The following is a 72,089-nucleotide window of genomic DNA, read 5'->3' as shown; positions in this document are numbered from 1 at the left end:
TTCCACCACTGCAACTTTCTGTATCCACGAGATCCCATCTTGGGGCCTGTTCCGGAGCTTCGCCGGAGGGCGCATCGATCACGTAGGGCTTCTACATCATCATCCAAGCCCCTCCGATGAAGTGTGAGTAGTTTACTTCAGACCTACGGGTCCATAGTTAGTAGCTAGATGGCTTCTTCTCTCTTTTTGGATCTCAATACAATATTCTCCCCCTCTCTCATGGAGATCTATTCTATGTAACCTTCTTTTTGTGGTGTGTTTATTGAGACCGATGAATTGTGGGTTTATGATCAAGTCTATCTATGATTAATATTTGAATCTTCTCTGAATTCTTTTATGTATGATTGGTTATCTTTGCAAGTCTCTTTGAATTATCAGTTTGGTTTGGCCTACTAGATTGGTTGTTCTTGCCATGGGAGAAGTGCTTAACTTTGGGTTCGATCTTGCGATGTCCTTTCCCAATGGCAGAAGGGGCAGCAAGGCGCGTATTGTATCTTTGCCATCGAGGATAACAAGATGGGGTTTTTATCATATTGCATGAAACTATCCCTCTACATCATGTCATCTTTCTTAAGGCGTTACTCTGCTTTTAACTTAATACTCTAGATGCATGCTGGATAGTGGGCGATGAGTGGAGTAATAGTAGTAGATGCAGGCAGGAGTCGGTCTACTTGTCTCGGACGTGATGCCTATATACATGATCATACCTAGATATTATCATGCCTTTTACTTTTTACTTTGCATCTCTATACCAAAAATACCAAAAATATTATTTATCATCTCTATCAGATCTCACTTTCGTAAGTGACTGTGAAGGGATTGACAACCCCTAAGTGCGTTGGTTGCGTTGAGCTATTATTGGTTGGTATTGGCATGATGCAGAGTAACGCCTTAACCAAGATGACATGGTTGGTATTGGCATGATGTTGCGTGAAGGGTTTTGGAATGCTAATAAAAATCATTATTGTTGGTATTGGCAAAGTCACACAATTTAGTATTATCTTGAGCCATTGTGACAAGCAAGCAATCCAACACACAAGCAAACAAGTGAAGAAAAAGTGAACGGAAAGAGAGGGCGAAGGGAAAAGAGGGCGAATAAAACGGCAAGGGTGAAGTGGGGGAGAGGAAAACGAGAGGCATATGGCAAATAGTGTAATGCGAAGGATAAGAGTTGTGATGGGTACTTGGTATGTCTTGACTTGGCGTAGATCTCCCCGGCAATGGCGCCAGAAATCCTTCTTGCTACCTCTTGAGCATGCATTGGTTTTCCCTTGAAGAGGAAAGGGTGATGCAACAAAGCAGCGTAAGTATTTCCCTTAGTTTTTGAGAACCAAGGTATCAATCCAGTAGGAAACCATGCGCAAGTCACCTTGTACCTACACAAACAAATAAGAACCTCGCAACCAACGCGATAAAGGGGTTGTCAATCCCTTCACGGCCACTTGCAAGAGTGAGATCTCATAGAGATAATAATAATAAGATAAATATTTTTGGTATTTTTATGATATAGATTGAAAGTAAAGATTGCAAAATAAAATAGATTGGAAACTTGTATGATGGAAAATAGACCCCGGGGCCATAGGTTTCACTAGTGGCTTCTCTCAAGATAGCATAAGTAATACGGTGGGTGAACAAATTACTGTCGAGCAATTGATAGAAAAGCGAATAATTATGAGAATATCTAGGTATGACCATGTATATAGGCTGTTGGGGAACGTAGCAGAAATTCAAAATTTTCCTACGTGTCACCAAGATCTATCTATGGAGTCATCTAGCAACGAGGGAGGAGTGGATCTACATACCCTTGTAGATCGCGCGTGGAAGCGTTCAAGAGAACGGGGTTGATGGAGTCGTACTCGTCGTGATTCAAATCACCGATGATCCTAGCGCCGAACGGACGGCACCTCCGCGTTCAACACACGTACGGAGCAGCGACGTCTCCTCCTTCTTGATCCAGCAAGGGGGAGGAGAGGTTGATGGAGATCCAGCAGCACGACGGCGTGGTGGAAGTAGCGGGATTCCAACAGGGCTTCGCTAAGCGCTGCGGGAGGAAGGAGATGTGTCTCGGGAGGGAGAGGGAGGCGCCAGGCCTTAGGTATGGTTGCCATCCCTTCCCCCCACTATATATAGGGCCAAGGGAGAGGGGAGGGCGCAGCCTTGCCCCTTCCTCCAAGGAAGGGTGCGGCCAAGGGTGGGGAGGAGTCCATCCTCCCCAAGGCACCTCGGAGGTGCCTTCCCCTTTTAGGACTCTCCCCTTTTTCTCTTCTCTTGGTGCATGGGCCTCTTGGGGCTGGTGCCCTTGGCCCATGTAGGCCAAGGCGCACCCCCTACAGCCCATGTGGCCCCCCGGGGCAGGTGGCCCCACCCGGTGGACCCCCGGGACCCTTCCGGTGGTCCCGGTACAATACCGGTGACCCCGAAACTTGTCCCGGTAGCCGAAATAGCACTTCCTATATATAATTCTTTACCTCCGAACTATTCCGGAACTCCTCGTGACGTCCAGGATCTCATCCGGGACTCCGAACAACTTTCGGGTTACCGCATACTAATATCTCTATAACCCTAGCGTCACCGAACCTTAAGTGTGTAGACCCTACGGGTTCGGGAGACATGCAGACATGACAGAGATGACTCTTCGGTCAATAACCAACAGCGGGATCTGGATACCCATGTTGGCTCCCACATGTTCCACGATGATCTCATCGGATGAACCACGATTTCAAGGACTTAATCAATCCCGTATACAATTCCCTTTGTCTAGCGGTACGATACTTGCCCGAGATTCGATCGTCGGTATCCCGATACTTTGTTCAATCTCATTACCGGCAAGTCTCTTTACTCGTTCCGTAACACATCTTCCCGTGATCAACTCCTTGATCACATTGTGCACATTATGATGATGTCCTAACGAGTGGGCCCAGAGATACCTCTCCGCTTACACGGAGTGACAAATCCCAGTCTCGATTCGTGCCAACCCAACAGACACTTTCGGAGATACCCGTAGTGTACCTTTATAGCCACCCAGTTACATTGTGACGTTTGGTACACCCAAAGCACTCCTACAGTATCCGGGAGTTGCACAATCTCATGGTCTAAGGAAATGATACCTGACATTAGAAAAGCTTTAGCATACGAACTACATGATCTTGTGCTAGGCTTAGGATTGGGTCTTGTCCATCACATCATTCTCCTAATGATGTGATCCCGTTATCAACGACATCCAATGTCCATGGTCAGGAAACCATAACCATCTATTGATCAACGAGCTAGTCAACTAGAGGCTTACTAGGGACATGGTGTTGTCTATGTATCCACACATGTATCTGAGTTTCCTATCTATACAATTCTAGCATGGATAATAAATGATTATCATGAACAAGGAAATATAATAATAATCAATTTATTATTGCCTCTAGGGCATATTTCCAACAGTCTCCCACTTGCACTAGAGTCAATAATCTAGTTCACATCGATATGTGATTAACACTCAAGGTCACATCCCCATGTGACTAACACCCAAAGAGTTTACTAGATTCAATAATCTAGTTCACATTTACCATGTGATTAACACTCGATGAGTTCTGGGTTTGATCATGTTATGCTTGTGAGAGAGGTTATAGTCAACGAGTCTGAACCTTTCAGATCCGTGTGTGCTTTACAAATCTCTATGTCATCTCCTAGGTGCAGCTACCACGTTCTATTTGGAGCTATTCCAAATAACTGTTCTACTATACGAATCCAGTTTACTACTCAGAATAATCTGTATTAGTGTCAAAGTTTGCATCGGCGTAACCTTTTACGACGAACTCTTTTACCACCTCCATAATCGAGAAAATTCCTTAGTCCACTAGTTACTAAGGATAACTTTGACCGCTGTCCTGTGATCCATTCTTGGATCACTCTTGTACCCCTTGACTGACTCATGGCAAGGCACACTTCAGGTGCGGTACACAGCATAGCATACTGTAGAGCCTATGTCTTAAGCATAGGGGACGACCTTCGTCCTTTCTCTCTATTCTGCCGTGGTCGAGCTTTAAGTCTTAACTTCATACCTTACAACTCAGGCAAGAACTCCTTCTTTGACTGATCCATCTTGAACACCTTCAATATCATGTCAAGGTATGTGCCCATTTGAAAGTACCATTAAGCATTTTGATCTATCCTTATAGATCTTGATGCTCAATGCTCAAGTAGCTTAATCCAGGCTTTCCATTGAAAAACACTTTCCAAATAACCCTATATGCTTTCCAGAAATTCTATGTCATTTCTGATCAACAATATGTCAACAACATATACTCATCAGAAATTCTATAGTGCTCCCACTCACTTCTTTGGAAATACAAGTTTCTCATAAACTTTGTATACACCAAAATCTTTGATCATCTCATCAAAGCATACATTCCAACTCCGAGATGCTTACTCCAGTCCTTAGAAGGATTGCTGGAGCTTTGCATACTTATTAGCATCTTTCAGGATTGACAAAACCTTCCGGTTGTATCACATACAACCTTTCCTCAAAAATCATCGAGGAAACTATGTTTTGACATCCTATTTGCAAGATTTCATAAATAATGCAGTAATCGCTAATATAATTCCAACAGACTCTTAGCATCGCTACGAGTGAGAAAGTCTCATCGTAGTCAACTCCTTGAACTTGTCGAAAAACATCTTAACGACAAGTCGAGCTTTCTTAATGGTGACATTTACCATCATTGTCCGTCTTCCTTTTAAAATCCATCTGCACTCAACAGCCTCACGACCATCGAGCTGTTCTGTCAAAGTCTACACTTTGGTTTCATACATGGATCCTCTCTCGGATTTTATGGCCTCGAGCCATTTATCGGAATCCGGGCCCACCATCGCTTCTCCATAGCTCGTAGGTTCATTGTTGTCTAGCAACATGACTTCCAAGACAGGATTACATACCACTCTGAAGTAGTACGCATCCTTGTCATCCCACGAGGTTTGGTAGTGACTTGATCTGAAGTTTCATGATCACTATCATAAGCTTCCACTTCAATTGGTGTAAGTGCCACAGGAACAACTTCCTGTGCCCTGCCACACACTAGTTGAAGAGACGGTTCAATAACCTCATCAAGTCTCCACCATCCTCCCACTCAATTCTTTCGAGAGAAACTTTTCCTCGAGAAAGGACCCGATTCTAGAAACAATCCCTTATTGCTTTCGAATCTGAGACAGGAGGTATACCCAACTGTTTTGGGTGTCCTACGAAGATGCATTTATCCGCTCTGGGTTCGAGCTTATCAGCCTGAAACCTTTTCACATAAGCGTCGCAGCCCCAAACTTTTAAGAAATGACAGCTTAGGTTTCTCTAAACCATAGTTCATACGGTGTCATCTCATCGGAATTACGTGGTGCCTTATTTAAAGTGAATGTGGTTGTCTCTAATGCCTAACCCATAAACTATCGTGGTAAAGAGACATCATGGTATGCATCATATCCAATAGGGTGCAGTTATGATGTTCGGACACACCATCACACTATGGTGTTCTAGGCTGTATTAGTTGTGAAACAATTTCCACAATGTCTTAATTCTGTGCCAAACTCGTAATTCAGATATTCATCTCTATGATCATATCATAGATATTTTATCCTCTTGTCACGACGATCTTTCAACTTCACCCTGAAATTACTTGAACCTTTCAATAATTCAGACTCGTGATTCATCAAGTAAATATACTCAACATCTACTCAGATCATCTGTGAAGTAAGAACATAACGATATCCACTACATGCCTCAGCACTCATTGGACTGCACACATCAAAATGTATTACTTCCAACAAGTTGCTTTCTAGTTCCATTTTACTGAAAACGAGGCTTTCAGTCATCTTGCCCATGTGGTATGATTTGCATGTCTCAAGTGATTCAAAATCAAGTGAGTCTAAACGGTCCATTTGCATGGAGTTTCTTCATGCATATACACCAATAGACATGGTTCGCATGTCTCAAACTTTTCAAAAATGAGTGAGCCCAAAGATCCATCAACATGGAGTTTCTTCATGCGTTTTATACCAATATGACTTACGTGGCAGTGCCACAAGTAGGTGGTACTATCATTACTATCTTTTGGCATGAACATGTGTATCACTACGATCGAGATTCAATAAACCATTCATTTTAGGTGTAAGACCATTGAAGGTATTATTCAAATAAACAAAGTAACCATTATTTTCCTTAAATGAATAACCGTATTGCGATAGACGTAATCCAATCATGTCTATGCTCAACGCAAACACCAAATAACAATTATTTAGGTTTAACACCAATCTCGATGGTAGAGGGAGCGTGCGATGCTTGATCATATCAACATTGGAAACACTTCCAACACATATCGTCAGGTCACCTTTAGCTAGTCTCCGTTTATTCCGTAGCTTTTATTTCGAGTTACTAACACTTAGCAACCAAACCGGTATCTAATACCCTGGTGCTACTAGGAGTACTAGTAAAGTACACATCAACACAATGTGTATCCAATATACTTCTATCGACCTTGCCAGCCTTCTCATCTACCAAGTATCTAGGGTAATTCTGCTCCAGTGGTTGTTCCCCTTATTACAGAAGCACTTAGTCTCGGGTTTGGGTTCAACCTTGGGTTTCTTCACTAGAGCAGCAGCTGAATTGCTGTTTCATGAAGTATCCCTTCTTGCCCTTGCCCTTCTTGAAACTAGTGGTTTCACCAACCATCAACAATTGATGCTCCTTCTTGATTTCTAATTTTGTGGTGTCAAACATCGCGAATATCTCAAGGATCATCATATATGTCCCTGATATATTATAGTTCATCACGAAGCTCTAGCAGCTTGGTGGTAATGACTTTGGAGAAACATCACTATCTTATCTGGAAGATCAACTCCCACTTGATTCAAATGATTGTTGTACTCAGATAATCTGAGCACTAGCTCAACAATTGAGCTTTTCTCCTCAGTTTGTAGGTTGAGAAAATCGTCGGAGGTCTTATACCTGTTGACATGGGCATGATCCTGAAATCCCAATTTCAGCCCTCAAAACATCTCATATGTTTTGCGACGTTTCAAAACCGTCTTCGGTGCCTCAACTCTAAACCGTTTAACTGAACTTATCACGTAGTTATCAAAATGTGTATGTCAGATGTTCGCAACATCCACAGACGACGTTCGAGGTTCAGCACACTGAGCGGTGCATTGAGGACATAAGCCTTCTATCAAGTAATGAGGACAAACCTCAGTTTACGGACCTAGTCCGCATAATTGCTACTATCAACTTTCAACTAAATTTTCTCTAGGAACATATCTAAACAGTAGAACTAAAGCGCGAGCTACGACATAATTTGCGAAGACCTTTTGACTATGTTCAGGATAATTAAGTTCATCTTATGAACTCCCACTCAGATAGACATCCCTCTAGTCATCTAAGTGATTACATGATCCGAGTCAACTAGGCCGTGTCCGATCATCACGTGAGACGGACTAGTCAACATCGGTGAACATCTTCATGTTGATCGTATCTACCATATGACTCATGCTCGACCTTTCGGTCTTCTGTGTTCCGAGGCCATGTCTATACACATGCTAGGCTCGTCAAGTCAACCTAAGTGTTTGCATGTGTAAATCTGTCTTACACCCGTTGTATGTGAACGTAAGAATCTAACACCCGATCATCACGTGGTGCTTCGAAACAACGAACTGTCGCAACGGTGCACAGTTAGGGGGAACACTTTCTTGAAATTATTATGAGGGATCATCTTATTTACTACCGTCGTTCTAAGCAAATAAGATGTATAAACATGATAAACATCACATGCAATCAAATAATAGTGACATGATATGGCCAATATCATATAGCTCCTTTGATCTCCATCTTGGGGCTCCATGATCATTTTGTCACCGGCATGACACCATGATCTCCATCATCATGATCTCCATCATCGTGTCTTCTTGAAGTTGTCTCGTCATTGACATGCAAGTCGTGATTCCCTTGACAAGAACATGATCAATCTCATACATCACATATATCATTCATCACATCCTTTTGGCCATATCACATCACATAGCATACCCTGCAAAAACAAGTTAGACGTCCTCTAATTGTTGTTTGCATGTTTTACGTGGCTGCTATGGGTTTCTAGCAAGAATGTTTCTTACCTACGCAAAGACCACAACATGATATGCCAATTGCTATTTACCCTTCATAAGGACCCTTTTCATCGAATCCGATCCGACTAAAGTGGGAGAGACAGACACCCGCCAGCCACCTTATGCAACTAGTGCATGTTTGTCGGTGGAACGGGTCTCACGTAAGCATACGTGTAAGGTTGGTCCGGCCCGCTTCATCCCACAATGCCGCCGAATCAAGATTAGACTAGTAACGGCAAGCATATTGAACAAAATCAATGCCCACAACTACTTTGTGTTCTACTCGTGCATAGAAACTACACATAGACCTAGCTCATGATGCCACTATTGGGGAACGTAGCAGAAATTCAAAATTTTCCTACGTGTCACCAAGATCTATCTATGGAGTCATCTAGCAACGAGGGAGGAGTGGATCTACATACCCTTGTAGATCGCACGCGGAAGCGAGAACGGGGTTGATGGAGTCGTACTCGTCGTGATTCAAATCACCGATGATCCTAGCGCCGAACGGACGGCACCTCCGCGTTCAACACATGTATGGAGCAGCGACGTCTCCTCCTTCTTGATCCAGCAAGGGGGAGGAGAGGTTGATGGAGATCCAGCATCACGACGGCGTGGTGGAAGTAGCGGGATTCCAACAGGGCTTCGCTAAGCGTCGCGGGAGGAAGAGATGTGTCTCGGGAGGGAGAGGGAGGCGCCGGGCCTTAGGTATGGTTGCCATCCCTTCCCCCCACTATATATAGGGCCAAGGGAGAGGGGAGGGCGCAGCCTTGCCCCTTCCTCCAAGGAAGGGTGCGGCCAAGGGTGGGGAGGAGTCCATCCTCCCCAAGGCACCTCGGAGGTGCCTTCCCCTTTTAGGACTCTCCCCTTTTTCTCTTCTCTTGGCGCATGGGCCTCTTGGGGCTGGTGCCCTTGGCCCATGTAGGCCAAGGCGCACCCCCTACAGCCCATGTGGCCCCCCGGGGCAGGTGGCCCCACCCGGTGGACCCCCGGGACCCTTCCGGTGGTCCTGGTACGATACCGGTGACCCCGAAACTTGTCCCGATAGCCGAAATAGCACTTCCTATATATAATTCTTTACCTCCGGACTATTCTGGAACTCCTCGTGACGTACGGGATCTCATCCGGGACTCCGAACAACTTTCGGGTTACCGCATACTAATATCTCTATAACCCTAGCGTCACCGAACCTTAAGTGTGTAGACCCTACGGGTTCGGGAGACATGCAGACATGACCGAGATGACTCTTCGGTCAATAACCAACAACGGGATCTGGATACCCATGTTGGCTCCCACATGTTCCACGATGATCTCATCGGATGAACCACGATGTCAAGGACTTAATCAATCCCGTATACAATTCTCTTTGTCTAGCGGTACGATACTTGCCCGAGATTCGATCATTGTGTTAAATCTTTTATGGGTACCGATGCTTTCCATGAATTTAGCACTAAATATGGACTTGACTCTAAGATAGTAGCTTGTTTCTGTGAATGCTTTGCTACTGATGTTGACCTCCCTAAGGAGAAGTGGTTTAAATATAATCCACCCATTGAAGTAAAAGTAGTTGCACCTATTAAAGTTGAAAAAAAGACTATCACTTATAATGATCCTATTGTTCCTACTACTTATATTGAGAAACCACCTTTCCCTGTTATAATAAAGGATCATGCTAAAGCTTCAAAAGTGGTTAACAAAAGTAATATTAAGACACTAGACCCCCTGAGAAAATTAAAGTTGAACCTAGTGTTGCTATGGTTAAAGATCTCTTGGCCGATAATAATGATGGGCATGTTATTTACTTCTGCAATGAATCTGCTAGACCTGATACTAAAAATAAATATAGACCTGTTGTAGGCATGCCTGTTATTTCTGTTAAAATAGGAGATCATTGCTATCATGGCTTATGTGATATGGGTGCTAGTGCAAGTGCAATACCTCATTCCTTATACAAAGAAATTATGCATGATATTGCACCTGCTGAGATAGAAGAGATTGATGTTACAATTAAGCTTGCCAATAGAGATATTATTTCACCAGTTGGGATTGTTAGAGATGTTGAAGTCTTGTGTGGGAAAGTTAAATATCCTGCTGATTTTCTTGTTCTTGGTTCCCCAGAAGATGACTTTTGTCCCATTATATTTGGTAGACCCTTCTTGAATACTGTTAATGCTAAGATAGACTGCAATAAGGATATTGTTTCTGTTGGTTTAGGGGATATATATCATGAGTTTAATTTTGCCAAATTTCATAGACAACCCCATGATAAAGAATTGCCTAGTAAAGATGAAATTATTGGTCTTGCTTCTATTGCCGTGCCTCCTAGTGATCCTTTAGAACAATATTTGCTAGACCATGTAAATGATATGTTTATGAATGAAAGAAGGGAAATAGATGAAGTATTCTTTAAACAGGGACCTATTTTGAAGCACAACTTGCCTGTTGAAATCTTAGGGGATCCTCCTCCACCTAAGGGTGATCCCGTGTTTGAGCTTAAGCCTGTACCTGATACTCTTAAATATGCTTATCTTTATGAGAAAGAGATATATCCTATTATTATTAGTGCTAACCTTTCAGAGCATGAAGAAAAGAAATTATTGAAAACTTTGAAGAAGCATCGTGCTGCTATTGGATATACTCTTGATGATCTTAAGGGAATTAGTGCCACTCTATGCCAGAACAAAATAAAGCTGGAGAAAGACGCTAAACCAGTTGTTGATCACCAACGATGGTTAAATCCTAAGATGAAAGAAGTGGTAAGAAAAGAAATACTAAAGCTTCTGGAGGCAGGTATAATTTATCCCATTGCTGATAGTCATTGGGTAAGTCCTATCCATTGTGTCCCTAAGAAGGGAGGTATTACTGTTGTTCCTAATGATAAAGATGAAATGATCCCACAAAGAATTGTCATAGGTTATAGAATGGTAATTGATTTCCGCAAATTAAATAAAGCTACTAAAAAGGATCATTACCCTTTACCTTTTATTGATCAAATGCTAGAAAGATTATCCAAATATACACATTTTTGCTTTCTAGATGGTTATTCTGGTTTCTTCCAAATACCCGTGTCAAAAGAGGATCAAGAAAAGACAACTTTTACTTGCCCTTTCGGTACCTTTGCTTATAGACGTATGCCTTTTGGTTTATGTAATGCACCTGCTACCTTTCAAAGATGTATGAATGCTATATTCTCTGACTTTTGTGAAAATGTTGTTGAGGTATTCATGGATGATTTCTCCGTTTATCGGACTTCTTTTGATGATTGCTTAAGCAACCTTGATCGAGTTTTGCAGAGATGTGAAGAAACTAATCTTGTTTTGAATTGGGAGAAGTTCCACTTTATGGTTAATGAAGGTATTGTCTTGGGGCATAAAATTTCTGAAAGAGGTATTGAAGTTGATAAAGCTAAAGTTGATGCTATTAAAAAGATGTCGTGTCCTAAGGACATTAAAGGTATAAGAAGTTTCCTTGGTCATGCCGGTTTTTATAGGAGGTTCATTAAGGACTTTTCCAAAATTTCTCGGCCTCTGACTAATCTCTTACAAAAAGATGTTCCTTTTGTTTTTGATGATGATTGTGTAGAGGCATTTGAAATACTTAAGAAAGCTTTGATTTCTGCACCTATTGTTCAGCCTCCTGATTGGAATTTACCATTTGAAATTATGTGTGATGCTAGTGATTATGCTGTAGGGGCTGTTCTAGGACAAAGAGTTGATAAGAAATTAAATGTTATTCAATATGCTAGTAAAACTCTAGATAGTGCCCAAAGAAATTATGCTACTACTGGAAAAGAATTTTTAGCAGTTGTATTTGCTTGTGATAAGTTCAGACCTTATATTGTTGATTCTAAAGTAACTGTTCACACTGATCATGCTGCTATTAAGTATCTTATGGAAAAGAAAGATGCTAAACCTAGACTTATTAGATGGATTCTCTTGCTTCAAGAATTTGATTTGCATATTATTGATAGAAAGGGAGCTGACAACCTCGTTGCAGACAACTTGTCTAGGTTAGAAAATGTTCTTGATGACCCACTACCTATTGATGATAGCTTTCCTGATGAACAATTAGCTGTCATAAATGCTTCTCGTACTGCTCCATGGTATGCTAATTATACTAATTACATTGTTGCTAAATTTATACCACCTAGTTTCACATACCAGCAAAACAAAAAGTTCTTCTATGATTTAAGACATTACTTCTGGGATGACCCACATCTTTATAAAGAAGGAGTAGATGGTGTTATTAGACGTTGTGTACCTGAGCATGAACATGAACAGATCCTGCGCAAGTGCCACTCCGAGGATTATGGAGGACACCATGCTAGAGACAGAACTGCACATAAGGCAAACTCCTCTCTAAATGGGAAGGTCCTTACGTCATCGAGGAGGTCTATCATTCCGGTGCCATAAAAATCAACAACTTTGAAGGCACAAATCCAAGGGTGGTGAACGGTCAAAGAATCAAACATTATATCTCAGGTAATCCCATAAATGTTGAAACTAATGTTATTGAAACCGTAACCCCGAAGGAATACATAAGGGACACTTTCCAGAACGTTTCAGACCCCCGAAAAGGAATAGGTACGTGGTACGGTAAGTAAACCGACTCCAAAACAGTTCTAATGGCAATTTTTCTCCGTTTTGGAATATTTAAGAAAATAGGAAAATAAGAAGTAGTCCGGGAAGGACACGAGGTTTCCACGAGGGTGGAGGGCGCGCCCCCTGCCTCGTGGGCACCTCGTGTGCTCTCCGGACTCCGTTTTCTTGCACGATACTTCTTTTAGTCGGCAAAAATTCACTATATAATCTCCCGAAGGTTTTGTCCACCGTATCACGCAAATATCTTCTGTCTTTGTTTCGAGCTGTTTTTCTGACAGATCTAGATCGCCATGGCGTCTTCAAGTGCCCCCAAGGACAAGTTCTTCGAGAAGGTCATCAACCCCTACCTCGCGGAGGTGCTGCAACACCCTCAAACCATTGAGATGCGTGAGGGGTTGCTGCACATCCGCGATGTTGAGGGACCAAGGAGGACCGGAGGCATGGAGACAAGGTTCAAGGCATTGGAACGTGGACTCGACTCCAATCATATAATGATCATGGAGTTCACCAACAACCACAAGCTGGATGACAAGAACATTGGGGAGGCCATCTTCAAGCTTCACGAGAAAATCGAGCGCCTCCAAGCCCAGATCTATGACCTGCAAAACCAAAACTGTGAGTATGAATATAGATTCAAGAGGATGAGTTTGGCTGCAGATTTAAGGATCCCGGAGACTCGATCATCCTTCTATGATGATGAGCCTATGCCTTGGAAGATGGACAACAAGCCTACATCATCAACAACTCCATCATCACCACCTCCGAGGAAGGAAACATAAACACATGGGTATGGGCACTCCCCTTGGCAACTGCCAAGCTTGGGGGAGTGCCCCGGTATCGTATCACCATCACACTTTTATCTTTACCGTTTTCTTAGTTCGATCCTTTTGGTAATATCTTGATCTAGTAGAATAAAGTTTTGGTATGATCTAGTCTTTAGTTTTGCTTTATGATCCTTCTATGTAATCGAGTCCGTGAGCTATATATAATAAAGATTAGTGTTGAGTCAAGGGCTTGATTATCTTGCTATGATCTTGAGGGAATAGAATAAAAGAGAAGAAATAAAAAGAAATAAAGAGATCATATGGATCTTATGGAGAGTAATGACTTCACATATAAAGAGTATGATGAATAAAAGTTGTTGAGAGTTGACAGACATAGTTTTGGTCATCGTTGCAATTAATAGGAAGTAAAAAAGAAAGAGAGGTTTTCACATATAAATATACTATCTTGGACATCTTTTATGATTGTGAGCACTCATTAAAGTATGATATGCTAAAGAGTTGACATTGGACAAGGAAGACAACGTAATGGGTTATGTTTTCTTACATCTGAGATAAATTATATTGTCATGGATCATCCAACATGTTGAGCTTGCCTTTCCCTCTCATGCTAGCCAAATTCTTTGTACCAAGTAGAGATACTACTTGTGCTTCCAAATATCCTTAAACCTAGTTTTGCCATGAGAGTCCACCATATCTACCTATGGATTGAGTAAGATCCTTCAAGTAAGTTGTCATCGTTGCAAGCAATAAAAATTGCTCTCTAAATATGTATGATTTATTAGTGTGGAGAAAATAAGCTTTATACGATATTGTGATGTGGAAGAAATAAAAGTGATGGACTACATAATAAAGGTCCATATCACAAGTGGCAATATAAAGTGACGTTCTTTCGCATTAAGATTTTGTGCATCCAACCATAAAAGCACATGACAACCTCTGCTTCCCTCTGCGAAGGGCTTATCTTTTATTCTTGTCTTATACTTCATGCAAGAGTCACGGTGATCTTCACCTTTCCTTTTTACATTTTATCCTTTGGCAAGCACAGTGTGTTGGAAATATCCTGATATATATGGCTAATTGGATGTGGGTTTTCATGAACTATTATTGTTGACATTACCCTTGAGGTAAAAAGTTGGGAGGCAAAACTATAAGCCCCTATCTTTCTCTATGTTCGATTAAAAGTTCATAACCATAAATATCGCGTGAGTGTTAGCAATTGTGAAAGACTAAATGATGGTTGAGTATGTGTACTTGCTGAGAAGCTCTTATATTGACTCTTTCCTATGTTATGATAAATTGCAATTGCTTCAATGACTGAGATTATAGTTTTTTGGTTTTCAATGAAGTTTCTGATTCATACTTGAGTATGTTGTTGTTCTAATAATGACCATGATGCCCTCATGTCCGTATTTTATTTTATCGACACCTTTACCTCTAAACATGTGGACATATTTTTCGATTTTGGCTTTCGCTTGAGGACAAGCGATGTCTAAGCTTGGGGGAGTTGATATGTCCATTTTGCATCATGCTTTTATATCGATATTTGTTGCATTATGGTCTATTATTACACATTATGTCACAATACGTATGCCTTTTCTCTCTTATTTTACAAGGTTTACATGAAGAGGGGGAATGCCGACAGCTGGAATTCTAGGCTGGAAAAGGATAAAATATTAGAGACCTATTCCGCACATCTCCAAAATCCTGAAACTCCACGGGAATTATTTTCGGAATATATAAAAAATATTGGGTGAAAGAAGTACTAGAGGGGGGCCACCCACCGTCCACGAGGGTGGGGGCGCGGGGCTCCATTGCCCATCTTTGGCTATATAGAGTCTTTCGTCGAGGAAAAAATCATAAGCAAGCTCACGGGACGGAACTCCGCCGCCACCAGGCGGAACCTTGGCGGAACCAATCTAGGGCTCCAGTGGAGTTGTTCTGCCGGGGAAACTTCCCTTCGGGAGAGGGAAATCATCACCAATGATCCTCTCATCGGGAGGGGGTCAATCTCCATCAACATCTTCACCAGCACCATCTCATCTCAAACCCTAGTTCATCTCTTGTATCCAATCTTTGTATCCAAACATCAGATTGGCACCTGTGGGTTGCTAGTAGTGTTGATTACTCCTTGTAGTTGATGCTAGTTGGTTTACTTGGTGGAAGATCATATGTTCAGATCCATTATGCATATTAATACCCCTCTGATTATAAACATGAATATGCTTTGTGAGTAGTCACGTTTGTTCCTGAGGACATGGGAGAAGTCTTGCTATAAGTAGTCGTGTGAATTTGGTATTCGTTCGATATTTTGATGAGATGTATGTTGTATTTCCTCTAGTGGTGTCATGTGAATGTCGACTACATGACACTTCACCATTGTTTGGACCTAGAGGAAGGCATTGGGAAGTAATAAGTAGATGATGGGTTGCTAGAGTGATAGAAGCTTAAACCCTAGTTTATGCGTTGCTTCATAAGGGGCTGATTTGGATCCATATGTTTCATGATATGGTTAGGTTTACCTTAATACTTCTGTTGTAGTTGCGGATGCTTGCAATAGGGGTTAATCATAAGTGGGATGCTTGTCCAAGTAAGGGCAGTACCCAAGCACTGGTCCACCCACATATCAAATTATCAAAGTACCGAACGTGAATCGTATGAACGTGATGAAAACTAGCTTGATGATAATTCCCATGTGTCCTCGGGAGTGCTTTCCTTTATATAAGAGTTTGTCCAGGCTTGTCCTTTTCTACAAAAAGGATTGGGCCATTTTGTTGCACCTTATTTACTTTTATTACTTGTTACCCATTACGAATTACCTTATCACAAAACTATCTATTACCGATAATTTCAGTGCTTGCAGAGAATACCTTGCTGAAAACCGCTTATCTTTTCCTTCTGCCCCTCGTTGGGTTCGAGACTCTTACTTATCGAAAAGTCTATGATAGATCCCCTACACTTATGGGTCATCAGGGAGCTCTGTAGCATTTCTGATATTATATGTGGATGACATATTGCTGATCAGAAATGATACTGAATTTATGAATAGCATGAAAGGATACTTGAATAAGAATTTTTCAATGAAAGATCTCGGTGAAGCTGCTTATATATTGGGCTTCAAGATCTATAGAGATAGATCAAGATGCTTAATTTTACTTTCACAAAGCACATACCTTGATAAAGTTTTGAAGAAGTTCAAAATGGATCAAGCAAAGAAAGGGTTCTTGCCTGTGTTACAAGGTGTGAAGTTGAGTCAGACTCAATGCCCGACCACTGCAGAAGATAGAGAGAAAATGAAAGGTGTTCCCTATGCTTCAACCATAGGCTCTATCATGTATGCAATGCTGTGTACCAGACCTGATGTGTGCCTTGCTATCAGTCTAGCAGGGAGGTACCAAAGTAATCCAGGAGTGGATCACTGGACAACGGTCAAGAACATCCTGAAATACTTGAAAAGGACTAAGGATATGTTTCTCGTATATGGAGGTGACAAACAGCTCGTCGTAAATGGTTACGTCGAGGCAAGCTTTGACACTAATCCGGATGACTCTAAGTCACAAACCGGATACGTGTTTCTATTAAATGGTGGAGCTGTCAGTTGGTGCAGTTCCAAGCAGAGCATCATGGAGGGATCTACGTGTGAAGAGGAATACATAGCTGCTTCGGAAGCAGCAAATGAAGGAGTCTGTATAAAGGAGTTCATATCCAATCAAGGTGTCATACCTAGTGCATCGGGTCCAATGAAAATCTTTTATGACAATACTGGTGCAATTGCCTTGGCAAAGGAATGCAGATTTCACAAGAGAACCAAGCACATCAAGAGACGCTTCAATTCCATCCGCGATCAAGTTAAGGAGGGAGACATAGAGATTTGCAAGATACATACTGGTCTGAATGTTACAGACCCATTGACTAAGCCTCTCTCACAAGCAAAACATGATCAGCACCAAGACTCCATGGGTGTTAGCACCAAGACTAAGCCTCTCTCACATGTAATCTAGATTATTGACTCTAGTGCAAGTGGGAGGCTAAAGGAAATATGCCCTAGAGGCAATAATAGAGTTGTTATTTATATTTCCTTATATCATGATAAATGTTTATTATTCATGCTAGAATTGTATTAATCGGAAACTTAGTAAATGTGTGAATACATAGACAAACAGAATGTCACTAGTATTCCTCTACTTGACTAGCTCGTTGAATCAATGATGCTTACGTTTCCTAACCATAGACATGAGTTCTCATTTGATTAACAGGATCACACCATTAGAGAATGATGTGATTAACTTGACCCATCCATTAGCTTAGCACGATGATTATTTAGTTTGTTGCTATTGCTTTCTCCATAACTTATACATGTTCCTATGACTATGAGATCATGCAACTCCCGAATACCGGAGGAACACTTTGTGTGCTACCAAACGTCACAACGTAACTGGGTGATTATAAAGGTGATCTACAGGTGATTCCGATGGTGTTTGTCGAGTTGGCATAGATCGAGATTAGGATTTGTCACTCCGATTGTCGGAGAGGTATCGCTGGGCCCTCTCGGCAATGCACATCACTATAAGCCTTGCAAGCAATGTAACTAATGAGTTAGTTACAGGATGTAGCATTACGGAACGAGTAAAGAGACTTGCCGGTAATGAGATTGAACTAGGTATTGAGATACCGACGATAGAATCTCGGGCAAGTAACATACCGATGACAAAGGGAACAACGTATATCGTTATGCGGTTTGACCGATAAAGATCTTCATAGAATATGTGGGAGCCAATATGAACATCCAGGTTACGCTATTGGTTATTGACTAGAGATGTGTCTCGGTCATGTCTACATAGTTCTCGAACCCGTAGGGTCCGCACGCTTAACATTCGGTGACGATCGGTATTATGAGTTTATGTGTTTTGATGTACCGAAGATAGTTCGGAGTCCCAGATGTGATCATGGACATGACAAGGAGTCTCGAAATGGTCGAGACATAAAGATTGATATATTGTACGGCTATATTTGGACACCGGGAGTGTTCCGGGTGATTTCGTAGAAAACTGGAGTGCCGGAGGGTTACCGGAACCCCCCGGGGAACTAATGGGCCACATGGACCTTAGTGGAGAGAGAGAGGGCCGGCCAAGCCAGGGCCGCGCACCCCTCCCCCTCTAGTCCAAATTGTACTAGGGAAGGGGGGGGGCGGCGCCCCCCTTTCCTTCTCCCTTCTCCTCTCCTTCATTCTTCCTTCCTCCTCCTAGTTGGACTAGGAAAGGGGGAGTCCTACTCCTACTAGGAGGAGGATCCTCCCCTCCTTTGGCGCGCCCCAAGGGCCGGCCGGCCTCCCTCTTGCTCCTTTATATACGGGGGCAGGGGGCACCCTAGAACACACAAGTTGATCATTGATCTCTTAGCCGTGTGCGGTGCCCCCCTCCACCATAATCCACCTCGGTCATATCGTAGCGGTGCTTAGGCGAAGCCCTATTCCGGTAGCATCATCATCACCGTCATCACGCCATCATGCTGATGAAGCTCTCCCTCGAGACTCTGCTGGATCATGAGTTCGTGAGATGTCACTGAGCCGAACGTGTGCAGATCGCGGAGGTGCCGTACTTTCTGTACTAGGATCGGTCGATCGTGAAGACGTACGACTACATCAACCGCGTTGTCATAACGCTTCCGCTTACGGTCTACGAGGGTACATAGACGATACTCTCCCCTCTCGTTGCTATGCATCACCATGATCTTGCGTGTGCGAAGGATTTTTTTTGAAATTACTGCGTTCTCCAACACCGATAACCCCGGTACTCCGAAAATCATCTGAAACGACCTGAACCATTCCCATGTCCTAATGTAACCTTCCAATATATGAATATATATGTATCGGCCATTTTGAGACTCCTCGTCACGTCCATGATCTCATCCGGGACACCGAACAACCTTCGGTACATCAAATCACATAACCCATAATATAAATCGTCATCGAACGTTAAGCGTGCGGACCCTACGGGTTCGAGAACTATGTATACATGACCGAGACACATCTCCGGTCAATAACCAATGGCGGAACTTGGATGCTCATATTGGTTCCTACATATTCTACGAAGATCTTTATCGGTCAAACCGCATAACAACATACGTCATTCCCTTTGTCATCGGTATGTTACTTGCCCGAGATTCGATCGTCGGTATCATCATACCTAGTTCAATATTATTACCGGCAAGTCTCTTTACTCGTTCTATAATGCATCATCCTCCAACTAACTCATTAGTCACATTGCTTGCAAGGCGTATAGTGATGAGCATTACCGAGCGGGCCTAGAGATACCTCTCCAATACACGGAGTGACAAATCCTAATCTCGATCTATGCCAACTCAACAAACACCATCGGAGGCACCTGTAGAGCATCTTTATAAGCACCTAGTTACGTTGTGACGTTTGATAGCACACAAGGTGTTTCTCCAGTATTCGGGAGTTGCATAATCTCATAGTCAGAGGAACATGTATAAGTCAGGATGAAAGCAATAACAATAAAACTAAACGATCATTATGCTAAGCTAACGGATTGGTCTTGTCCATCACATCATTCTCTAATGATGTGATCCCGTTGATCAAATGACAACACATGCCTATGGTTAGGAAACTTAACCATGTTTGATTAAGGAGCTAGTCTAGTAGAGGCATACTAGGGACACTCTGTTTGTCTATGTATTCACACATGTACTAAGTTTCCGGTTAATACAATTCTAGCATGAATAATAAACATTTATCATGATATAAGGAAATATAAATAAAAACTTTATTATTGCCTCTAGGGCATATTTCCTTCACCACCCTCCACCACCGATACGCTGCACCGCCCCCGGATCCGGCGCATAGAGCCGTCCTTCGTCATTGTCGCCGCCGGGGATCGACTGCCCTCGAGCCGCCCCTTGTCGCCGCCTAGGATCACTGCCCCACGAGCCGCCGGTTAGTGTTTTGTTTATGCTTTGTGCCGAGCGCTATGCATAGTTGGTTGACGCGTGTGTGCGATTCTTGTTCGTGTAGATGGAATTGAGCCCATGCGAGAATTTTTGCTCTCCGACTCGTCCAATCCAGATGACTCGGATGTTGAGACGATGCTTTCAAACTTTCGGTAGTAGATGTTGGTGATGGCTCTTGCCGTGAAGGAGCACGAAGACGAGAACTGAAAGTGGCAGCGAGGATCGACCGTCGGGCGTCTTTGCATTCCTCGGAATCGCCATCTCGGGAACGAGATGTTGATGCAAGACTACTTTGTGGAGAATCCAACATATCCACCGCACCTCTTCTGGAGAAGGTACCGAATGCGCCGATCCCTCTTTGTGAAAATTGTTCAAGCTTGCGAGGCAAATTGTTGGTATTTTACCCAAAGGAGAAATGTTGCGGGGTTGAAGGGATTTAGTGCATATCAGAAAATCTCTGCAGCTATGCGGGTGATTGCATATGGCATTCCGGCTGACTATGCCGATGAGTACCTTCGCATCGGTGAAGATACCACAATTGAGTCAGTGCGTAGATTTGCCAAAGTGATCATCCGTGTCTTTGGTCATGAATATCTTCGGGCACCCAATGAGGATGACACAAAGAAATTGATGGCATCTAATGGGAGGAGAGTTTGGCCTGGCATGCTATGTAGCATTGATTGTATGCATTGGACTTGGAAAAATTGCGCGAAGGCATGGCAGGGAATGTATTGTGGCAAGTCTCGTGATGCAACAATTGTGGCAAGTCTCGTGATGCAAGTCTCGTGATACGACAATGTGGGTAGCCGTGTCAAACCAGGTAGAGACCCTAACCGCATTAGAGCTTTTCTTCAAACATACAAGGAGATTGAAAATGCAAACTCCCACTTTCAGCTTCAGGGGGATCTCATTGAGCACCATTGGCAAAGGGTTGGACAGTAACAAACTCATTTTTCTATTCATTTGTATTTGTATTCGGGACAAGTTTTGTATTGCATTATTTAGTTTGCTTCTGTGATTTGAATAATTATTTGTAATGTGGATGATTTTCTTTGACTATGTACTGCAAGGCAACAACATCACATTGCTTTATTAAATTAACAAGAGGGTTACATAATTACAGTGTACCACAAAACAAAGAAAAGAATATACTTACAAGAGGCCTATGAGAGAGAGGCTATCCAGGAGACTAAGCTATCCTTATATTTACATTTGATTCTATGAGCTAACAGGGAAATATCATGTATGAAATTTCTCCTCCAAGAAATGAAGGTAGGTCTCTCATTTCTAAAGATTTTCCCATTCCTTTGTGTCCAGATATTCCAAGTAGCAGTAAAAACCACCTCAGTGAAGAAAGGATGACCAAAATCCCTCCTAGTAGCAAGAGCCATCTCATATGTATTCTGGTTGGGTTGAGCATTCCAAGAAATCCCAAGGTAATTCCAAACCCTTTGGCTGAAGTTGCAAGCAAAGAAAAGATGTGCACGATCCTCATGTGAAGCACAAAGGCAAAGGACACATGTATCATCTTGGATGATCCAGTTCCTGCGTTGCATCATATCCCTAGTGTTCAAACGGTCCATTAGAAGAAGTCATCCAAACACTTTAAACTTGAGCGTGCAAGCACACTTCCAAATCCATTTGAAGATGGGATCAACCACCTGATGGGAGAAGCAAGACTCATAATATATCTTTGATTTAAACTCCCCAGTTTTAGATGGCCACTTCCATATGTCCTTACTCTCCCCGTTCAAGCTGACTAAAGACAGCAAATCTTGAAGCTGAGTTAGTTCAGTATAGGCCTCTTATGACAGTGGCAGATGGAAGTGTTCCGAGATCTCTGGAAGCTCCATAAACTCTCTAACTGTGATCATGTCATCAATGACAAGAGAATGAAGCCTAGGGAAATGCGCGCTCAAAAGAACCACATTATTACCCAGTTGCCAGCCATCAAGCCAAAAGACCACCGTGTTGCCAGCATGTACTTGTGGGACGGCTAACTTGCAGAAGTTGGTGTACAAGCTCATGCCATCCCTCCACCAAAATGAGCCACAACTCTGAGTGACCTGTGGTGGCGAAGCAGCATAATAGGTGTCCCAAATTAATGTGACACAAGGCACGTCCAATCTGTTAAAAAACTTGAAAAGATGTTTGAGTAACAAGGCTTCATTTTGAAGTCCCAAATTAAGCACACCCAAACCACCACACTTCTTGGGTCGGCAGACCAGATCCCATGCAGCTAAGGATTGTCGAGGATTATCTGTGTTGCCTCTCCACAGGCATTGACGCATGATTCTCTCAATTTGTTGCAAGATGCCCTTGGGGAGAGATAGTGTACACAGGAAGTAGATTGGCATTGAGCAAAGCACTGACTGAATCAGTTGCAGTCGACTTCCTTGATTCAGCAGACACGAGGAAGCAAATAACCGGCGTTCAATACGATCAACAAGAGGTAGTAGATCATAGATCATGGGCCTGGAAGTACCCATGGGTAACCCTAGATATGTGAAAGGCATAGATCTCACATCACAACCTAGTAGGTTGGCGACCCTAGCGCCCTCCTCATCACTCATATTGATTGGAATAAGAGATGACTTACTGAAGTTGACACATAAACCAGTTGATGCTGCAAAGGTGTTAAGCATGTCCTTGAAGGCGATCAGCTGGTCATCAATCACAGGCAAAACAATGAGTGTGTCATCCGCATATTGTACGATCGGGTAGTCATTGGAGTTTGTTGGTATTGGCAGAGTCAGTATGTTTCTCGAGCACATCTCATTGACTACCGACTGAAGCAAGTCCACCGCAATGATAAATAATAACGGAGAGAGTGGGTCTCCTTGGCGTACTCCAGATCTGCAGACAAAATGATTACCTGGCACTCCATTTAAGAGGACAGAAGAAGAACCTGTGGACAAAATGCTATCAATCTAGCCAGTCCAAAGAGCATCAAAACCCTTGCATTGTAAGATTCTGAGGATGGCTTCATGCTCAATTGTATCGAAGGCCTTCGTGAAATCAAGCTTAAGGAGGATGATGGGCCGTTTAGATGCTTTACATTGATGAATATATTCGAAGCACCAGGCTAGACAATCCTGGATAGAGCGGCAATGAAGAAAACCATACTGGTTGTGATGTATACATCTCAGGATCACTTTTTGTAGCCGATTGGCCAGCAGCTTAGTCAAAAACTTCAAACACGTGTTGGTCAAGGATATGGGCCTGAAATCTCCAACCACTTTTGGGCTTAGCTTCTTGGGGACAAGGGTGATTAAGGAAGTATTAAGACATTCCAAATTACACCTCCCCTCATAAAACTCGTTGACAAGTTGCATAAAATCCTCCTTGAGAATAGACCAGCACCTCTTTAAGAAAAGACCTATAAAGCCATCGGGGCCTGGAGCACGGTCGCACGGCATGTTCTTAATTACAGCATCAACCTCAGAATCCATGAACGGCAAAGATAAATCTTCCAGACCATCAATTCTCCGAATTAAACTGTGCAGATCAAAACCCATTTGTATTCCTTTTTCATGGCCCATACGCTGATTGAAATCAGACCAAAACATGCCCGCCAACATTTGATGATCAGAAACCACCTCACACGCCAAATTCTTGATTGAAGAAATCGTATTCCTTCGGTACCTTTCGGTGGCCATAGCATGAAAAAATTTAGAATTTTCCTCCCCCACCTTAATGCTTCTGATCGTACAGCGTTGTTTCCAATAAACATACTGCCAGTGCAGAATATTCTGTAGATGCAACTTAACTATTCGCCTGAAATTGAATTCAGGCCAACTTAATGGCCGAATCTCCTCCATCTCATCAAAGAACAGAATTACTTTGTTACAATTAGAAATTAGCGCCTTAACTGTGGACAACTTTAAATGCCATTTCTTTAATGCATGTATGAGCGCTTTGAACTTGGAGGATATCGTTAAAGCAGCCATTGGTTTACGCACCGTCCTGCCCCAAACCTGAGCAACACACTCATTAAAGCCAGGTAAGTCAACCCAATAATTTTTGAAACGAAAAACTTTAGCTTTAGGAATGGCCGTGGCAATTGTGACCACACAAGGAACATGATCCGATGTCGATCGCGCAAGAGGCAAGACCAAAGTGTTTGGATGATCCGAAGTCCAAGCAACCAAAGTGAAAAACTAGTCAAGTTGTTCAAGAAAAGGCTGAGATTGCATATTAGACCAAGTAAATTGCCTTCCCTTAATTGGCAGCTCAACAAGACCCAAATGACCTATGATTTCATTAAACAGGAAGATGTCGTTGACATTACCACCAGGCAGGTTACGGTTTTCAAGCGATCTCAAAAAGTTAAAATCCCCCAAAAGAAGCCAATTGACATCACAATTAATGTCCAGATTATATAACCACTGCACGAACTCATCACGGGTAGGACTCTGGCAAGGACCATAGACAGTCACTAGCTTCCAAACTTCATATGTATGTTTGGAAAGGAACTCCACAATAATACCAAAAGGTTTGGCCTCAATTAACTTGCCCTCAAAAAAAGAAGAATTCCAAATAACAACCATACCAGCTGATGCACCGACCGAAGGCACATAAGCAAAATTGTCAAAACGTCGAGGACAGAACTTTCTAATGAACCTATGATTAATATGCATATACTTAGTTTCTTGTAGGCAAACCACAGAGCAACCACTTTCATCAATTTTCTGTTTAACAGCAAGCTGTCGTGCTTCAGAATTAAGGCCACGCACGTTCCAACATAGAACCTTCCATTCTTTAAACCCAGTCTGACTCATTACAAACCATAGGAAGTTGCAGCAAAAGTAGACCACACAATGATCCACATAGTCCAGCTAAGCATAGAAAAATGACAGAGTTCAAAACATAAAGACATAAATAAAGATAGATGATGTTTAAGGTGGTACGCCATGGACCAGAAAGCAGACGTATGCAATCAATCATCAGAACTCTTGCTGCTGGTAGATTGTGCCGGATTAGCAACAAGCTTATCCACGGTGATCTTCTCCGGAGCGATGCGCAGGCGAGCCCCAATATGCTGGAGGTCGGCGATGGCAGTTGGTGCTGGAACTGTCGAAGCTCCATCAGACTGAGCCGACTTGGTCTTGCGCTTCTTCAGAGTGTGAGGTGACCTGTTCAGACCTTTAGATTTGCTGGTGCCACTGCATGGTAAATTACGGTAGCCATCTCGTAAAGCACTGAGCCGTGCACTGCGACGAACCTCAGTGTCCACCAAAGCTGCAGACTTTTGCTTGCGGTCACGTTTCAGAGTCACCTTTGGTGCAGCAGTGAACTCAAAAGATTCAGTGATGGGTTCAGAAATATCATCAAAACAGAGGGCCCGAGCAATTAGCCTTTTTGCTGGAGAAATAAGGCGAGAACTGATACCGGAAGAAGTAGGCACAGGTGGCAGAACAATGCTGAGATCATATCCATTATAGCAAACATCCCAAGACTTGTTAGAAAGCAAGAGTGACCCAAAACCAGACTTAAACGTGAGCTTTGGGATTTCAGCAAAGCAGAGAGAGGGCATCATCTTCTCAAATGAGCGTTGCCACAACATGTCAGGAGGCAGGACAGGCCCAAAGACAGTGAGCACCTGTCCAATATGCAGAGGAGGCTACAAGGGAGCCCCAGGTTGCTGAAAAATGATCATATCATTCACTGGCTGATTATTAACTGAATCATCTGAAACTTGCAGGACCATCGACTCTTGCGATTGATCCACAACAACTTGATTGTCATCCACAAGCTCCTCTTGCACATCATGCAGGTCATCATGTGGAGCATCCTGGTGTTGTGGCGCATGGTTATGCTCTGGTGGTGGTAACTCATCCCAGCCAATCTCAGGAAATTCAGGCATAACCCAGTTATGATTATGAAACTGCAGGTGTCCAGGGAGAGGATGCGGGTTGCCATCAAAGGGCATAGGGTCCTCATCGGCTGGCAGAATATCAGCAAAGTCTGCAAAAAAGATGTATATCGGAGCAGACCAAGATACGCGGGAACCACCAAAGTCAGCAAACTCCCGATACACAACATCCCGTGGCACTAAGGTGGTTGCAGGAAAACAAACATACGCCAGAGTACGAACAAGCAGAGGATCATCCTGGTGCCAGTGATGAAAACGGCCAAAAGTGCTGATAGCATCTGAAATAAACTGTGTGCGCCTATAATCCAGAGGTATTCCAACAATCATAACCCAGCCCCGACGAAAATCTTGGATAGCTCTGTAGTTAATACCCTCATCGTGCGGCACAAATCGAACAAATCTATCATTGCCAAGATCGAATGGAGGATGATCTACTAGAGCTTGCCTAGCAAACGGGCTATTGAAATAAAAGAGACCAACTCCTTGAATCCAAGGCTGAGCATCAAGAACAGCGCGGCCAAGATTGTTAACTACAAAATCACTGACCATATTTCTGAAGATGAGAGCTTCTTCAGGCAGAGGAGCAGGCTCGATGATGGCAATGGCGTAGTCTTCATGCTGACGACCAGGAGCCATAGCAGGAGCGTAGAAGGTGCGCGGGAGTCGCCGCGGACCATCATCGATGATCTCGAAACCATGCGGGACAAACGGCGTGGGGTCGAGAGCAAAGGTGGCCATTGTTGGATTCAGAGCAAGCGTTGTTGGCGAGGATGGAGTCTTGGAGGATGGCGGCAAGCTGGGCGGCGGTGACGATGGAGCTGGCGGTGTGGTGGGCGGCGGCGTTGAGGTAGGTGGCGGAGGCGTGATGGGCGGTGGCTCTGCGGGCAATGGCGGAAGCGATGGGGTGGCAGGCGTGATAGGACTGGGTAGAGACCCCAGGGGGGAAACCGAGGCGCCAGGCGAGTATATCTCCGCTGACCATTCCGAAGAAACCGAATTGGCTCGTGGGACCCACCTGTAAGTTGGAGAAGGCGCAGAGCCAGAGCACCCCTTGGCTCTGTGGCCCGATCTAAAGCATCGACGGCATCGGACCTGCTTGGTGCACGAACCGGTGTGGTGCAACATAGATAAACAGTTCTGACACTTCCAAATGTTGAAAACAATATCATCAATAATATCATTAACCCTAGCAGAATCCCCAGCAGAGTCCATAATCAGTTGAGAATAATTTCCAGACGAAGAAACCACCTTATCCAAAAGCGGTACTGATGGTTGGGCCGCAACTTGGGCCATAGAAGCCGTGCAGGGTGCCAGATCACCATGTTGAGCCGGAGGTCCATGTTGGGCCTGAAGTTCCAGTGCAACGCAAACAGATGACACAACATCTTGCGTGTCTTGCAACACATTGCCTAAACAGATTGGTGCTGTTCCGGAAATGACGGCAGTATTCTTGGCAGGGACGTTGATCGTTCCGGAAGAGATGGGTGGCGTCGCCACCGTCCTTTGGAGATTGTTCACCGGCGGTGATGGCAAGATCACCTTCTCAGTAGGGTTAATTTCATAGACGGCCTCAGCAATCGTGTCAACAAGGAGCTGAGTAGCTGGGTATCTATAACCCTTACAAGCAGGATACTGATGGAACGTGGCAAAGGAGATTTTCTTCCTTGTCAAAGAACCCGATCTAAGAGAAGACTTTGATGGAGGTTTATGCATAGCAATCAAACCCAAAGTTGCACGCTTTTCAGAGGGACTAACCAGAATCCACTCAGCGTCACATTCCTTTCTCCAGATCTCTAACTCACGTCTCCAATTTGGACCACCATTTCCCCAAAGGTGAAAATAACATTTGAAATGCGGGCATGCAAACGATCTCAACTTGAGAATGCAAAGGCCAACTTGCTTGCAGGAAACAATGAAAGAAAATACCTTACCCTTGATGAGTTGGACCGACAAATCAATGGCCGAGCCTCCAATCGCTGATTCCAATGCAGCCGCCACAGAATCCTCATTAAGATGTAAAATATGTAGGCTAAAGGACACAACCATGATGAAGTGGTTTGCATCATCCGAGGGGTGAATAGATCTTCCGCAAGAAATGAAAACTTTGTCAGCAAAGATGGAGCCCGCCGAGAAATCTAAATCCAACGTTGATCCACCAGAGGTACCCATGTGAGATGGGTATAGATGTGTAGATCCAATGACGCCGGAGAAGATGGGAGGAAGAGATCCACAAAATGCAGGATAGAAGTGTAGATCGCCGGAAGACCTAGGCCGTGGGTGGGAAGGGTGGGAGGGTGGGTGGAGAGGCATCTTAGGTTAAAACTTCAGGAGAACCTTGGCCGAACTATGTCCGCCAAGGTTGTTGTATTGTGTTGGTATTGAATAATTATTTAGTTTGCTTCAGTGATTTGAATAATTATTTTGTAGTGTGGATGTTTGTTTTATTTTTGTGGTGTCGTATTGATATTTACCGACCAACGGGATGCAGTGGCGCAAGAGCAGACCCCGCGAAGCCAACCCGTAAAAAAGTATACTCCACGAATATCCTTTTATATGGTCCGTTTGGGGGTCTGCCTCTGCGGCCGTCCACGCCTGCCCGCAAAGCCGTTTTTCCGCAAACTGCAAACACGTTTTGCGGGCCGGCAGGATGCGGGGTCTGCTAGAGATACTCTAAGAACTACCAGTTAGAAACAACAGAAACCTGTCTGCTTTCTTGTTTCTTCATATGCAGACATGGTAGAACTACTTAAGTTTGGATGCAGCTTACGTCTAACACATTGTCTAGAGTAACACCAAATAAAAACATACAGAAAAAAAATTATTTTTCTTTTCTTGAAAAGGAGGATGTATCACCTCTGCATCTAGACGATGCATGTAACTATTTTATTAATTATTCACAAAGCCCTTGCAAGGTAATACATGAGTAAGTCGGAAGCCATCATCTTGGCAACACATGTCACTATCCCTATCCCGTGATGAAGGGGTGCCGAATGTCCGAACCTAATATCAAACAGACATCGCACCAACACCTAACATCTAATGCCGGATGCCCCATCCAAGCCACAATACCTGAGCTGAGTTACACACCGATCCGGCGCACTTTTAGTGGGCACCACATGTGCATGCTGCAAGGACCGTCACCACCTTCATCCATTGATCCATCCTCAGATCAAATACTGGCGCATCGATCTTGCCAGGCCTCTCTGCCATCGACGCCAGCACGATGCTAGACAACATCGTCCTCCTGCACGAGTCCATCACCACCATCGGACGCTGAGTCTCCACTGCATCATGCTGCCGAGATCCGCCACCATCGACATGTAGGATGAAGCACTACTCCACCATCTACTGACGCCCAACCACCAAGCTGTCCACGTGTTCGTCCAGTCGATTAATGTCTCCAAAGATGATGCCTCCATGGGGTTGACGATGAATACGTCGCCATCATCCGATCCAGGAGGCCCCTCAACGCCTCCAACGAGGGCTACGATGCCCACGGCCGCCGTCGTCAGTGATATCCTCCTCCATATCTATGGTTTCCCCCGAAAGCAATGGAGCGAGGGATGCCCCCACCATCGCCTTCAACGAGGAAAATGACACCCATGGGCATCGCTGACAATGGTGGCATCCTCACCCACTTCGGCAGTTAGGTCACCATCTCCTCCTCCACTTGATCCGCCGCCGAAAAGCCACCGCTAGGCAACACCCATCGACTAGATCCTTTTGGGCCGACGATGAAGACAGTCAAAGGTAGAGGAGGTCACATCACAGAGGGACGCCCCACCGCCGCCATCATCCCTCCGCACGGGCTTTGCCCAGTCGGGATCCAGCGGCGGCGGGAGAGGAGGCGGAGGGGAGGGGAGGCGGACGGGAGTCTCTAACCAAGGGAGCAAGAAAAACATTTCTTGTGTAATCATGGACAAAGCTAAATGATGCATTGAAGGAGGAGTGGGGACGATCTGAACCCAGGGGCATCTGCACCCACTTTTCAAAAAATGCATTTTAAGTATGTTTTAAAATCTAAAAAATCAAAAGAAAAATCCATGCATACATGTTCACAAATGTGTGTGCGCGGCGCAAAGTTTTGTGAAAAATGTCTGTTCGTTTTGTCTCCGCAAAAAAGATAAATTTCAGTGCTTCTAAATAGCGTTTCACGACACAATTTTTTGTCTTTTTTGCACAGGCCACAAAAAAAGTTATTTTTCCGTGAAACTTTATGCACGCACATAGAACATGAATACACACCCATGCCGACTTTTTCAAAAAAAAAATTGCATTTAGAAATATGTTTTTCAAAGTGGGTTCATATGTACCTGGGTTCATCCATGCACTTTCCGTTGAAGGAGGCATAAACAATCTGCTACAAAATGTCATAATGGAAACTTGCCCAGGCTGCGTACAAATAGTAACTTGGCTGCCGATGACATCCACCGACCGTAAATCTTCGGGGATCAGTAAAAAATATCAAAAGAAGGGGGAAATGATAGCTTGACTTTGAACATTAGTGTAAACTGTCTCCTAGCCCCCGCTCCTAGCCCCGCCGGTGGCCGCTCCGGTCCCGGCTTCCACCTCCCTGCTCGCCTGTCGGTGTCATCCACGACGCCCATGATCTGGCCATGGCTCTCGCTGATCTAAAATTTGACGTGGGGCAAGATTTCGCCACTAAAGTTTGGAGGAAATGGGGAGTGCCAATGAACTATGAAGCTGATAAAGATCATGAGGAATTCCTCCTAGTGGCTGAATTTAAGAGATCGCAAATCCGTCTCACCAATGAATCCGTAAGCACCATCCTTCTTGCTTTCTTTGGTGGTCGTGCATCTCTTTTTAAGGTCAAGTGCTTGCAAAATTGGTCGTTTAAATTTTCGGTCTCATCTAAAGAGGTGGGTTTTCAATCATCAGAGGAGGTAACATCTCTATAGCCTTACTCAATATCAACTTCCTTCTTTGGGGCAATGGAGGTCCGAACTCGAGCTGGGAACTTGATCAATACCTCCAAGAAAAAGAGGATGAGTGGACTCACATATTTCACAAGCATCCCCGCAAATCTTATCTGCAAGCTCTTAGATCTCCGGCGATCTATTCGGATTCAGTCCCCAGGAACATTGGTTCTCCTAGGACCCATGAGAATTTTTCAAACCGCGCGCCATCTTCGGTGCCGGCTCGATCATCGAACATCAATGCCTTCAATGGGCACGTTAATGCCACAAAGGCGGGATCCTCGCAAGTTCAAAAATTGTTCTGCGTCCGTTGCCTCCTCTCGGGCCATAACAGGCCCAGCTGTACGAATCGCATTAAGTGTCGGTCTTATAAACGTTGGGGCCACATTGCCAAGGATTGCCACTCCTCGGCCCTTCATCAAAGCCCACCACATGCTCCCAGCCCGGTAGCCCACTGGACGATTGAGTTTCCAAGGCAAGATTACACTATTCCCGCGATTGTGACTACACAGCCATCCCATCAACCGACCAACCAGGATCCTCCAGTTAATGCTCCTCCACGCCCTTCCTCGATACACAGCCACCATCACCAGACTACCCAAAACTCCATATCCCAGCGTCTCCTAGCTGCGGTCATCCAGCCCGCGCCGCCCAACCCCTCCCCTCTGTCGCCACCAAATCCTTCAGTTCTGACCACCAACACCACTTCACCCATGGCCACATTCCCCTTTGATCCGACACCTTTCCTTCCTCCTAACCATCAGAGCATTCAGGTGGCGGGCCGACCCGCTAGGGTTCGTGTCATTACTGGTGCGGCCCCTGCCACACATGAGGACTGGGCGATTGCCACCATTGTGCCGATGCCAAGTCTGCCGGTCGCCTTCAACACCATTCGTGAGGTACTCACTGATTTTCTGATAGAGAGAGGACTGGGGTTTTCTGAGATTGAGCCTTGCCCATTCGGACAAGCTTATGTTAGATTCAATAGTGTCTTCGATAGGGATGCTCAAGTCACGAATAGTCCACATCTCTTCACAGATGTTCATGTCATCTTCCAGAAACACAATCAAGGGCTAAATTGGAGAAGTTTGGTCCTAAATAGAGATGTTTGGATTTTTCTCTGTGGTTATCCTTTTGATAGAAGATCTATTCAGGAAGTTAGCAATGCATGCAACAAATTTGGCAAATTTCTTATGTGGGACAGAGTTAGAAGCACTAGGGCCAATCTCATGGTCCAGGTGAGAGTTGAGGAGTTATCAGACATTCCTGTCAGTATTGTGTTTGGGGAAGGAGATAGATTTCAGTCTGGCTCACTTACTGTTCCTGTAGTTATTCTGCATCACCAGATTCTTGGAGCTATTCCACCTGATGAAGATCCCATCCTACCTCATGGGAACCCACATCCAGCCCCTCCTCAAGTGAATTTTCACCCCAATCAGCATAATCACTTCATGGGCCCACTCCAGCAGCATGAGCATGATGATCTTCACCCCCAAAATGATTTGCCTGAGGTTAACCTGCAGTTGGCACTTAATAATGCTATTGTAAACCAAGCAGTGGAAGATCCTGAAGTTGATGAGGCAGAGGAGGCACCCATGCCTGGTTGGGGCCATTGGTTTACAAGGCTCATACTATATGCTCAGGGACAGTCCATAGGACTGACAAGACTGTTCAGGCTGCACCACAGGACATTGCCACTGCAATTCAGATAGAGGTGGATCTTCTTGGAACTACAAGTGCTAAGATTTGGAGAACCCACTTTGCTCCTTCTCCTCACAGCAAGGAAACTATTCAGGTTCCATCTGACTGGGTAAATTTTTTGGCAGTTAATTTCTTATCAGCAGAAAAGTTTGATTGGGCAAAGACTTTTGTTACCTCCAAAGTATGGACTATCATTGTACAAGGATCCACTTGTCCTACCTCTCTGCCTTTTGTTATCCCTGAGAAATGCCCAGATCCTGTCAATCTCACAGGCTCTTCATTTCTGTCTGAGCAGGCCACCTCTACAGAAGCTAACCCAACCGAAGTGACATCTACCTCCTCCACTTCAGGGTTGCAGAACAAGAAAAAGAGGAAGGAGAAAATCCCACTGGTTGACACAGAGGTAAGGAGAAGTTGTAGACTCCTAAAGCTAGCTAAGGGTTATAAACAATCAGTATGTTTGGATAAAGATTGGCTTGCTTGTTCTACTAAGCCATCCACTATTTCTGCTAAAGTGGTTAAAAGTCTGAATACCTCTTTCTGCAAGGTGACTGACAAAGACACCACTAAAGAAATCATGTCCAAAAATCCCAAGAAGTCCAAGGGTGCATGCTCACTGCAGGAGGGAAGCAAGAACTCCAAGGAGCCTGGGAAGAAATGGATATAACTCCATTCCCTCTTTTTCTCAGTAGTAGCCTTGTGGGTGCTGAACTGGCTGCTACAGTTAGTATCCAGTGGGTGGTGTTAACAAAATATTTTTGTAATAGACTTCTCATATCTGCTGCTATGTGTATCAGTATGAACTTTGGAACAGTTCTGTTCTTTTGGGGGACTATGGAAAAGGGGCCGTGATTTTATATGTATAAGATGCTACTATCTCCTATGTATGACTGTTTGATGGGCTCCCTGCAAATTTCTGTTATAGTTCTGCACTTCTACTCATCATGAACAAAGAATGGAATATCCTAAATTGGAATATCAGAGGCATTAATGACCCCAAGAAATGGACTGCGTTTAATAACAAAATTGAAGTCTCAATGTGCTATTGTATGTCTTCAAGAAACTAAAAGAGAGACTTTTGACAGTTCATATCTCAAGAATTTCTGTCCAAGGAGGATTGGTAAATTTGAATATCTTCCCTCTGTGGGAGCGGCAGGTGGTATGCTTGTTGCATGGAATGAGCATATCTTTGGGGGGGGGGGGCAGGTTATTCACAGTAACAGCTATGCTCTCTCTATCCAATTCACCTCTAAGAACAATGGGGAACAATGGATTCTCACCAATGTATATGGGCCATGTGAATCTCAAGAGAGACTGCTTTTCATTGACTGGTTCAAAAACTTTCACATTCCAGATGATAAGAGTTGGATTATTTTGGGGGATTTTAACTATATCAGATATCCTCATGACAGGAATAGAGGGGATGGTTGCATTGAGGACATGCTCACATTTAATGAGGCCATTAATAAACAAGCTTTGATTGAAGTTCCACTTAAGGGCAGAAACTATACCTGGAGTAGCATGCAAGATGCTCCATTGTTGGAAAAGTTGGATTGGTGTTTTACTTCAGAATCATGGACCTTACAATATCCTTCCACATTTGCTTACCCATTGGCCAAGACTACCTCTGATCATGTGCTCATCAACATTAAAATTGGCTCCTCTATCCCTAGATCCAACATCTTCAGATTTAAATTTTTTTGGATCAAACATCCTCAGTTTAAAGAGGTGGTCAAATCTATCTAGTCACAAGATGTGAATGAGTTGGATAGTGCTAAAATTATTGCGGCCAAATTCAAGAGATTAAGAAAAGGGCTTAAGATTTGGGCCAGACAACTCTCTGACCTGAAAAGTACTATTGCAGATACTAATTTCCTTATACTCTGCTATGATCATTTTGAAGAATTCAGACCACTCACCACAGAGGAAACAAATGGGAGGAAAATCCTTAAGGATCATATTGCTTAGCTACTGGATCATCAGAGAATTTATTGGAAGCAGAGAGCTACCATTAGGCAAATTCAGATGGGGGAGGCAAATACTAGATATTTTCAAGCCAATGCCACCATTAAACACAGAAATAATTGTATTGCTATGCTCATAGATGAATCTGATAATGAATTTCATGATCACCAGGCTAAGGCTGCCATCCTGTTCAGAGCTTTCAGAAATAGGTTGGCAACAAAAGTACCTTCTGAAAATCCCCTCAATCTTCATGAGCTGTTGCATCCTCCAGTTGATCTAGCAGAGCTAGAACTCCCATTTACAAACAAGGAGATTGATGAGGTGGTCAATCATATGCCATCAGACAAGTCACCTGGGCCAGATGGTTTTAATGCTGCTTTCCTTAAGTCATGTTGGGATATTGTGACTGCGGATTTTTACAGACTCATTCATGATTTCTACAATGGCAATGTCAATATAAAAAGCATCAATTACTCCTTTATGACTCTCATCCCCAAAACTGATGCTGCAGCTAGACCATCTGATTTTAGACCCATCTCTTTGCTCAACTGCACACTCAAGATCATTACCAAGTTGCTGGCAAATAGATTGCAGAAAGTTATCCTAAATTTGGTCCACACCAACCAGTATGGTTTCTTAAACAATAGATGCATCCAGGATTGCCTTGCATGGTCTTATGAATATATCCACCGGTGCTTCCATAGTAAAAAAGAAATGGTCCTATTGAAGCTTGACTTTGAGAAGGCATTTGACATGCTTAATCATGAGACCATCATTCAGATCATGAGAGCTAAAGGTTTTGGTCCAAGGTGGATTCACTGGATACAAATGATCTATGGGTTTGGGTTTCCTCTGTACTTCTCAATGGAGTTCTAGGTAAAAAGTTTCTCTATAAGAAGGGTGTTAGACAAGGTGATCCATTATCACCCCTCATCTTTGTGTTTGCTGCTGATCTTCTTCAATCCATGATGAATGAAGCCATGCACAACAATTTAATACAATCTCCATCGGTACATCATTCATGCCCTGACTACCCTATAATTCAGTATGCTGATGACACTATTTTGGTGGCCAATGCTGATAGCAGGCAGCTGGAACATATCAAAAATCCCCTACTCCACTATGCTGCATACACCGGGCTCAAAGTAAACTACTCAAAGTCAACTCTCATTGCTATCAACATCCCCATGGACAAGATGAACACACTTTCTCAATTATTGAGCTGTCAAATTGGAACTTTGCCACACAAATATCTAGGTCTTCCTTTGTGTCATTCTAAGCCCAAATTGTGGATTTTCTCCCTATGTTACAAAGGATTGAATCAAGGCTACTGAGCTGCTCTACCTTGCTATCAACTGGTGACAAATTGACCCTCATCAAATCTGTCTTCACCAGTATGCCCACTTTTTTCATGTGCACTCTTTGGATCCCTAAAACAGTGGTCAAGCAGATCAATTCTTATCTCATGAACTATTTTTGGAGAAAATTTGGTACCCATGATAGAGGAATGGTTCTGGTTTCTTGGGATAAAGTTTGTCAGCCCAAATCTCATGGTGGCCCGGGAGTCCTTGATTTATATAAGCATAATCAGGCTCTGCTCATGAAATTCTTGCACAAATTCTTCAACAAAGATGACACACCTTGGGTCAGGATTATATGGGAAACATATTATCAAGATGGTCTGCCATGTAACAAATTGGTGGGCTCATTCTGGTGGAAAGGCATTCTGCAGACATTGCCTGAATATAAGAAGCATTCTAGATGTATTCCAGGAAAGGGGGAGACTATTCTGCTGTAGCACGACAATTGGTCGGACCTACCACTTCATCTAAAGATGCCTGAGCTCTATTCTTTTGCCATCAACAAAGATATCACACTGAAATCAGATGCATGAACACCAGGCACTGGAGAAGTGCTTCCACCGACCTCTCTCACAACAAGCGTTTACTCAATTCAACATCCTTCAAGATCAACTGCATGGTCTGACTCTCACTGATGACTCTGATAAGTGGACATACACTTGGGCCTCACCAAACTACTCTGCAATGAAGATGTACAAACATCTGTTTGCCAAGAATGGGGCTCACTTCATCTTCAGGCAGCTATGGAAATCGAATTGCAGAGTAAGACACAAGATTTTCTTCTGGATGCTACTCTATGACAGAGTTAGTACAAGGAACATGCTACACAGAAAAAACATGTATTTGCCAGACTACAACTGTGCTCTTTGCTTGGACAGGACACAAGAAACTTTAATTCACCTGTTCTGGGACTGCCACTTTGCATTAAACTGCTGGAACTGTATCCTCCCAAACAAACAGAGTGGTATTTCGACCTACGATGAGATTGCAATGATGATTACGCTTCTTCCCCAGGATTTGGCTATGGAGATCATTATCATGGGCTGCTGGGCCATCTGGATGGTCAGGAATGCCAAGATTTTCACAGCTTCACCTCCTAGTTTGAACTCCTGGAAATTCTATGTTCAAGAAGGCATTCAACACATCAAACTCAGATCAAAGGAAGCCAAGGCCGCAAAGATAGACCAGTGGATTGAACAGACTCTGTAATTCTTTTTATTATGATACCTAGAACATGCATTGAGTGATTTGTTGTGTGGTCTTGTACTTTGTACTTTGTTTATATTATATAAAATACCGTAGAACAATTGTTCTACGGTCACAGGGTCAAGAAAAAAACGATAGCCTAGCTTAATGTATATATGTGCCTTTTCATAGTGTTAATCACTGAAACCCCGTATGCTTTTTTAGCTTGTGGGTCGGATCCAGATAAAAACGCCCAAGGTTAATAGTAAATTCATGCGCAAAACAAAGTAGATTAATTAATGTTGTATGGAGCGGAGTGGCTCATGAGATGGGTCGCCATCCTGATGTAGATGGATGACTAGATATGGCTGTGTTTGGCGACACGAAACGACCACGCAGGTCAGTCGCCCACTCACTCGCTCTCCTCTCATCAATCCCAACAGTTCACGTAACTCCGTCCAACTTGTGATGGGTCTCTCTCCAGCTGCTCATGTACTTACAAGATATGTGTTCATATCACAGGATCAGGAGCACTAGCTAGCGTAGAAGCCATGGTCTCCGGCGGTGGCCAGGCCCAGGCGCCGTCGTCTGCTCCGGCGGCAGAGTACGGCAGCACGCTGCCGCAGATGGTGGACGATGAGAGGAGCTACAAGTCGCATGGGGAGCTCATGCTGCTGCTATTCGTCGTCGTCTTTGCGCTCCTCTTCGCTTCTGTCTTCTTCTTCCTCTGGTTGAGACGAAGGAGGGACCGCCGGCGCTGACCGGACGATGGTTCAGGACTTCATGGTTGTGTCTTCGTGGATCATCTGGCGCGACCGATAGATCTTTTACTTTTACTACATCCAGATCCAGCCACAAATTTGTACGTACCAGTTTGGAGCTTTATTAATTTGAATTTGAGCGTAATCTCTCTCTAAAAACAAATTTAAACCTTGCATAGTTTGTAGTTAGGACTGTTCTTGCCTTAGTAAAGCCAGTCTAATTTCATTCCGTTATCACGTTGGCCTATTAGCTCAGCTGGTTAGAGCGTCGTGCTAATAACGCGAAGGTCGCAGGTTCGAGACCTTCATGGGCCATTATTATTTTGCTGCATGTTCTAGCCACAATTTTCGACCTCATATGTGGAATTTTTTTTTCATTTGTTTCAAGCCATTACACACAAAAACATGATCAAACCAGCAGTCAGTGAACAGCCTGCAGGTACCAACTCAGCAGTTGCTATTCGCTGCATGTCTGCTTACTCACTAACACCGTTCTTTTTTTACTGAGAGCTACGCAAATGTCTGCCTGAACAAGCTGAAAATTGAAATGGACCTCACGCACTCAAACATTTTTCATGCAAAAAGAAAAAAACTCAGATGAGCTCGGGCTCAAAAATGGATTCCTGTGTTTCGCCACAAACGAAGCCCATCAGGCTAAGACAAGAAGAAGACAAACCAAATCTAACCAGGCACCTCATAATTTCTCAAAGAAAAAAGCCGTCATAATTTCTCAAAAGGAAAAAGGAAATCAGGCACTTCATCATGAAAATAATAGCTCAAGACTCAGCCTGCAAATCCTTTTTTACATTACCACGGTGGTCGATTGGTTTTGATACTTATATCGGCTGGCACAAACGAGGAAATAGCCAAAGTTCACAGTCACTGCCACAGCCACGGTCCAGTACACGTTGTCCAGCCTCGCCTGGTTTACGTTCCCCGGCAGCCACGCCGTGACATGCCTCACCACGTCGACGAACACCGTGCTGAGGTAGAACCCCATGGCGATGAGCAGCGGCGCCATGGCCGTCGCCAAGCTCCGCAACGTCTTGGGGAACTCCAGATAGTAGAAGGCCATGTTTCCGGGGAAGTGGAGGGCCTCCCCGATCCCCACGACACCAAGAGGGAGCAGGAGCCACAGTACGGACATGGGGGTGACCCAGCCGGCCGGCGCATCGGCGCCGCCGTGCGCGTGCACGACGCTCAGTCTTCGGCGCTCCACCAGAGCCGCGACCACCATGCCCGCAATGTTCACGACGTGGCCGAGCCCCACGCGCTGCAGCGGCGACGGCGGCATGCCGGTGATCCTGCGCCAGAGCGGGAAGACGGCACGGTCAAGGACCGGGGTCACGGCGATGAAGGCCACGAGCGAGCAGACGGTGATGGATCCTGCTGGGATCTTGAAGCGCGGTCCGAGCGAGCGGTCCATGGCGAGAGCCTGCAGGATGATCATGCCGATCATCACCCCGATGGACACGCTGAGCATTATACCAGACGACCACAGCGGGAGGACGCCGAGCAGAGACTTGAGATCCTCCACTTGCTGCACCCTGCACAGCCGCCAGCCGCTTGCACAACGGCCGCCAGACGCATCATCAATGGGGTCCTCGGTGGCGGTGATCATGGCGGCACGATTAAGAAAGCTGCAAGCAAGATGCCATGAACACGAGTGGTCAGCACGTACCAACGCTACTCATCTTTCTTCCAGAAATTGGAATACGGGAATGCCGCCAACCTTAATCGTTTGCTTGGAGCGCCCTCGCCGGCCGAGTCCACGACAGCATTGTCTCCCACGTAGTACGGCACGGGACCTAGCGCGCCGACATGGACGCGAGCCTTGCGCACGGCGGCCACGACGACGCGGGCCAGCTCGGAGTATGGGCTGCCGTTTGGCGCGGGCATCCGGTAGTACCGCGCGCCGAGGAGAAACAGGACCAGACTGAACGCCGTCGCGGCGAGGCAGATGGCGAAGCCCAGGGCCCAGGACACGCCGTCCTGGATGTAGACGATGGCCGTGTCGCCGATCAGGAAGGAAGCGTAGAGGAAGACGAAGTACCAGTTGAAGAAGGTGTCCTGGTCGCGCGCGCCGCCGAACTGGTCCGCGCCCATCGTGGCCACGTTGAAACGCGTCCCGCCGGTGCCGATGGCTAGAAGGGACACCGCGGCGTACAGCACGGCGAGCTGCCCGGCCGTTCCGCGCTGGCACACGGCGGACGGCGCCGGGCAGTACGGCGGCCGCAGGGACGGCAGGGCCGCTGAGAGAGTGAACAGCACGAAGGACTGGAAAATGACATTGGATGGGCACGTAATTAATTATTAACAGTGCTCTAAAAAACAAGCACTAATTGAATAAACAATTGTTCTTTTTTTGCGGCAAGAATAAACAATTGTTCAAGAGAGAATATCACATTGAAACCAAGCTGAGATAAAATTTTGTGGAAAACCACTTTGAAAGTTTTGGAAAATTTTGAAAAAAAAGGATGTTGTGGATGTTCTATTGCATGCGAAATTCCAAGTTCAAACACATTACTGGAGCTATGAAAAGAGCAAATTCAGCAATGAATATCGATGTTTAATTGTTGCACGACGCTATTCAATGCTGTTTTTTTGTACCATGTAAATGATAATGTGTTTGGGAATTTCACATGCTCTTAACATTCTGTTTTTCTTTTTCCTTTTTGAGATTTTTTTTGAAACTTCGTTTCCATGTCATATCCGCTATAAATGGCAATGCTCAAGAATTGTTTTATGTAGAACAAAACTGATGTGCATATGATGTTTTGAAGTCTGATTTTGATACGACACCACTGTGAGCCACACGATGAAATCGGTACCAATTGTTTTTGACACATCGTAATAAAGATGATGCAATCCAACGGTGCACGTGATCCATCGTACTAACTAGTGTTAGATTGAAATGGTCGCACTGGTAACAAATCGTTGGTTGTTCCCCCGCAAAATAAATAAATAAAAATCATTGGTTGTTGGAAATGAAAGGAGCATACCCATGGACGTTGTTGCCAGAAACATAATTGATATTGTTAGTTGTCAACGTCATCGCATCAATGTCAAGTGGTCTTGTTTGTATAATTACGTGTGGTTGTTTTGTGGAGAGAGTGAGACATGACAACTATAAGTCTATAATGTCTACTGGTATTGATTTCAAGCTTTAATTATGTGTGTTGCACATCAAACAATACTCTATATCTATACTTCTTCTAAAAACAGAAGTGGTGATTTCACGTAACTAATCCCATCCATATTGGCATTGGCGTAAATTATGAAAACCTGCTCTCTCAACCAAATTTTGCTCGTTTATGAGAAACAAAAGTTGAGCTTTGGAATTGTGCATTCAAACCATGAGAAATGAAAGTTAAGCAGTTCCAAACATGAAGTTTTATTACTCACCAGAATATTTATGTAACCCGCTTTACAAATAAACCACATCGCGTTCTACCGCCAACATGATGGTCCTTTCCTTAAGGCTCTCAATTTTTTGAAACCCGCTACGAGCTACTTTGTTTCTTCACATGTCCTATAAACATGAACTCTAGTGCGAGTGGTAAAAGGTACGCTCACCTGGCAGCCATGTGGATGGACTTTTTTCCCCCTCCTAAACCATTTTTGGCCTCATTGTTGCATAAATGAGTTTATAGTCTAAATCTGATCATTTTTTTGAGTTTTTAGCTTAAATTGTGCAAATACTTTGAGTTAATGGATTAATGAGATATTTCACTCTTTTATCATTCAGCTAAAGAGTTTCTTTCATGCTTCCGAGGCTACTTTTTAGGCATGTTAGTCATTTGATCAACAATGAGATAAATCACCTAGACAAAATGATATCAAACCTAATCCATACAGGTAGTTTGCTACGCACTACCTACGTCCGATAATGTAAGATGTTTTTCAGTTCATATTGAACTGCGAAAACATCTTATATTATGAGACGGGAGGAGTATTTGCTAAAGGATTATAGTGGATCTGCTCCAGCCTATGCACTACTTCAAATTCCAAAATGTACACTGCAGTCTGCACAAGCTTTGAACAGAGGAAGCACGTCACGTGCACGCACGCACCAGAACGTTGATGGCCGCGCCGGCGAGGATGACCGGGAAGCAGCCCAAGTAGGAGTCGGAGAGGATGGCTCCGGCGACGGGGACGAGGTTGAGCGAGCCGCGGACGATGTTGGCGATCTGCGCCGCGTCGATGCTCTCCACGTTGTACTCCTTGATGAGGTAAATCTGCAGGTTGCTGGTGGTGCCGTTGATGGCCAGCCCCAGCCCAACCATGCTCCCTGCGTGCATGTCACACAAAACACACGCATGTACACATGTTTTTCCCCCTCGGGAGAGAGTTAATTGTGTGGGGAAGAGAGGAAATGAGGGAGAGATCACGAACCAGCTATGAAGGGGAGGGTGATCCATCCTCCTTGCTTCGCCTCTCCTTTCGCTTGCCTTTCTTCTTCTTGGTCTGATGGCTTGGGCTGAGATCTCGGCGAGCTCTCCATCTCTGCTTCTGCCATTGCTCCAAGCTTGGTGTCCTTGAAGTACATGGATTGTGCTACGCGTATATAGCTGTATATGTACCAAATGGAAGGTGCCTTGCTGGGTTTGATAGGTTGTTAAGAAAATAAATTTTGTTCTTTTTTTATTTTTTCTAATCAAAATCAAGGCTGGGCCTGGACATTAATTCGTAACAATGATTTTGAAGCTTCTTGCGTCTAGACACATGGGCTACTTATACAACTTGCGTGCAAGTTCATTCGCAGAAAAATAAAACATGTTTGTAAGTTAAAGGCCAGAGTTCCTTACCACATACTCTCATTCTTCTTAAAGCCGCCCCATTTAAGAAACCGCAGTCAAGTTCTTTTCAACCGTTGTCCAGTTAGCATTTTTCTTGAATTCTCAAACAAAGAGTATTTTTTTTCTTCAAAAGAGCACGGATCTATTGAAAAGTGCATCGAAAGTTCAAAGCACACTGAACATAATAGAAATTACACCGAGATTCCTTACCACCGAATGACCACTACCATCGGCCGTGGCTAGAACGATGTCGACACGCAATTGTCGTCGCTGCCATACCGGAGTCAGCATGACATTTTCGATGATACCCGGGAAGTCTTAGTGCACGTGCCTCTAAGGACCAGTGCCCTAGAGCCGCGTTGTCGTTGAACCCCTGAATCGAACTGAAGTGTCTGACACAAGATCTTGTCACCGTCACGTACAACAAGAAACCATAGCCTCAAAACTCTAAGGAGACAAAATGAATTTATGTCAGTGCTCCGTGGACTCTGTCTTGACGTACGAATCCGAGGAGAATCGAAGTTTAAAACACCAGCTCGAAGATGAAGCATTGTCCCTGTGAGGACTGGAAAAAGTCTAATTTGGGGTAGCCATGTGCAACAATTTATTTGCTGAGCTGTATTATGGTCGGATGATGAACTTTGATATGATAAATAAAAGGTTGTGTGTACCACTCAATGCAGATGCCATGGGATGTTCCCTAATTTTTTTTAAAAAAAACTACTAACCGGATACAAGGCACCAGAATTCCTCTCCCTGCCACCATCCGTCAGAACAGTGGGCAAAGGGAAGGAAAATCCACAGGCTCGTCAGTGGAGCTTGGAGGGGAAGAGAACTATGCCCTAGCGCCTATGTGTGAGGGAAAGGAAAAGATGCATGAAATTAAATTTTCTAACCAAATGTCTCTAATGTCCTAAACTCCAAATGTACGACGTTTCACTTATAAGAGTAACTCTAATAGAATTGCCGTATGTGCAATGCATTTTTAGGTTGCGGAGGTGATGCACACAAGAAGAGTGGTTGTAATGCGGTCTCCATATTGATGCCTTTTTTTTGTTTGCTTCAATTTTGTATATTTAGTTTAAGGTACATTTAATCAAACCAAACGAGTTCAAATAATCAGACACGATAAAGTCGTCACATTATGTATTTTTTGCGACTCAAAACATCGTTAAGCGACATCTTAAAAATATGCAATGTTGCTATTCGACATAGCTACGTACTACTACCTACAGTACCGCCGGCGTCGGCGCCATCTAGTCGCCGTCCTCCTCATCTGAGAGATTGTGGAAAAGGTGTAGGGGTTGGACATAATGGCCTGCAAGACACACAGGGTAATGTAGCACTTTCATTTAAGTATACCAAATAGTTATCCTCCCAACAAAAAGCGGAGGAGAGTACTTATGAGTAAAGTTTCTGTCACACACAAGTTGTCACAGTTCTTATGTGAAGTAACTGCTGGTGATCCTGCAGAAGCTATTAGTGTTCTGAGAGTCAAATGAACCAGAGTAGTGAATATAATGAGATGGTTGCATCGAGAATAATAACGACTTTAAAGAACATAAATTAAAGACGGAAAGTAAAAGCGTTTTTTCTGTAATAGAGAGATTAGGTGTGGAGAAACTTCGGATCAAGGTATACCTCAAATGTGTTAGTGCGACGGTAATCCCAGTTACCTTGTACCATGAGTTTAGTATTTGATTTGCTTATTCGGTAGGCGGATCACCATTGGCTTATGGAACTCCTCATCGCGGGATTACATTCCACACCATGGTCCTCCTTCGACGTTGCCACAACGTGGTCGCCTTCACAATTAAGGTTGTTAAAACGAAACCCTGCATTAAGTTTGATGGATCAACGTTATCTCATATTTTCTTCGATCCTCATAGATGTCTCCACCTATCACGTCAGAGGTCGCATGTTTCCTAAACAATATGTGTTACTTGTTTAGGTCTTTAGATCATGTTGTCTAGGCCCTTAAATTGGACAACATGCATAGCATTCACCATAGTATAACAACGTAGTAGACAAATTATAAGAATATGAACACAAATGACGACATATTGAATAGACACAAATGAGTCTTACCATTCACATACATCTCCCACACCTAGGGGAATTACTCACACACCGGAAGAGAATAACTGATCATCATATAGAATAAATCCATGAAAACCATATCAATAATACCATGAAGATCCTGATTCGACAAGTCTCAATCTCCACATGAGTATAAATAGAATTATACACCTTGATCTTACAACTTGGAATTACTCTTACAATGGTGATGATGAAATGGAGTTGAGTATGAGGGTGGAAGAACAAAGTAAGAAGAATCTTCGGCGGTTCTTCTTCTCCGGATCGCTTCTCTCTTTGTTCTGGATGAAGTGGCGGTGGCTAGATCTCTCTGATGCGTCTGTTGCCTTCATAGAAGTTGTTCCCAATTCCCATAGATGATAAGAAATCCTTGGCGCCTGGTATGGCGCATGCGCTCATATGGTTAGCCGTTTTTTGTTCTGGTGCGCCTGGTGGTGAAACTCTCAACATTGAAGTTGCCCCATTTGGTTTAATTTGGTGTAATTTTCCTTGGTTTTCTTTCATAAATCATTTTTCCTGCCAAACAATGAAAAAACGAGTTTTATTCTCTCACCAAGGTTTAGCATTAGAAATAACCGAAAATAATGAAAACCCAATGAAAACCAAGTCAAAGCCTCTTATAAAAAGTCACAAATTCGCGAGCCATCAGAACTCATGAGCGATTGCCGCAAGCTGCCACTGCTCCTCCTCGTCGGTGCTTGTGGGGCGGAAGCTGATGACCCACAAGTATAGGGGATCTATCATAGTCCTTTCGATAGTGATGTCTACTACACAACCTTCTTCTTGTAGACGTTGTTGGGCCTCAAAGTGCAGAGGTTTGTAGGACAATAGCAAATTTCCCTCAAGTGGATGACCTAAGGTTTATCAATCCGTGGGAGGCATAGGATGAGCATGGTCTCTCTCAAGCAACCCTGCAAGCAAATAACAAAGAGTCTCTTGTGTTCCCAACACACCCGATACAATGGTAAATTGTATAGGTGCACTAGTTCGGCGAAGAGATGGTGATACAAGTGCAATATGGATGGTAGATATAGGTTTTTTTAATCTAAAAATATAAAAACAGCAAGGTAGCAAGTGGTAAAAGTGAGCGTAACGGTATTGCAATGTGTTGAAACAAGGCCTAGGGTTCATACTTTCACTAGTGCAAGTTCTCTCAACAATAATAAAATAATTGGATCATATAACTATCCCTCAACATGCAACAAAGAGTCACTCCAAAGTCACTAATAGAGGAGAACAAACAAAGAGATTATTGTAGGGTACGAAACCACCTCAAAGTTATCCTTTTTGATCGATCTATTCAAGAGTCCGTAGTAAAAATAACACGAAGCTATTCTTTCCGTTCAATCTATCATAGATTTTGTACTAGAATAACACCTTAAGACACAAATCAATGAAAACCCTAATGTCAGCTAGATACTCCAATGTCACCTCAAGTATCCGTGGGTATGATTATACGATGTGCATCACACAATCTCATATTCATCTATTCAACCAACACAAAGAACTTCAAAGAGTGCCCCAAAGTTTCTACCGGAGAGTCAAGACGAAAACGTGTGCCAACCCCTATGCATAAGTTCACGAGGTGACAGAACTCGCAAGTTGATCACCAAAACATACATCAAGTGGATCACATGATATCCCATTGTCACCACAGATAAGCACATGCAAGACATACATCAAGTGTTCTCAAATCCTTAAAGACTCAATCCGATAAGATAACTTCAAAGGGAAAACTCAATCTATTACAAGAGAGTAGAGGGGGAGAAACACCATAAGATCTAGCTATAATAGCAAAGCTCGCGATACATCAAGATCGTGCCGAATCAAGAACACGAGAGAGAGAGAGAGAGAGAGAGAGATCAAACACATAGCTATTGGTACATACCCTCAGCCCCGAGGGTGAACTACTCCCTCCTCGTCATGGAGAGCACCGAGATGATGAAGATGGCCACCAGAGAGGGATGCCCGCCCTCCGGCAAGGTGCCGGAACGGGTCTAGATTAGTTTTCGGTGGCTACGGAGGCTTCTGGTGGCGGAACTCCCGCTGTAGGTTTCTTTCTGGAAGTTTCAGTATATATAAGAGGTTTTGGCGTCGAGAACAAGTCAGGGGGTTTCTGGGCTGTCCACGAGGTAGGGAGGCACGCCCAGGGGGGTGGGCGCGCCCCCTACCCTCATGGGCAGCCCGGGACTCTTCTGGCCCAACTCTTTTACTCCATGGCCTTCTTCTGGTCCAAAAATAAGTTCCGTGAAGTTTCAGGTCAATCGGACTCCGTTTTGTTTTCCTTTTCTGCCATACTCAGAAACAACGAAAAAACAGAAACTGGCACTGGGCTCTAGGTTAATAGGTTAGTCCCTAAAATCATATAAAATAGCATATAAATGCATATAAAACATCCAAGGTTGATAATATAATAGCATGGAACAATCAAAAATTATAGATACGTTGGAGACGTATCAAGCATGCCCAAGCTTAATTCCTGCTCGTCCTCGAGTAGGTAAATGATAAAAACATAATTTTTGATGTGGAATGATACCTAACATATTTATCCATGTAATTCTTTTTATTGTGGAAAGAATATTCAGATCCATAAGATTCAAGACAAAATTTTAATATTTACATAAAAATAATAATACTTCAAGCATACTAACTAAGCAATCATGTCTTCTCAAAATAACATGGCCAAAGAAAGTTCATCCCTACAAAATCATATAGTTTGGTCATGCTCTATTTTCGTCACACAAAAATGCTCTCATCATGCACAACCCCGATGACAAGCCAAGCAATTGTTTCATACTTTAGTAATCTCAAACTTTTTTCAACTTTCACGCAATACATGAGCGTGAGCCATGGATATAGCACTATGGGTGGAATAGAATATAATGTTGGGGTTGTGTGGAGAAGACAAAAAATGAGAAAGTCTCAAATTGACGCGGCTAATCAACGGGCTAGGGAGATGCCCATCAATTGATGTCAATGCAAGGAGTAGGAATTGCCATGCAACGGATGCACTAGAGCTATAAATGTATGAAAGCTCAACAAAAGAAACTAAGTGGGTGTGAATCCAACTTGCTTGCTCATGAGGACCTAGGGCTCTTGAGGAGGCCCATTATTGGAATATACAAGCCAAGTTCTATAATGAAAAATTCTCACTAGTATATGAAAGTGACAATATAAGAGACTCTCTATCATGAAGATCATGGTGCTACTTTGAAGCACAAGTGTGGAAAAATTATAGTAGCATTGCCCCCTTTTTATTTCTTTTTCTTTTTTGGGCCTTTTTTTATTTGGCCTTTCTCTTTTTTTGGGATAATGCTCGATTAATGATGATCATCACACTTCTATTTATTTACAACTCAAATATTACAACTCGATACTAGAACAAAGTATGACTCTATATGAATGCCTCCGGCGGTGTGCCGGGATGGTCAATGAATCAAGAGTGACATGTATGATAAATTATGCATGGTGGCCTTGCCACAAATACGACGTCAACTACATGATAATGCAAGGCAATATGACAATGATGAAGCGTGTCATAATTAATGAAACGGCGGAAAGTTGCATGGCAATATATCTCGGAATGGCTATGCAAATGCCATAATAGGTAGGTATGGTGGCTGTTTTGAGGAAGATATAAGGAGGTTTATGTGTGACAGAGCGTATCATATCACGGGGTTTGGATGCACCGGTGAAGTTTGCACCAACTCTCGAGGTGAGAAAGGGCAATGCACGGTACCGAAGAGGCTAGCAATGATGGAAATGTGAGAGTGCGTATAATCCATGGACTCAACATTAGTCATAAAGAACTCACATACTTATTGCAAAAATCTACAAATCATCAAAAACCAAGCACTATGTGCATGCTCCTAGGGGGATAGATTGATAGGAAAAGACCATCGCTCGTCCCCGACCGCCACTCATAAGGAAGACAATCAAAGAACACCTCATGTTTCAAATTTGTTACACAACGGTTACCATATGTGCATGCTACGAGACTTGCAATCTTCAACACAAGTATTTCTCAAATTCACAACTACTCAACTATCACAACTCTAATATCACCATCTTCATATATCAAAACAATCATCAAGTATCTAACTTTGCATAGTATTCAATGCACTTATATGAAAGTTTTTATTATACCCCTCTTGGATGCCCATCATATTAGGACTAAATTCATAACCAAAGCAAATTACCATGATGTTCTAAAAGACTCTCAAAATAATATAAGTGAAGCATGAGAGTTCATCTATTTCTTCAAAATAAAACCACCGCCGTGCTCTAAAAGGATATAAGTGAAGCACTAGAGCAAATGACAAACTACTCCGAAAGATACAAGTGAAGATCAATGAGTAGTCGAATAATTATGCAACTATGTGAAGACTCTCTAACATTTAATAATTTAAGATCTTGGTATTTTATTCAAACAGCAAGAAAAATAAAAGAAAATAAAATGACGATCCATGCAAAACACATATCATGTGGTGAATAAAAATATAGCTCCAAGTAAAGTTACCGATCAACAAAGACGAAAGAGGGGATGCCATCCGGGGCATCCCCAATCTTAGGATCTTGGTTGTCCTTGAATATTACCTTGGGGTGCCTTGGGAATCCCCAAACTTAGGCTCTTGCTACTCCTTATTCCATAGTCCATCGAATTTTTACCCAAAACTTGAAAACTTCACAACACAAAACCTAACAGAAAACTCGTAAGCTCTGTTAGTATAAGAAAATAAATAGCCACTTAGGTATTGTTGTGAACTCATTATAAATTCATATTAGTATAATATATATTGTATTAAAACTTCTCTATGGTTCATACCCTCCGATACTACTCATAGATTCATCAAAATAAGCAAACAACAAATAGAAAACAGAATCTGTCAAAAACAGAATAGTCTGTAGTAATCTGTATCAAACATATACTTATGGAACTCATAAAATTATGAAATAAATTGGTGGACGTGAGTAATTTGTCTATTAATCATCTTCAAAAAGAATCAACTTAATAGCACTCTCCAGTGAAAAATGGTAGCTAATCTCGTGAGCGCTAAAGTTTCTGTTTTTTACAGCAAGATCACAAAGACTTCACCCAAGTCTTCCCAAAGGTTCTACTTGGCACAAACACTAATTAAAACATAAAACCACATCTAAACAGTGGCTAGATGAATTATTTATTACTAAACAGGAACAAAAATCAAGGAACAAAAATAAAATTGGGTTGCCTCCGAACAAGCGCTATCGTTTAACGCCCCTAGCTAGGCAAGATAATTTCAATGATGTTCACATGAAAGATAAGAATTGTAACATAAAGAGAGCATCATGAAGAATAAGACTAGCACATTTAAGTATAACCCACTTCCTATGCATAGGGATTTTTTGAGCAAACAACTTGTGGGAACAAGAATCAACTTGCATAGGAAGGTAAAACAAGCATAACTTTAAAACTTTAAGCACATAGAGAGGAAACTTGATATTATTGCAATTCCTACAAGCATATATTCCTCCCTAATAATAATTTTAAGTAGCATCATGAATGAATTCAACAATATAACCATCACATAAAGCATTTTTTTCATGATCTACAAACATAGAAATTTTAATACTCTCCACATAAGCAAAATTCTTCTCGTTCGGAATAGTGGGAGTATCATAAGAAACTCAAATACTATAAATTGTTTCCACATTAAAAGAGTAATGTTCAGAAAAGGGGTAATCATAATCATGACAAGTTTTATAAATATAATCATCACTACTTTTTATAGCATAAGTATCATCACAATAATTATCATAAGTAGCAACTCTGTTCTCATCATAATCGATAGAAACCTCTTCCAAGATAGTGGAATCATTACTAAATAAAGTCATAACCTCTCCAAATCCACTTTTATAATTGTCAAAATAAGATTAAACACCCTCCAAAATAGTGGGATCATTACTTCCTAAAGTTGACACTCTTCCATACCCACTTTCATCAATATAACCATCATAAATAGGAGGCATGCTATCATCATAGTAAATTTGCTCATCAAAACTTGGGAGACTAAAAATATCATCTTCATTAATCATAGCATCCCCAAGCTTGGGACAAACATTAATTGCAGCAAATAAATTCTCAAACATGTCATTTTCATCAAACATAGCATCCCCAAGTGTAACGCCCATGATGCGGCTATATCTCCCACGTGTCGAAGCACGACTTAGAGGCATAACCGCATTGTAAGCAATGTCGCAAGTGTGGTAGTCTTCACACAACCCATGTAATACATAAGGGAAAGAGATACATAGTTGGCTTACAATCGCCACTTCACACAATACATGAATAAAGCATTACATCATCCAGATACAATCAAGGTCCGACTACGGAACCCAAAATAAAAGAAGACTATCCCAAATGCTACACAGATCCCCGATCGACCCCAACTGGGCTCCACTACTGATCAACTAGAACGAAACAACCAATGAACGAGATCTTCATCGAGCTCCTCCTTGAGCTCGGTTGCGTCACCTGCACGGTATCCTTGGCACCTGCAAACTGGTTTTGGAAGTATCTGTGAGTCACGGGGACTCAACAATCTCACACCCTCGCGATCAAGACTATTTAAGCTTATGGGTAGGTAAAAGGTATGTGAGGTGGAGCTGCAGCAAGCACTAGCATATATGGTGGCTAACATATGCAAAAGCGAGCGAGAAGAGAAGGCAAAGCACGGTCGAACAACTATGATCAAGAAGTGATCCTAGAACAACCTACATCAAGCATTACTCCAACACCGTGTTCACTTCCCGGACTCCACCGAGAAGAGACCATCACAGTTACACACGCGATTGATGCATTTTAATTAAATTAAAGTGTCATGTTTTCTACAACCGGACATTAACAAATTCCCATCTGCCCATAACCGCGGGCACGGCTTTTGAAAGTTCAAATCCCTGCAGGGGTGTCCCAACTTAGTGTTGGGGAACGTAGTAATTTCAAAAATTTCCTACGCACACGCAAGATCATGGTGATGCATAGCAACGAGAGGGGAGAGTGTTGTCTACGTACCCTCATAGACCGAAAGCGGAAGCGTTAGCATAATGCGGTTGATGTAGTCGTACGTCTTCACGATCCGACCGATCAAGTACCGAACGCACGGCACCTCCGAGTTCTGCACACGTTCAACTCAATGACGTCCCTTGAACTTCGATCCAGCCGAGCTTTGAGGGAGAGTTCCGTCAGCACGACGGCGTGGTGACGATGATGGTGTTCTACCGACGTAGGGCTTCGCCTAAGCACCGCTACAATATGACCGAGGTGGATTATGGTGGAGAGGGGCACCGCACACGGCTAAGAGATCAAGAGATCAATTGTTGTGTCTATGGGGTGCCCCCTGGCCACGTACATAAAGGAGTGGAGGAGGGGAGGGGCCGGCCCTCTCTATGGCGCGCCCTAGGGGAGTCCTGCACCCACCGGGAGTAGGATTCCCCCTTTCCTAGTAGAACTAGGATCCCTTCCAATTAGTAGGAGTAGGAGAGAAGGAAAGGGAAGGGAAAAGGAGAAGGGAGGAAGGGGGCGCCCCCCCCTCCCTAGTCCAATTCGGACCAGCCCATGGGGAGGGGTGCGGCCACCCTTTGAGGCCTTTCTGTCCTTTCCCTTATGGCCCATTAAGGCCCAATACGAATTCCCATAACTCCCCGGTACTCCCGAAAATACCCGAATCACTCGGAACCTTTCTGATGTCCGAATATAGTCGTCCAATATATCGATCTTTACGTATCGACCATTTCGAGACTCCTCGTCATGTCCCCTATATCATCCGGGACTCTGAACTCCTTCGGTACATCAAAACACATAAACTCATAATATAACTATCGGTGTCAAAACCAGCGGATCTCGAGTAGGGGGTCCCGAACTGTGCGTCTAGGCCGGATGGTAACAGGAGGCAAGGGACACGTAGTTTTACCCAGGTTCGGGCCCTCTCGATGGAGGTAAAACCCTACGTCTTGCTTGATTAATATTGATGATATGGATAGTACAAGAGTAGATCTACCACGAGATTGAGGAGGCTAAACCCTAGAAGCTGGCCTATGGTATGATTGTTGATGTGTACGTTGTCCTACGGACTAAAACCCTCCGGTTTATATAGACACCGGAGAGGGTTAGGGTTACACAAAGTCGGTTATAATGGTAGGAGATCTTCATATCCGTATCGCCAAGCTTGCCTTCCACGCCAAGGAAAGTCCCTTCCGGACACGGGACGGAGTCTTCAATCTTGTATCTTCATAGTCCAGGAGTCCGGCTGAAGGTATAGTCCGGCTATCCGAACACCCCCTAATCCAGGACTCCCTCAGTAGCCCCTGAACCAGGCTTCAATGACGACGAGTCCAGCGCGCAGATTGTCTTCGGCATTGCAAGGCGGGTTCCTCCTTCAAGTACTTCGTAGAAGATTTTGAACACAAAGATAGCGTCCGGCTCTGCAAAATAAGTTTCCACATATTGCCATAGAGAGAATAATATTTACACCCATCTAATCTGCTGACGTATTCCGTAGCGTGTCACACCACGGCCAAGCCTTTATCCGAGTCGTTTCATTATCCCACCTCAGCGCGTCATGTGAGGAGATTTCCTTGGCACGTCTTGTTAAAGCAGAGATCGTGTCCCCTTATCCCGGGATTCTCATCAATACGGGCGTGGGTAACCCAACCGCGTCTAGGACTCCTAGATTATAGGCAAGTCCAAACGGGCACGGAGAGGACGCTTGATATTCACCCTCTTTATAAACGGAACAAGGCTTTTATTCCCCCCCCCCCCGTGCTCAATCGAATCCTTCCCCCACCTCAAGCTCTAAACGCCCGAAGTTCAGGTCAAGCGCCCCGAACCTTCAGTCATGTCCGGATCTAGCCTTTAAGGCCGATGGATGCCTTCCACCGTCACGGAAGAAGACATCAAGAAGTTGAGGGAGGCCAGATATCTGACCGCCGAGATTTTGCATCGGCTGCCTCCCCGAGGGCAGGCCGTCCCCACCCCCGAACCCAACGAGAGCGTCGTGTTTGTTTCCCACTTCCTCCGAGGCCTAGGCCTTGCCCTGCATCCTTTCGTCAGGGGTTTGATGTTTTACTACGGGCTAGATTTTCATGATCTAGCTCCGGACTCCTTTCTTCATATCATGACATTTATTATCGTGTGCGAGGCCTTCCTCCGGGTTACCCCTCACTTTGGCCTATGGCTCAAGACCTTTGAAGTGAAGCCAAAGCTGGTCGAGGGGCAACATGCAGAGTGTGGAGGTGCCTCAATATGCAAGATGACGGGAGCTCCGTGGCCTAAAGGTTCCATCCCAGAGGTGTCTGAATTGTGGCAACAAGAGTGGTTCTACATCATGGCTCCTAGAAGTGCCAAGTGGGCGGCCCCCCTGTTTCCCGCTCGGGCCCCCCACCACAGCTGATGTCATGGATCAGCAGAGGTCTGAGCTGGGGTCCTGTCAAGGACGTGCCTATACTGCAAGGCCGCATTCGAGATCTCTTCAATGGAGATTTTAGTTTGGTTGCGGTGATACAGGTTATGCTGGTTCGTCAAGTCCAGCCTTGCAAACGCCGGCCTCTTCGCCTGTGGGAGTTCAACCCCGAGGGACCGCGTGCCATTCAAAATTTTCTCGGCCTGACGCACGAGGAGATTTACAAGTCATTCTTCGGACCTTAGAAGGAGTGTCCGGAAATCACCGAGGACGTGGGCCTAAGTAGTAACCGCACCGCCGAACAGGTAAGGCATCTTCCGGCCGAACATACTTTCTCTACTTTGTTATGAAGTTATTTCTGAGAGTTTGCTTTTTGACCAGGACTGGCTAACAAAGGCAAAGTTGATTCGGTGTTCGGCCCCCCTCCCTAAGGGTTTGGAAAATCCGATATTGGAAAAGATGCTCCAGACCGCACCTTGCCCGGAGCCCTTGAAGGAAGATACTGTGGAGGATAATGTGGGTGGACGCGGGCCCCCAACGCTGCCCATTCTAGCCGAGGGAGCGAGCGTCTCCATGAGGGAAGGCGACCAGAAGAGGAAAAGGACTGCGCCCGGGGATTCGAAAGCCGAAGCTTCCAAACGGGAGAAGAAGTCTCCCACAGAGGGTCCCACCTTGGGGGGCGCTGTTGCCGCACAAAGTCCGTGGGGGGATCAATTCTCCCACGAGTCGTAAGTGACCCGAAATACCTTTAATAGTACAGATATGCCATTTTTTTCTTCTGAGAAGATAACCACCACATATATTTTGTAGTTCGGGCCTTAGCCCTTCTCAAATGAGCTCATCTTCGGGGGATCTTCTTCTAGAGATGATGGAGAGCGAAACGCCTCCTCCGGACTCCTCCGCTCCAGCAGCGGGCGACCCTGAAGTGTCGTCGCGGAGGGCCTCTCCGAGTCCGGTGAGGCCAGAAGATAATCCCATTGACCCCCGAAGCTCCCAGTGTCCGGCTCCCAAAGGGAGCAGACAAAAGAGTCCGGCCTCGTCTAGTGTGTGATCGGATGTTCTGAGGGAGTTGGTGGGGCGAGCGGCCATCTCAGATGAACACCGTGTGATGATGAATACGGTGATGGAGAGAATATCGTCCGTCGAAAGCGGATTGCATGAAGCTTTTATGCGTCTACTGACAGGCTTTGAGGTACGTAAAAGAATGTATGATAATCCTGCACATGCTAGGTGTGCCCTGTGTAGGTAGTAGCCCCTGAGACTCTGGTTGTCGTCAGAAACGACGACCAACATAGGATCATATTTCCAGGAAATAACCATACTGCCTTTATGTGCAGGTGATGGAAGCTCCGGTGTCTAGCCGGACTAGCGAGTTTGCCCATTTAGAACGGCAGTTGGATGCGGCAGAAGCCGACATCGAGCTTGTTAACAAAAGGCTTGACGAGGCACACGGTAAGTGTCAATATCTGGTAAACGCCACATAGGAAGAGCAGCATGATGCCAGTATCTTAAATATGTTGTGACTACAGATGGAGCTGCCACTGTTGAAGCCTTGCGGGCAAAACTTGCCCGAGCCAAGGAACAAGCGAGGTTAGGTAATGCGGCTGCTGTGAAGGCGGACGAAGAGTTGCAAGCCGAGAAGGCCGCACATGGCGAGACCCGAGACAAGATGGCCAAGATGGCTATAGAATTAAAAGCCGTCGCAGACCGTTGCCGGGTTCTTGAAAAGGAAAACCAAGCGAAGGCATCGGACCTTGAGAAGGCTGCTGCGACAAAAAAGGATCTCCGCTCTGCTATGAGGGCAAAGAAGGAGGAGCTGTGGGAAGCCAGGGATATTGTAGCTGGGAAATCCTTTATGTTGCGGAGGAAATTCGGAGATCCACGATATGCCCCTCTGGATCGGCTGTGGAGTTCGGAGGATGCGTATATGGATTTGGCGGCGTGCGCTGCCGATGCGGCCAAGTACTTCCAGGGTCAGGCGGACCGTGGAGTAGACCAGCTGTTTTGGAGACAATTCCATTCTGCCGAGCGTCCACCTTCATTGACTGACCAATTAGCCGAATGGGCCGAACTAAATAGGTTGTCCGGACTCTCTATGAGGTATGTTGTGGATCAGCTATGGCCGAGAAGGCCAAAACCGAACAGCTATTTCAGCTTGGTGCAGCAGGTCCTTGACATGGTGCCGCGCATTGATGCGATGAGGAGGTCGGCGTGCATAGAGGGCGCACGGATGGCCTTTGCCCGTGTTAAGGCATATTGGGCGGAGATGGATGCTACCAATGTTGCAGCACGGGATTCGGCTATAGGTCGAAAGGCTGCCGAGCACTACTTTGAAGAAGTTCTTGAGGGTGCCCGTTTGATAGAGACCCAGTGCTCAAAAAATATTATGTTTGAGTGATATGTAATCTCATTGTAAGCGAAATGCTTTTATAAAATTTTATGAGGCTATTTTTATACTTTTGCCTAAAAGTAATATGATGCCTCCTGGGCGGCTGTTTATGTATACATGTGTATAACCTGAAAGATTGCAGCCGTCGGCTTCAACCCTCATGCATATGATGCGGAGGTGTTCGCAAAAACATGCACTCACACTTAACCCAACGTCTTGGTCCTATTAAGGAGGTGATAGCGGAGCGAGCGAGGCAACCGGACTATAATGCTTTAGCACTTTCACTTAGCCATAGGAGTTTGACAGTGGGGCTACTAGGTAGCCCCTGGTGGCTCCGCACTCTCCTGATCTCGGGGTGCGTACATGCCTGGCTGGGAAATGGCCCTTCGTTAAGGCGGAGGAATTCTAACATTCCCACAGGTCATCGAGTGGTTGACCAGTCTCACGCTATATCATGACAGTCAGTTTTCGGCTTTCTCTACTGAGGTGCTCGTCCGGATGAACCAGGGCACAATCGCAGTAGGTCTCCTGGTGCTACCTTAGACAGCAAGGCGGAACGTAAGGCACCAAAACACAGGAGCCGGGCAAACCCAACATTTGACCAAAGACAATGATTCGGAGCTGATGCATATAGGGCCAAACTCGCGACGCCGAACACTTCCTAAGGTATTCGGTCTTTGTGGTATAAACCGGGCCTTAATAGTGGTCTTTGTAAGAAGCCCCGTGTGTCCAGGTACATGCATTGTTCTGGCGTGGCCACATGCCAAGACGTCAGAATCCTTCTCAACGGTGGATATGTATCAACAAGAGACAGTAAAAAAGGTTTACGCAGGGTCTTAATCTAAAAAGAATCCTTGGAGCGGGTCCCTGCTGCACGTCTGTGCCTGTGTCTCCGTTGTGCCGTATCCTGGACGGGTGTAGCACGATGATCGTCTGTAAAGGAGAGGAAGTTAAGTGAAAAAGTTGTCGTGCAAAAGGATAGTTTCCAAAGAAACCATGTATAATTCAAGATGATAAGAAATTGCCACTTGTCTGCGCGCGTTGAGCCCCTTGTATTGACAAATAGGGGTGTGACCACTTATTTCCGTATAACAGCGGCGCCGGACTTGATTAGTTGTATATGAGGTCTTGACGACCTATTGGATGCTTTCGCTTGTCCGGGCGCCTTTAGTGTGCGGCGGCCAAGGCAGCCTCACTCTCTTCGGCGCGTAGAGATCGCTAGATGTTTCTGTGCACTGTGATGATGCCACGTGGACCGGGCATCTTGAGTGTGAGGGAGGCATAGTGTGGTATTACGTTAAAGCGAGCGAAAGCTTCGCGTCCGAGCAGTGCTTGATAACCACTTTGAAACGGAGCGATGTGGAAAGTTAAATGCTCGCGATGAAAGTTATGGGAGGAGCCGAATGTAACTTGTAGTAGGAGGGAGCCCGTACAACGAGCCCCTGGGCCTGGCGTTACTCCTTTGAAGGTAGTGTTGCTATGGCGAATTTGCGTTGGGTCTAACCCCATCCCGCGGATTGTATCCTGATATATTAGGTTTAGGCTACTGCCGCCGTCCATCAAGACCCTTGTGAAGTGATATCCGCCAATTACTGGGTCTAATACCAGGGCAGCCCATCCCGCGTGTTGGATACTTGCTGAGTAATCGCGATGGTCGGAAGTGATCGGTTGAGATGACCAGTGGCAGGACTTCGTGGTGACAGGCACTTGGGTATACTTTCCTGGGAGTGCCGCCTTGTTTTTTCCCTTGATTACGTGTAACATGTTTACTGTTTTGACTTCTGGTGGAAATTGCTTTTGCTCCCCCGGGTCTTGCTTGGGGGGCTCGTCCTCGTCTTCACTTGGTATATCCTCCCCCTTATGTACGGCGTTGAGCTTGCCGGACTGCTTGAAGACCCAACATTCTCTATGGGTATGATTAGCAGGTTTACCAGGGGTACTATGAATCTGACATACTTGGTCCAGAATTTTGTTGAGGCTGGACAATTCATCCCTGGTGCCTTTAGGGGGCGGCTTTTGTCCTGGCCGAGAGCTTTTGAATCCGACATTTACTACCATGCCCTTCGTGTTGTCTTCTTTATTCCGGCGTTTGTTATTGCTGTTGCGCCGTGATTTCCCGTTTCCATCTCTAACTTCAGATGTACTGGGGTCACTGGTGCTGCATCTGGCTAGCCAGCTGTCCTCTCCCACGCAAAAGCGGGTCATGAGGTTTGTTAATGCGGCCATCGTTCTCGGCTTATTTTGGCCGAGGTGTCTGGCGAGCCATTCGTCACGGACGCTATGCTTGAAAGCTGCTAAGGCTTCGGCGTCCGGACAGTCGACAATCTGGTTCTTTTTAGTAAGAAACCTTTTCCAAAGCTTTCGGGCTGACTCTCCGGGCTATTGAGTTATATGACTCAAATCGTCCGCATCCGGAGGTCGGACATAAGTCCCTTGAAAATTTGCCCGAAAGGCGTCTTCGAGCTCTTCCCAACTTCCAATGGAGCTTTCGGGGAGGCCTTTGAGCCAGTGATGAGCTGGCCCTTTGAGCTTGAGGGGTAGGTACTTGATGGCGTGGAGATTATCTCCTCGAGCCATATGGATATGAAGGATGTAGTCCTCAATCAGACCCCAGGGTCTGTTGTTTCGTCGTATGCCTCTATGTTTACGGGCTTGAATCCCTCTAGAAATTCGTGATCCAGCACCTCATCAGTGAAACATAGGGGGTGTGCGGCACCCCTGTAGCTAGGTGTACCGCCTTGTTCGGATCTTTGTTGTGTTGCATTGTATGCTGGGGCGCGCTTGCGTGGTCCATAGATTGATCTTGTTGCACCGTTCTTTGGGTGCGAGCCCTCGCATTGGTTGCGTGTTGTATGGTGAGCGGCATTGTATGCCGCTCTGTGTTGGTATAGTGGTCGTCCATCCGACCAGGTGGCTGCTTTGATATTTGGTTGTGGGGGGTCTGAGGCCTCCTCATCGAATTTGGGTAGCAACTTCCGCTTTGGGTAGCTCTTGTAGGGGCGATTGTCGCCGTACCTTGCTGCCGTGTTAAGTATTTTACTCCATCTGACTTGGAGTGTGTCTTGCGCGGCCTTGAGCCTTTGCTTCTGCTTTCTCAGACTCCTCGCGGTGGCAACAAGCCTTTTACGGGCAGTCTGCTGCTCCGGGTGCCTGCCCGGCGTTATGTCGTTCGGACCATGATCCTTGATAGGATTTGTTTGTTTGGTTTGATTATCCGGATTGCCGCTGTCCGGCAGCGGTTCGCCCTGCTCTAGTGCTGGGTCTGTGTGATCGCTATTTCTGTCGGGGCGGGATTTGGGGCGGCGCTTGCATCGCCACTTTGACTGCTTTTCGAGGGAACAAGCCTTCGGTGCGTCCTTCCGCTCCTCGTCGTCATATTTTGGTGCGTCCACCATGTATACGTCATGTGACGAGGTGGCGTTCCAGGGCCCAATAGGCGCTGGTTCTTCATCGTCTCCTTCATCTGTGTCCATACTGTCGATGTCTTCGGAGTCGAGGTCGAGCATGTCGGTTAAGGCGTCGATAGTGGCTACAAAGTGGGTGGTGGGTGGGCTTTGAATTTCTTCATCGTCCGTACCCCAACCTTGCTGACCGTAATCCGGCTAGGGCTCTCCTGATAAAGAGAGAGACTTTAGTGACTTCAGGATATCGCCGAAAGGCGAGTGCTGAAAGATGTCCGCAGCAGTGAGCTGCATGATTGGCGCCCAATCGGATTCGATCGGCAGGGGCACGGAGGGTTCGGAGTCCGGAGAGGAGTCCGGCTCCTTGGAGTCACGAGTCTCGCAGAGTACGGGGCTGGTGTTCGGCTCAATCACCGTTGGGGTCACAGCCCCCGAGGTGGCGTCCAACCGCCCATCCTCGATCGGCGCAGTTGGCTCCGAATTAAGGGTCAGAGCCGATGCGGGTGCGGCCTCCAGGGCACTGTTCAGTGGCAGAGCTAGATCACGCTCGTCGTGACAGTGTGGCGCACTCGGCAGTGGCTCGAATCCGTCAAAGATCAAGTCCCCGCGGATGTCCGCCGTGTAGTTTAAACTTCCAAATCTGACCTGGTGGCCAGGGGCGTAGCTTTCGATCTGCTCCAGACGGCCAAGCGAATTGGCCCGCAGTGAGAAGCCGCCAAAGACGAAGATCTGTCCGGGGAGGAAGGTCTCACCCTGGACTGCATCGCTATTGATGATCGTAGGAGCCATCGAGCCTGACGGCGACGACATAGAGGAACTCTCAATGAAAGCACCAATGTCAGTGTCAAAACCAGCAGAACTCGGGTAGGGGGTCCCGAACTGTGCGTCTAGGCCGGATGGTAACAGGAGGCAAGGGACACGAAGTTTTACCCAAGTTCGGGCCCTCTCGATGGAGGTAAAACCCTACGTCCTGCTTGATTAATATTGATGATATGGGTAGTACAAGAGTAGATCTACCACGAGATCGAGGAGGCTAAACCCTAGAAGATGGCCTATGGTATGATTGTTGATGTGTACGTTGTCCTACGGACTAAAACCCTCTGGTTTATATAGACACCGGAGAGGGTTAGGGTTACACAAAGTCAGTTACAATTGTAGGAGATATTCATATCCGTATCGCCAAGCTTGCCTTCCACGCCAAGGAAAGTCCCTTCCGGACACGGGGCGGAGTCTTCAATCTTGTATCTTCATAGTCCAGGAGTCCGGCTGAAGGTATAGTCCGGCTATCCGAACACCCCCTAATCCAGGACTCCCTCAATAACCGTCATCGAACTTTAAGCATGCGGACCCTACGGGTTCGAGAACTATGTAGACATGACCGAGACACGTCTCCGATCAATAACCAATAGTGGAACCTGGATGCTCATATTGGCTCCCACATATTCTACGAAGATCTTTATCGATCAGACCGCATAACTACATATGTTGTTCCCTTTGTCATCGGTATGTTACTTGCCCGAGATTCGATCGTCGGTATCTCAATACCTAGTTCAATCTCGTTACCGGCAAGTCTCTTTACTCGTTCCGTAACACATCATCCCGCAACTAACTCATTAGTTGCAATGCTTGCAAGGCTTAAGTGATGTGCATTACCGAGAGGGCCCAGAGATACCTCTCTGACAATCGGAGTGACAAATCCTAATCTCGAAATACGCCAACCCAACAAGTACCTTTGGAGACACCTATAGAGCACCTTTATAATCACCCAGTTACGTTGTGACGTTTGGTAGCACACAAAGTGTTCCTCCGGTAAACGGGAGTTGCATAATCTCATAGTCATAGGAACATGTATAAGTCATGAAGAAAGCAACAGCAACAAACTAAACGATCAAGTGCTAAGATAACGGAATGGGTCAAGTCAATCACATAATTCTCCTAATGATGTGTTCCCGTTAATCAAATGACAACTCTTTGTCTATGGCTAGGAAACATAACCATCTTTAATCAACGAGCTAGTCAAGTAGAGTCATACTAGTGACACTCTGTTTGTCTATGTATTCACACATGTATCATGTTTTCGGTTAATACAATTCTAGCATGAATAATAAACATTTATCATGATATAAGGAAATAAATAATAACTTTATTATTGCCTCTAGGGCATATTTCCTTCAGTCTCCCACTTGCACTAGAGTCAATAATCTAGATCACATCGCCATGTGATTTAACATCAATAGTTCACATCTTTATGTGGTTAACACACATAGTTCACATCGACATGTGACCAAAACCCAAAGGGTTTACTAGAGTCATTAATCTAGTTCACATCGCTATGTGATTAATACCCAAAGAGTACTAAGGTGTGATCATGTTTTTCTTGTGAGATAATTTTAGTTAACGGGTCTGTCACATTCAGATCCGTAAGTATTTTGAAAAGTTCTATGTCTACAAAGATCTGCACGGAGCTACTCTAGCTAATAGCTCCCACTTTCAATATGTATCTAGATCGAGACTTAGAGTCATCCAGATCGGTGTCAAAGCTTGCATCGACGTAACTCTTTACGATGAACTCTTTTATCACCTCCATAATTGAGAAATATTTCCTTAGTCCTCTAAGGATAATTTTGACCGATGTCCAGTGATCTACTCCTAGACCACTATTGTACTCCCTTGCCAAAAAACAGTGTAGGGTATACAATAGATCTGGTACACAGCATGGCACACTTTATAGAACCTATGGCTGAGGCATAGGGAATGACTTTCATTCTCTTTCTATCTTCTGCCGTGGTCAGGCTTTGAGTCTTAGTCAACTTCACACCTTGTAACACAGGCAAGAACTCCTTCTTTGACTGTTCCACTTTGAACTACTTCAAAATCTTGTCAAGGTATGTACTCATTGAAAAACTTATCAAGTGTCTTGATCTATCTCTGTAGATCTTGATGCTCAATATGTAAGCAGCTTCATTGAGGTCTTTCTTTGAAAAACTCCTTTCAAACATTCCTTTATGCTTTGCAGAATAATTCTACATTATCTTCGATCAACAATATGTCATTCACATATACTTATCAGAAATGCTGTAGTGCTCCCACTCACTTTCTTGTAAATACATGCTTCACCACAAGTCTGTATAAAACTATATGCTTTGATCAACTTATCAAAGCGTATATTCCAACTCCGAGATGCTTGCACCAGTCCATAGATGGATCGCTGGAGCTTGCATAGTTTGTTAGTACCTTTAGGATTGACAAAACCTTCTGGTTGCATCATATACAACTCTTCTTTAATAAATCCATTAAGGAATGCAATTTTGTTTATCCATTTGCCAGATTTCATAAAATGCGGCAATTGCTAACATGATTCGGACAGACTTAAGCATAGATACGAGTGAGAAACTCTCATCGTAGTCAACACCTTGAACTTGTCGAAAACCTTTTTGCGACAATTCTAGCTTTGTAGATAGTAACACTACTATCAGCATCCATCTTCCTCTTGAAGATCCATTTAATCTTAATGGCTCGCCGATCAATGGGCAAGTTAATCAAAGTCCATACTTTGTTCTCATACATGGATCTCATCTCAGATTTCATGGCCTCAAGCCATTTCGTGGAATCTGGGCTCATCATCGCTTCCTCATAGTTCGTAGGCTCGTCATGGTCAAGTAACATGACCTCCAGAACAGGATTACCGTACCACTCTGGTGCGGATCTCACTCTGGTTTACCTACGAGGTTCGGTAGTAACTTGATCTGAAGTTACATGATCATCATCATTAGCTTCCTCACTAATTGGTGTAGTAGTCACAGGAACAGATTTCTGTGATGAACTACTTTCCAATAAGGGAGCAGGTACAGTTACCTCATCAAGTTCTACTTTCCTCCCACTCACTTCTTTCGAGAGAAACTCCTTCTCTAGAAAGGATCCATTCTCAGCAATGAATATCTTGCCTTCGGATCTGTGATAGAAGGTGTACCCAACATTTTCTTTTGGGTATCCTATGAAGATGCACTTCTCCGATTTTGGGTTTGAGCTTATCAGGTTGAAACTTTTTCACATAAGCATTGCAACCACAAACTTTAAGAAACGACAGCTTAGGTTTCTTGCCAAACCATAGTTCATACGGTGTCGTCTCAACGGATTTAGATGGTGCCCTATTTAATGTGAATGTAGTTGTCTCTAATGCATAACCCAAAACGATAGTGGTAAATCGGTAAGAGACATCATAAATCGCACCATATCTAATAAAGTACAGTTACGACGTTCGGACACACCATTACACTGTGGTGTTCCAGGTGGCATGAGTAGTGAAACTATTTCACATTGTTTTAACTGAAGCACAAACTCGTAACTCAAATATTTTACTTCTGCGATCATATAGTAGAAATTTTTATTTTTGTTACGATGATTCTCCACTTCACTCTGAAATTCTTTGAACTTTTCAAATGTTTCAGACTTGTGTTTCATCAAGTAGATATACTCATATCTACTCAAATCATCTATGAAGATCAGAAAATAATGATACCTGCCGTGAGCCTCAATATTCATCGGACCACATACATCAGTATGTATGATTTCCAACAAATCGGTTGCTCGCTCCATTGTTTCAGAGAACGGAGTCTTAGTCATGTTGCCCATGAGGCATGGTTCGCAAGCATCAACTGATTCATAATCAAGTGATTCCAAAAGCCCATCAGCATGGATTTTCTTCATGCGCTTTATACCAATATGACCTAAACGGCAGTGCCACAAATAAGTTGCACTATCATTATTAACTTTGCATCTTTTGGCTTTAATATTATAAAAATGTGTATCACCACGATCGAGATCCAACAAACCATTTTCATTGGGTGTATGACCATAGAAGGTTTTATTCATATAAACAGAACAACAATTATTCTCTAACTTGCATGAATAACCGTATTGCAATAAACATGATCCAATCATATTCATGCTCAACGCAAACACTAAATAACATTTATTTTAGGTTTAACACTAATCCCGAAAGTATAGGGAGTGTGCGATGATGATCATATCAATCTTGGAACCATTTCCAATACACATCGTCACTTCACCCTTAACTAGTCTCTGTTCATTCTGCAACTCCAGTTTCGAGTTACTATTCTTAGCAACTGAACTAGTATCAAATACTAAAGGGTTTCTATAAACATTAGTAAAGTACACATCAATAACATGTATATCAAATATACCTATGTTCACTTTTCCATCCTTCTTATCCGCCAATTTCTTGGGGTAGTTCCGCTTCCAGTGACCAGTCCCTTTGCAGTAGAAGCACTCAATTTCAGGCTTAGGTCCAGACGGGTTTTTCACTTGAGCAGCAACTTGCTCGCCGTTCTTCTTGAAGTTCCCCTATCTTCCCTTTGTCCCTTTACTTGAAACTAGTGGTTTTGTTTACCATCAACACTTGATGCTTTTCTTGATTTCTACCTTCGTCGATTTCAGCATCACGAAGAGCTTGGGAATCATTTCCGTTATCCCTTGCATATTATAGTTCATCACGAAGTTTTACTAACTTGGTGATGGTGACTAGAGAATTCTGTCAATCACTATTTTATCTGGAAGATTAACTCCCACTTGATTCAAGCAATTGTAGTACCCAGACAATCTGAGCACATGCTCACTGCTTGAGCTATTATCCTCCATCTTTTAGCTATAGAACTTGTTGGAGACTTCATATCTCTCAACTCGGGTATTTACTTGAAATATTAACTTCAACTCCTGAAACATCTCATATGGTCCATGACGTTCAAAACGTCTTTGAAGTCCCGATTCTAAGCCGTTTAAGCATGGTGCACTAAACTATCAAGTAGTCATCATATTGAGCTAGCCAAACGTTCATAACATCTGCATCTACTCCTGCAATAGGTTTGTCACCTAGCGGTGCATCAAGGACAAAATCCTTCTGTGCAGCAATGAGGATAAACCTCAGATCACGGATCCAATCCGCATCATTGCTACTAACATCTTTCAACTTAGTTTTCTCTAGGAACATATAAAAATTAAACGGGGAGCAACATCGCGAGCTATTGATCTACAACATAGATATGCTAATACTACCAGGACTAAGTTCATGATAAATTAAAGTTCAATTAATCATATTACTTAAGAACTCCCACTTAGATAGACATCCCTCTAATCATCTAAGTGATCACATGATCCAAATCAATTAAACCATAACCGATCATCACGTGAAATGGAGTAGCTTTCAATGGTGAACATCATTATGTTGATCATATCTACTATATGATTCACGCTTGACCTTTCGGTCTCAGTGTTCCGAGGCCATATCTGCATATGCTAGGCTCGTCAAGTTTAACCTGAGTATTCTGCGTGTGCAAAACTGGCTTGCACCCGTTGTAGATGGACGTAGAGCTTATCACACCCGATCATCACGTGGTGTCTAGGAACAACGAACTTTGGCAACGGTGCGTACTCAAGGAGAACACTTTTATCTTGAAATTTAGTGAAAGATCATCTTATAATGCTACCGCCGAACTAAGCAAAATAAGATGTATAAAAGACAAACATCATATGCAATCAAAATATGTGACATGATATGGCCATCATCATCTTGTGCCTTTGATCTCCATCTCCAAAGAATCGTCATAATTTCCATCATCACCGGCATGACACCATGATCTCCATCATCTTGATCTATATCAATGTCTCGTCACATGGTTGTCTCGCCAACTATTGCTATCGCATAGTGATAAAGTAAAGCAATTATTTGGCGCTTGCATCTTATGCAATAAAGAAACAACCATAAGGCTTCTGCCAGTTGTCGATAACTTCAACAAAACATGATCATCTTATACAACAACTTATATCTCATCACATCTTGACCATATCACATCACAACATGCCCTGCAAAAACAAGTTAGACGTCCTCTACTTTGTTGTTGCAAGTTTTACGTGGCTGCTACGAGCTTAGCAAGAACCGTTCTTACCTACGCATCAAAACCACAACGATACTTTGTCAAGTTGGTGCTGTTTTAAACTTTGCAAGGACCGAGTGTAGCCACACTTGGTTCAACTAAAGTTGGAGAAACTGACACCCGCTAGTCACCTGTGTGCATAGCACGGCGGTAAAACCAGTCTCGCGTAAGCGTACGCGTAATGTCGGTCCGGGCCACTTCATCCAACAATACCGCCGAACCAAAGTATGACATGCTGGTAAGCATCATGACTTATATCGCCCACAACTCACTTGTGTTCTACTCGTGCATATGACATCTACGCATAAAACCTGGCTCGGATGCCACTGTTGGGGAACATAGTAATTTCAAAATTTTCCTACGCACACGCAAGATTATGGTGATGCATAGCAACGAGAGGGGAGAGTGTTGTCTACATACCCTCGTAGACCGAAAGCGGAAGCGTTAGCACAACGCGGTTGATGTAGTCGTACGTCTTCATGATCCGACCGATCAAGTACCGAACGCACGGCACCTCCGAGTTCTGCACACGTTCAACTCGATGACGTCCCTCGAACTCTGATCCAGCCGAGCTTTAAGGGAGAGTTCTGTCAGCACGACGGTGTGGTGACGATGATGATGTTCTACCGATGCAGGGCTTCGCCTTAGCACCGCTACGATATGACCGAGGTGGATTATGGTGTAGAGGGGCACCGCACACGGCTAAGAGATCAAGAGATCAATTGTTGTGTCTATGGGGTGCTCCCTGGCCACGTATATAAAGGAGTGGAGGAGGGGAGGGGCCGGCCCTCTCTATGGCGCGCCCTAGGGGAGTCCTACTCCCAACGGGAGTAGGATTCCCCCTGTCCTAGTAGAACTAGGATCCCTTCCAAGTAGTAGGAGTAGGAGAGAAGGGAAGGGAAGGGAAAAGGAGAAGGAAGGAAGGGGGCGCTGATGGAGTCATGTACCTAGGGTAGGGTCACAGACCTGATCTAAGTACCCTGCCCAAGGACATCCTTAGAAGAGATCACCTTCCAGTCGACCTACGAGGGACTCACTCGACTGACTTGAAGGACTCGACCATGAAGACTCACTCGACCACCAGAAGGTCAAGAGGCACTCTGCACTGCAACGGTCTGTAATTAAGTAGACTTTATGATAGTAAAGACACTTTATGTGGGGCGTTACCAGTAACGCCCTGGACTTAACGCACCTTAAACCCTCTCCTACGTGGGCTGGCTGGGGTCCTGGCGCACTCTATATAAGCCACCCCCCTCCACAGGTAGAAGGGTTCGGCACCCTGTAATTCATATACACGTAATCCACTCGACCGCCTCCGGGCTCCGAGACGTAGGGCTTTTACTTCCTCCGAGAAGGGCCTGAACTCGTACATCTCTTGTGTTTACAACCTCTCCCTAGCTAGGACCTTGCCTCTCCATACCTACCCCCCACTCTACTGTCAGACTTAGATCCACGACAGTTGGCGCCCACCGTGGGGCAGGTGTTTTAGCGATTTTGTGGAGAAGTTGCGATTCTTCCGAGTACTTTCATCATGGTAGCTGCTGGAGTTTTGGTCGAGGGTCGAGAGATTCGTATCGGTGCTCTCACCTTCGTCGCCGACGACTCCGCCTGGCTCCAGGAGGCTCCACTCGACGTCGATGCGCTCCCCGTCCGCGGTGCGACGCATTTTCGCGCATGTGTCCGCGGCGTTCTGCTGCGGCTACCGTCGACCCCATATCGGTCGACTCCCCTATCGACCACCCTCCCGGTCTCCCGCCAGCGCAAGCGCTCGGGTCGGTCGAGGCTTCAGCGGTGGGTGAGACACGCGGTGGCTCGCCAGACGGCCACCACCCAAGTTGCGGCAATCGAGCCCGATGAATCTCTCTACGGCCTGTTCGATCTGTCGACTGGCTCCGTAGAGACTGCATCCGAATGCGATAGCAGTGATCCAGCGGCGGAAATCTTGATGGTCGACGGGCCTCGCAGCCCCCCTGGCTTCGCCCGTGATGGTGGGGCAGGCGACGGAGGCGACCCCGCACGAGACCACGAAGAGTACCAGCCCGAGCCACTCGACTCTCTGCAAAGAGAGGAACTTCGCCGCAGGAACATGGATGCCCTGCATACTCCCATCGCAGGAGAAACCCCCGAGGCTCGCGCCTTGGAGGAGGCACGTTTGGCCAATTTGGCCGAACGCTTGCCTGGAGAATCTTCAGCGAGCACTCGACGAGCGCGCGCGGCAACGAGTTCCTGACGCCAGTCGACGTCAACTCTTCCCGCCGACTCAGGTATATCGAACCCCAATCCAGAATTTAGCAGCTGCGACCCGTATTGCAGAGTCCATCCAGCCCTCTTAGTCGGAAGCTGGCAGAGGCTTGATGCAGATCAGGGATCTGCTCCGGGCAGCAGGAGATCAGAATTCAGCCGTGTCGCAGTCGCGCAACAGAATTCACAGTCGATCCGTCGCTGCGAATACGGTTCAGTCGGCTCACAGTCCCAGATCGCCTCCGCGGCGTGAGGGGCGCGAGAATCGGCGAGACCAATATGGAGGCCGACACGACCGAGATGATAGGCGTCGAGTGCCCACTTCTCCTCCGAGGGGTGGGTCTTACGCTCCTCGGCAGCAATATGACAGACGTCAGCTCAGTGCGGGGCGAAGAGTTCCAGTCGACCCCAGGGAACCAGGCTTCGACGCGCGATCCATTATCGTGCAAGGCTTGGTCGACCGGAACAGAGCCCATCGAGGTGGACTCGACAGAGATGCGCCCGCGAGCAGTCGAGTGCACGTTTCTGGTCTGGAATGTTTCAGCAGAGCTATCAGAGCCGCAATGATTCCTCCCAATTTCAGGTTGGCAACAGGAGTCAGCAAGTTCACCGGTGAGTCTAAGCCTGAAACTTGGCTTGAGGACTACCGAGTGGCGGTTCAGATTGGTGGCGGGAATGACGAGGTGGACATGAAGCATTTGCCCCTCATGTTGGAAGGTTCTGCCAGAGCGTGGTTGAATCAGTTACCTCCTAGCAGTATTTACACTTGGGAAGATCTGTCCCGAGTGTTTGTCAGAACGTTTGAAGGAACTTGCAAGCGATCGGCTGGATTGACGGAGCTGCAAGTCTGTGTGCAGAAGACCAATGAGACTCTCAGGGAGTATATTCAGAGATGGATCACTTTGCACCATACTGTGGAGAATGTGTCTGATCATCAGGCAGTCTGCGCCTTCAAGGATGGCGTCAAGAACAGAGAATTGAGTTTAAAATTTGGTCGAACCGGTGACATGACCTTGAGTCGGATGATGGAAATTGCTACCAAGTACACCAACGGTGAAGAAGAAGACCGACTCCGAAGCGGCAAGCACAAGCCGAGCCAGTCGGAGAAGGGAAACACCAGTCGGAAACAGAAGCGGAAGGCTGAACCGGCAGCTCCTGGAGAGGCTCTGGCCGTGGCTCATGGAAAGTTTAAAGGGAAACCAAAAGGATCCTGGAACCCTAAGAAGGTAAAGGATAAAGAAGGGAACGACGTGATGGATATGCCGTGTCACATCCACACGAAGAAAGACGAAGAAGGGAATATCATTTACCCAAAGCATACCACTCGCCAATGTTGACTCCTGATCCAGCAGTTTCAAGGAAAACAGTCTAAGGACAAGGAAAAGGAGTCAGACAAGGCCGAAGACAAGGAGGACAGTGAGGAAGGATATCCGCATGTCAACTCCACTCTGATGATCTTTGCAGATGTGGAAAGCAAGAGTCGATTGAAAGTCATTAACCGCGAGGTGAACATGGTTACCCCAGCAAAAGCAAATTATCTGAAATGGTCCCAAACACCCATCACATTCGACCAATCTGATCACCCGACTCATATTGCCACCCCTGGGAGGCAAGCTTTGGTGGTCGATCCAGTTGTCGAAGGCACTCGACTGACAAAAGTGCTGATGGACGGTGGTAGCGGGCTGAATTTGCTGTGTGCAGACACACTGAAAGGAATGGGCATTCCGATGTCCCGACTGAGCACCAGTAACATGAGCTTTCATGGAGTTATACCAGGGAAGAAAGCCGAGTCACTCGGCCAAATAGCTCTGGACGTGGTGTTTGGTGATTCGAAACATTTTCGCAAAGAGAAGTTGACGTTTGAGGTCGTGGATTTTCAGAGTGCATATCACGCCATTTTGGGGAGACCAGCTTATGCACGGTTCATGGCTCGACCATGTTACGTGTACCTCAAATTGAAGATGCCCGGCCCCAAAGGAGTGATCACTGTCACCGGTAGTCGGAAAAAGGCAGAAGAGTGCTTCCAGAAGGGCTCAAAGATTGCTGATTCCCAGGTGACAGCGGTCGAGTTCGAATAATACAAGCAAAACGCAGATCCGAGTGATTTGCTGCGATCCAAGAAACCCGCCACAGAATCTGCATTTCAGTCGTCCGGTGAGACGAAGCCTGTTCACATTCACCCGACCGACCCCGATGCAGCTCCGACCCACATCTCCACAACACTCAACCCGAAATAGGAAGAAGCGCTCATCCAGTTCCACTGTGAGAACTGGGACATTTTTGCATGGAAGCCCGCTGACATGCCAAGTGTTCCCAGGGGACTGGCTGAGCATCGCCTAAGAGTCGACTCATCAGCAAAACCAGTCAAAGAGCATCTTCGGCGGTCCGCCGTCCAGAAGAGAAAAGCCATTGGTGAGGAAGTGGCTTAACTGTTGGCGGCAGGATTTATCCGAGAGATATACCACTCCGAGTGGCTCGCTAATGTCGTCATGGTTCCTAAGAAGGACA

General features: G+C 44.8%; 1 protein-coding gene, 1 long non-coding RNA gene and 1 other non-coding gene across 3 annotated transcripts; 2 read left to right on the top strand and 1 right to left on the bottom strand.

The window, feature by feature from the left end:
- The first annotated feature begins 37,912 nt into the window (after positions 1-37,912).
- On the top strand, positions 37,913-38,500 carry LOC119297210. The gene is made up of 2 exons (XR_005145580.1): positions 37,913-37,957; positions 38,032-38,500. It is a non-coding gene; the product is annotated as an uncharacterized LOC119297210 (long non-coding RNA).
- An 11-nt stretch (positions 38,501-38,511) lies between these two features.
- Positions 38,512-38,585, top strand: TRNAI-AAU. Its single transcript has one exon. It is a non-coding gene; the product is annotated as a tRNA-Ile (tRNA).
- A 356-nt stretch (positions 38,586-38,941) lies between these two features.
- On the bottom strand, positions 38,942-42,892 carry LOC119301006 (protein NRT1/ PTR FAMILY 2.3-like). The gene is made up of 4 exons (XM_037577909.1): positions 42,666-42,892; positions 42,344-42,561; positions 40,003-40,547; positions 38,942-39,910 (listed from the first exon to the last, which is right to left on the bottom strand). Exons 1-4 carry the CDS (start codon positions 42,817-42,819, stop codon positions 39,073-39,075), a joined length of 1,755 nt encoding a protein of 584 aa, XP_037433806.1. The 5' UTR covers positions 42,820-42,892; the 3' UTR covers positions 38,942-39,072.
- Positions 42,893-72,089: the final 29,197 nt, after the last annotated feature.

This window comes from Triticum dicoccoides, chromosome 5A (assembly GCF_002162155.2).
Source record: "Triticum dicoccoides isolate Atlit2015 ecotype Zavitan chromosome 5A, WEW_v2.0, whole genome shotgun sequence".
NCBI classification, from domain to species: domain Eukaryota; kingdom Viridiplantae; phylum Streptophyta; class Magnoliopsida; order Poales; family Poaceae; genus Triticum; species Triticum dicoccoides.
This window is presented reverse-complemented; position numbering and strand designations above follow the sequence as displayed.

Coding starts and splice junctions, on each gene's coding strand:
- LOC119301006 (XM_037577909.1), bottom strand. CDS start 42,819: ATGTACTTCAAGGACACCAAGCTTGGAGCAATGGCAGAAGCAGAGATG. Junction 40,548..42,343: donor GCGCGGCCATCAACGTTCTG/GTGCGTGCGTGC, acceptor GTCATTTTCCAG/TCCTTCGTGCTGTTCACTCT. Junction 39,911..40,002: donor GCTCCAAGCAAACGATTAAG/GTTGGCGGCATT, acceptor TCTTGCTTGCAG/CTTTCTTAATCGTGCCGCCA.